Below are 72,089 nucleotides of genomic sequence, written 5' to 3' on the forward strand. Positions count from 1 at the left end.
ATAGAATGTCTGATTCCACCTGGGAGACATTCCTCAATGCTAGCTGTCATCAAATTCCTCAATCCTATTACAGGAGCAACTTGCTTGCAATGTTCATGAAAGGCAGGGGACTGGAGGGGGCATATCAGAAAAACTTTAATTTGTTACAGGCATCAATGGAACATGTGGCAACTTCAATGGAATCTGCAAATACTCCCCACCTCAGGAGTAGCCCAGGGCCAGTTGTTGACACCACCTTCACGGAAGAACAGACTGCTGCGCTGGTTGTAGTGGGGACAGATTTGGAAGCACACTGCGTACTGACTTTCAAATATTGGAGGCCAGGGTGCAGAACACTGTCTCTCAGGGCTTTCAGGATCGGATAGCTGCCATTAGACCAGCCTGGCCACCTATTAGTTGACAAACAGAGCCAGAGCCCAGTGGAATGGCGACAGCTGCAGGCTACCTGCATGATACTTGGTCTGGAGCATATTTCAAAGCCCCGCCTGATCTATCAAGGCAGCAAAGCACCCCTTTAAAACCTCTAAGGCTCTCTTAATGATCATTCTAGTAGAGGCATGCACCTTGCATTACTTCTCAGCTGCTGTTCTTACAACTCTTAGAGTGGCCATTATCCATGGGAGCAACCCTTGTCATCCACAAGCCACTCGCTCACTTGACTATCTTCCTTGAAGAGCTCAGGAAAGGCAGTATTCCTGAGGATGAGTGCATCATGGCAATTTCCAGCAAACCTGGCATTTACATGAAGGATTCTTTGCATTGTGGCAACACACAATCTGGACAATCAGCGAGTGGTACTCCTTTTTGTTAACAAAGTTGAGGGGATTGATGGCTAGAGCTCGCAATGGTATGGGAGTTCCATCTATTGCAGCCTGTACTTTGGGGAACCCAGTGATGTGATAAAACTGGATGGCCTTATCATGCTGCTGCCTTGCTGTTATGCCAAACTGGGTGACTTCCCTAGGACTCATATAAAGTGTGCCAGTTACTTGATGATTACATGCCTGGATGATACCATGGGTGATATTGCGCACATCCCCCATGGCTGCTTGAAATAAGCCTGTGGCATAAAAGTTGGGTCATCACTTTCACAGGCAGAGCTGTTCGGGCAGATAGTCTTGGCCACAGGTCTTCATGTAGATCCTAGCACAGATCCTCTGCTACTGCTTTGGTGAATCAACCTCCTCTAATACAAAGCTCCGCACTAACGTCTTCTTACGATCTGGGTGACTTGCAAATTTTTTTGGGAGGGGTAACATCTTGTAGGGTATAGCTGATTCTGGCAACAGGAAGCCTCTTTTATGGGTGCAATGGGAGCACAAACCTTGGGATTTGGAAACTCCAATACTGCTTATTCTAACACATGGTAATGAGTTCCCAGCAACACGGCAATTGCACAAATAGAAGGCCACAGGTCAGGTTGGGAATGACAGCGCAGCCATTACAGGGCAGAAACCTGGCCAAAATGGGTCCTGCCCAGAAGACAACCACATAATTGCTGGTGCATTTATTTGACAACAGAAATTCACCAAACACGGTGAGTAAATTCAGGGCCAGTGTGTCTTAACAATTGATATATAACACCAATTAATTTGAGCAAAAATGTTTGACAGTTAATTTGCAAGATCCTTTCTGGCAGAATCCCAAGTGTTAAAATGAATACATCTGGTTTCTGTCCACATATCTCAACAATATCAAGTGGACATTTATGTGCAACTTTTATCACTATTTTGCTATGTTGAGCTGTGCCCTGTTCCTAGTGTTTTAATAATGCTTTTAATAGTGCACACTGAATATGAAATCAATGTCATCTTGTGATGCTAAAAAGATCCAATATCCTGTTTGTGTGAAAGCCTTCTATAGCAGCTTATCTAATGATATCAAGACACCACGTGATCAAAAATTCACTAACACTGAATTGAAGCTGCCAAAATACTTAATAGTTGAGCTGCAGATTCAACTAGTATGTTATTCCATATTGTACTCGGAGAACATCAAACCTCTGTATTTTATTTATCAAGTTTATGCTTTGCTATTGCTGTACCGAATAGTAATTACTGTAACCAACGTTTAACCCTTTCTCCACAATAGCAATAGTCTGCAGCACAGTGTATTGGGGGGAACCAGCTCATCGTGCCACAAAGTAGTAGGATGCAGGCTCTCACTGGCCATTCTACTCACAATGAGTTTTCAATCCAGACGGGGCTCCTGGTAGAAGGTGGCAGGGGTAGCAGACACTGGCAGAAGGTGGCAGGGGGAGCAGACACTGGTAGAAGGTGGCAGGCAGGGCAGACACTGGCAGAAGGTGGCAGGGGGAGCAGACACTGGTAGAAGGTGGCAGGGGGAGCAGACACTGGCAGAAGGTGACAGGTGGAGTAGACACTGGTAGAAGGTGGCAGGTGGAATAGACACTGGTAGAAGGTGGCAGGGAGAGCAGACACTGGCAGAAGGTGACAGGTGGAGCAGACACTGGTGGAAGATCGCAGGCGGAGTAGACACTGGTAGAAGGTGACAGGTGGAGTAGACACTGGTAGAAGGTGACAGGTGGAGTAGACACTGGTAGAAGGTGACAGGTGGAACAGACACTGGTAGAAAGTGACAGGTGGAACAGACACTGGTAGAAGGTGGCAGGTGGAACATACACTGGTAGAAGGTGACAGGTGGAACAGACACTGGCAGAAGGTGGCAGGCAGAGCAGACACTGGTAGAAGGTGACAGGTGGAACAGACACTGGTAGAAGGTGACAGGTGGAACAGACACTGGTAGAAGGTGACAGGTGGAGCAGACACTGGTAGAAGGTGACAGGTGGAGCAGACACTGGTAGAAGGTGACAGGTGGAGCAGACACTGGTAGAAGGTGACAGGTGGAGCAGACACTGGTAGAAGGTGACAGGTGGAACAGACACTGGTAGAAGGTGACAGGTGGAGCAGACACTGGTAGAAGGTGGCAGATGGAGCAGACACTGGTAGAAGGTGGCAGGCAGAGCAGACACTGGTAGAAGGTGACAGGTGGAGCAGACACTGGTAGAAGGTGACAGGTGGAGCAGACACTGGTAGAAGGTGGCAGGCAGAGCAGACACTGGTAGAAGGTGACAGGTGGAGCAGACACTGGTAGAAGGTGACAGGTGGAGCAGACACTGGTAGAAGGTGGCAGATGGGGCAGACACTGGTAGAAGGTGGCAGGTGGAACACACACTGGTAGAAGGTGGCAGATGGGGCCGGCACAATGTGAGATAGCCACCTGCTTGCCTTCATGGTTGATGGGTGATATAGAAGAAAGAAAGACTTGCATTTATATAGCACCTTTCATGACCTCAGGCCATCCCAAAGTGCTTTACAGCCAATGAAGTACTTTTTGAAGTGTAGTCACTGTTGTAATTTAGGAAATGAGGCAGCCAAATTGTGTATTGCAAGGTCCCACAAAAAGCAAGGTGATAATGACCAGATCATCTGTTTTTTAGTGATGTTGGTTGAGGGATAAATATTGGCCAGGACACAGGGGATAACTCCCCTGCTCTTCTTTGAATAGTGCCATTGGATCTTTTACGTCCACCTGAGAGGGCAGACAGTGCCTCCATTTAACATCTCATCCATAAGGGAGCTTAAAAGGATTGAGAGGGGAAATAAGTTTTTTAAGAAAAGGGAGTAAATCTTTAGAATAAAGTAGCATGGCAGAGGCTTCAATTATGAAGATATCATGTTGATTGTCAAGGTTGATCTAGATCAGATCAGCCTGGGAACATGACAATTTAAGCCCTAATTATAATGCACTGATGATTGCACTAGTATGAGTTATGAAGTCCTTGAGTATTTAACTGGCTGACATGATATTCCTCAGATAGTATCACCAGTAATCCATGGCATAACCTTTCTTTTTGTTAATTAGAAATGTTCCGGGTTAGACAGCTGAAGAGGTTATGTATATGCAGTGCCCAAAGTGCACGGCAAGAATGACCATGTCCCAAGTGCCTTTTCACACCTGCACTTTCAGCCATGTCTGTGAGAACTGTGAAAAGGATATCAAGGGTCCGCCTGAAGCAGTAATGGAGATACAGTCAAACTACATCTCCCACTGGGTGATGGCAGCTGAAAGTACTTACAATGATTATGATTAATTTCATCAGCACTCAATTTGCTTTAATATTTTCTTCCTTTTCTGTGTGCATAGAGATAATTTTGTTCTCACAGTGAATTCAGCATGACAGCTTAATTGGCTCAGACAAGCTTAAGCCTGAAATGAATCTGTAATATTAATATGCTATTGACCGCAGCTATGGATTAAGCAAACTAAGGGCACAGTAAGTGAATGACTGAACAGGATCTTTGTGGTTAGTTTGAAGATTTAAAAAGTCATAGGTAGTAATCAAGAAGATTATTTTCTCACTGGTACACAGTATTTGCTTGGGGATTCTTAAAGGGCCGGTAGCCTTTTGTAGTGACTGCGCTTAAAGAGACAAGTATCACTTTGTGTTGACCTACTGCTCGGATGTTAGGTAAAGCTTTAGCTCAAATCTATCATTTGGCACAAAGTTCTTGGACAATATCTTTTGGTCTGAAAGCAAAGGCTACCAAATATATAATTGCCGACATGATAATTTCATTGCATTTTCAATCCTAATAGTTAAAATATTTAATAAACCCCTGCAAAAATCAGAGTTGCTTCTCACATTGTGAGAGAACAGTGCCTAACGCTGTGTGATTGCCCTCAGCAATGAATAGGGAAGATTTTCAGCAATATACCCCTTTAATATAGATTTGGTTGATTGGTCATTTGTGTTTATTTCAAAGCTGTTACCATGGTATGATACACGTGTTCTCGTGGCACTACTTAAATGCTTCTTTTGATTCTTACTTGACTGGTTAAACATATTCATTGATTTTTTAAAAATTGAACTGCATTTGGTTCCTACCTCTACTCACTTCATGCAGATGCAGCATTTCAGTGATTGAACAAAAGGAAGAGGCCAGTCATGCATACCAATATATGCTACACCCTCATTAGAACAGTCTCCTTAGGAGACATGTGCTCACTGTGCTGTAATGAGGTGCATACTGGAGTAAGGATCTTTTAACACTGCATACAACACAGCATGAACAAGTCAGTAGCCAAGGCCTGCTAGACTTATTATAACTGGGACATTGTTATAACTGAGAGCCTTATAATGAGGGTGGCATATAGGAGTTTATACCATCCAGGAGGTGCTTGTTATAAATTTTTACACAGTTTCATTCCATGGGTTTGTGTGGTCATTTCACTGCTTAGCAACTGCAGTGAAGTTAAAACTATAATACAACTTATGAATTATCACTTAATGTATTGATCCAGAATACACTTAGAAAAAGCACCAATGAATCCTTCTTTCCCAGGAAGAGATCATTGTACCAGTGACAGTAAATTACTGAGGTTCTTCCACTCATGCAAAACTCTGTCAGAATGGTGCTCCCAGGTTTGACCCTTCCCCCCGCCTTGATAATGAACCATCCCATATTCATAGAATGAGTCTTTTGATAAATGTTACTTTAATTGCGTATGCGCCCGTAGGGGCTTCGCAAGTGCCGGGTTTAGGCAGGCGAAGCGCATGCGCTGAAAACTGGCAATTGTGATCTGTCAAGAATTCTCTTGACAGATCATCCGCCTGCCCTGGAGAAGGGCCTCAGAGGGTGGAGAGTTGCGCTATCTGCACAACTTCCGCCCGCTGAATGACTCACATTCTTAGGCCTAATAAATTTGATAACTCATTTATAAATTAAAAATACTCTTCAAAAAGGTAAGTTTATTTTTAGACCCCTAAAAACATTTAACTTTTTCCCCCAAATATATAATAATTTTTTTAATTAAATGGAATTTTAATTAATTTTAATTATGTAATGTTTTTAAAAAATGTATTTAATGTTTTAGTGTGTTTTTAAATGTGATCCCCATTCATACTTTTGACAGTTCTGTCCCGATAGACCTGTCAAAAGTATGAAGAGGGATTCCCTTCTTCGAACCGCATGCGCCCCTGGGATACCTGGGCCTCTGCGCATTTCCAACAGGAGAGGCCCAGGATCGCAAGTGTTGGGATCCACGGAACCAGCAGGTAGATTCGTAGATTTTTTTCTGATCGGAGGCATCCACATGCAGGAAGCCTCCAATCGGAAATTCAGGGCCATTGTTTTTTTTCATTCGTTCATGGGATGTGGGCGTCGCTGGCAAGACCAGCATTTATTGCCCAACCCTAATTGCCCTTGAGAAGGTGGTGGTGAGCCGCCTTCTTGAACCACTGCAGTCCGTGTGGTGAAGGTACTCCCACAGTGTTGTTACGGAGGGAGTTCCAGGATTTTGACCCAGCAACGATGAAGGAATGGCGATATACTTCCAAGTCAGGATGGTGTGAAACTTGATGGGGAACTTGGAGGTGATGGTGTTCCCATGCGACTGCTGCCCTTGTCCTTGTAGGTGGTGGAGGTCGCGGGTTTGGGAGGTGCTGCCGAAGAAGCCTTGGCGAGTTGCTGCAGTGCATCTTGTAGATTGTACACACTGTAGCCATGGTACGCCGGTGATGGAAGGAGTGAATGTTTAAGATGGTCGATAGGGTGCCAATCAAGCAGGCTGCTTTGTCCTGGATGACGTCGAGCTTCTTGATTGTTGTTGGAGCTCCACTCATCCAGGCAAGTGGAGAGTATTCCATCACACTCCTGACTTGTGCCTTGTAGATGGTGGAAAGGATTTGGGGAGTCAGGAGGTGAGACACTCACCACAGAATACCCAGCCTCTGACCTGCTCTTGTTGCCACAGTATTTATTGGTTGATCCAGTTAACTTTATTGTCTATGGTGGCCTCCAGGATGTTGATGGTGGGGGATTTGGCGAAGGTAATGCTATTAAGTGTCAAGGGTCGGTAGTTAGACTCTCACTTGTTGGAGATAGTCATTGCCTGGCACTTGTGTGGTGCGAATGTTACTTGCCACTTATCAGACCAAGCCTGAAAGTCGTCCAGATCATGTTGCATGCGGGCATGGACTGCTTCATTATCTGAGGAGTTGTGAATAGTGCTGAACACTGCAGTCATCAGCGAACATCCCCACTTCTGACCTTATGATGAAGGGAAGGTCATTGATGCAGCAACTGAAGATGGTTGGGCCTAAGACACTGCCCTGAGGAAATCCTGCAGTGATGTCCTGGGGCTGTGATGATTGACCTTCAACCACCACAACCATCTTCCTTTGTGCTAGGCATGACTCCAGTCAGTGGAGAGTTTTCCCCCTGATTCCCATTGACTTCAATTTTACTAGGGCTCCTTGATGCCACACTCGGTCAAATGCTGCCTTGATGTCAAGGGCAGTCACTCGCACCTCACCTCTGGAATTCAGCTCTTTTGTCCATGATTGGACCAAGGCTGTAATGAGGTCTGGAGCTGAGTGGTCCTGCTGGAACCCAATCTGGGCATCAGTGAGCAGGTTATTGGTGAGTAAGTGTTGCTTGATAGCACTGTCGACAACACCTTCCATCACTTTGCTGATGATTGAGAGTAGACTGATGGGGCGTTAATTGGATGGATTGGATTTGTCCTGCTTTTTGTGGACAGGACATACCTGGGCAGTTTTTCACATTGTCGGATAGGTGCCAGTGTTGTAGCTGTACTGGAACAGCTTGGCTAGAGGCGTGGCTAGTTCTGGAACAGAAGTCTTCAGCACTATAGCCGGGATGTTGTCAGGGCCCATAGCCTTTGCTGTATCCAGTGCGCTCAGCCATTTCTTGATATCACGTGGAGTGAATCGAATTGGCTGAAGACTGGCTTCTGTGATGGTGGGGAACTTAGGAGGAGGCTGATATGGATCATCCACTCAGCACTTCAGCCTTGTCTTTTGCACTCACATGCTGGGCTCTGCCATCATTGAGGATGGGGATAGTCATAGAGTCTCCTCCTCCAGTTAGTTGCTTAATGGTCCACCACCATTCACGACTGGATGTGGCAGGACTGTAGAGCTTTGATCTGATCTGTTGATTGTGGGATCGTTTAGCTCTGTCTATAGCATGCTGCTTCCACTATTTAGCATGCATGTAGTCCTGTGTTGCAGCTCACCCAGGTTGGCACCTCATTTTTAGGTTCGCCTGGTGCTGCTCTTCTACACTCCTTCTTGAACCAGGGTTGGTCCCCTGGCTTGATGGTAATGGTGAAGTGAGGGATATGCCGGGCCATGAGGTTACAGATTGTGCTGGAATACAATTCTGCTGCTGCTGATGGCCCACAGTGCCTCATGGATGCCAGTTTTGAGCTGCTAGATCTGTTCTGAATCTATTCCATTTAGCACAGTGGTAGTGCCACACAATACGATGGAGGGTGTCCTCAGTGTGAAGACGGGACTTCGTATCCACAATGACTGTGCGGTGGTTACTGCTACCAATGCTGTCATGGACAGATGCATCTATGACAGGTAGATTGGTGAGGACGAGGTCAAATAGGTTTCTCCCTTGTGTTGGTTCTCTCACCACCTGTTGCAGGCCCAGACTGGCAGCTATGCCCTTCAGGACTCAGCCAGTTCGGTCAGTAATGGAGCTACCGAACCACTCTTGGTGATGGATATTGAAGTCCCCCACCCAGAGTACATTCTGTGGCCTTGCTACTCTCAGTGCTTCTTCCAAGTGGTGTTCAACATGGAGGAGTACTGATTCATCAGCTGAGGGAGGGCAGTAGGTGGTAATCAGCAGGAGGTTTCCTTGCCCATGCTTTACCTGAAGCCATGAGACTGTATACCACTGTGCTGCCACCTCTGAATGTTGATGGAGGAGTCTGGGACATTGGCTGAAAGGTATGATTCTGTGAGTATGACTATGTCAGGCTGTTGCTTGACTAGTCTGTGGGACAGCTTTTCCAAATTTGGCACATGTCCCCAGATGTTTGTGAGGAGGACTTTGCAGGGTTGGCTGGGCTGGGTGTGCTGTTGTCATGTCCATAACCAGTTCCGCGGTCAATGCCGGGTGGTCTGTCCAGTTTTATTCTTATTATTATTGTTTTTCGTAGCAGTTTTTTTACAACTGAGTAGCTTGCTAGGCTATTTCAGCGGGCAGTTACGAGTCAACCACATTGCTCTGTGTCTGGAGTCACCTGTAGGCCAGACCAGGTAAGGAAGGCAGATTTCCTTCTGTTATGTATTGTGTGTTCTCCTCCCAACTGTGGTGGCGCTGTCACAGGAGATAAATGGTTGGGTGTTCTCGGTTAAGTTTAGCTCTCTTTGTTCAGAACTTTCCAGAACTTCCTTTCCTTCCAATAAAGCACTTCATGTTTGAATCTCTGAGTTCTGAGTCCTAAATTGTGTCCAGGTAGAAAGGTACCGACACAACAAGTGGCAACGAGGAGCGGATGAATCTGTGTACGTTACGGGTGCAGTGAGTAAACAGAAATTTTAATTTGAAACGTGAGATGGCTACTATATTAGGAAACATCGGTGATTTTGATGAAAATATGGAGCAATGGAGCGCTTATACGGAACGTTTTGACTATTTTGTATTGGCGAATGCGGTGGCAAATGAAAAGGTCGTGCCTACCTTTTTGAGTGTAATCGGGCTGAAGACATTCAATTTACTTCACAGCCTTGTGCAGCCAGATAAGCCAGGAACTAAAACATTTAAGCAACTAGTGGAAATTCTTGGAGCACATTTTTCACCAAAACCTCTGGTTATTGCTGAGAGATTTCGATTTCACAAACGGAATCAAGAGGAGGAGGAATCAGTGACGATATTTATTGCTGCTTTAAAAAGGTTATCAGAACACTGCGAGTTCAAGGAGGCGCTGAAGGACACCATTAGAGACAGACTTATGTGTGGTCTGCAAAATCCAGCCACACAGAAGCGCCTTCTTACTGAGGACAACCTTACTCTTGAAAAGGCCATTGAAGTTAGTGTCTCCATGGAGATGGCGGAAAAGGAGGCTCACCAGTTGAGTTCAACAGGGAGAGTTCACAAGGTGTCATCTGAGCCTAAAGGTGCGCGGAACGGCACACGTTTCCGTTGTGGGAAAACGGGCCATCACGCTAATGACTGCTGGTGTACGGAGCTGGAATGCCGAAATTGTGGCAAAAAGGGTCACATTGAACGCGCCTGTAGAGGTAAAAGAAAGAACAGACAGAGCTGGGAAGCATGGAAGCAAAATGTCTGTATTTGGACAAGAGAGGAAAAAGCATGTTCATTCAGTGCAGTATGATGGAACAAGCAAAATAGAGGGGAGCGACACCTCTGAGGAGGAAGAGGTGCACATACTGACGGCTGCAGGTAATTCAAATGGCTACTGGGTGTCACCACTGGTGGAGGGGCAATCAGTGCGGATGGAGGTGGACACAGGCGCGGCTGTGTCCCTTGTTTCAGACACTGTCTACAACAAAATGCTAAAGCATCTTACCCTTCAGCCAACAAACATTGTGCTAAAGACGTATACCGGTGAACCTGTGGCCATGAGAGGCGTCATTGAGGTGACAGTTAAATTGAACGGACAGACTGCAAAACTGCCACTATATGTGGTAAAGGGAAATTACCCATCGCTACTGGGACGTGCGTGGCTAGAGAAAATCACGCTGGACTGGCCTGCAGTCCGCATGATGTCAAAAGGGGAGTCAGGTCTGACTGCAGTGTTAAACAAACATGCAGAACTCTTCAATGGGGAACTTGGGAGCATGAAAAAGATCAGCGTGAGACTGGACATTAAACCTGACAGCAAGCCGAAGTTTCACAAAGCCCGACCTGTACCCTATGCAATTAGGCCAAAAGTTGAGGCTAACTTGGAGGCCTTAGTCGAGAATGGAGTCCTGGAGCCTGTGAGTGTGAGCAAATGGGCCACACCCATTGTTCCTGTCCTGAAAAAGGATGGATCTGTTCGAATCTGCGGGGATTTTAAAGTGACTATTAACCCGGTGCTGTCTGCGGAACAGTTCCCTCTTCCCCTCATTGAGGATCTTTTTACGGGCCTGGCCGGAGGGCAAAAGTTCAGCAAAATAGACTTATGCCAGGCTTATCTACAAATGCATGTCGATGACAAATCACAGAATCACAGAATCACAGAAACCCCACAGTGCAGATAGAGGCCATTTCGGCCCATCGAGCCTGCACTGACACATATCCCACCCGATCCCTGTAACCCCTACACCAATCAAAGGAGTTGCTGACAATTGTGACACACAAGGGGCTATACAGGTACTGCCACCTTCCGTTTGGAATTACGTCGGCCCCTGCTCTATTCCAAAGGGCAATGGATCAGATTTTGAGTGGACTGCCAGGAGTCCAGTGCTACCTGGACGACATCCTTGTCACTGGGACAAATGAGGATCATCTTCTGAACTTGGATGCGACACTACAACGACTGAAAGAGTATGGACTCAGAGTTCGTAAAGACAAATGTGAATTCTTTCAGTCTTCAGTTGAGTACCTGGGGCATGTGATTGACGCTACTGGCCTGCATAAGGCGCCGTCAAAGGTCAAGGTGATCGTGGAGGCCCCAGCACCCCAGAATGTGAGCCAGTTACGTTCATTTCTGGGGCTACTTAAGTATGGGAAGTTTATTCCAGACTTAGCAACATTGCTGAAGCCGTTACATCAGTTGCTATGTCAAGGCAAAACATGGAAATGGACTGAACTGTGCAACGAAGCTTTCGCCCAAGCAAAGAAAGCATTGCTGAAATCGGAGGTCCTGACACACTTCGACCCAAAGCTACCCGTGCAGCTAGCATGTGATGCATCACCATATGGTGTGGGAGCAGTCATATCCCACATCATGCCTTCGGGTGAAGAGAAACCTATCGCCTTCGCATCACGCACCTTGAACAAGGCCAAGAGTAACTATGCGCAGATCGAGCGCGAGGCCTTGGGAATCGTTTTTGGAATTCGAAAATTTCATCAGTACCTGTTTGGGAGAAGGTTCACACTCCTGACGGACCACCGTCCATTGACTTCAATCTTCGGGCCCCACACCGGAATTCCGTCTCTCGCTGCAAGCAGGATGCAAAGGTGGGCTTTACTGTTGTCAGGACACACATACGACATCAAATATTGCAAATCAGACTTGCACGGCAACGCAGACGGTCTCTCGAGGCTACCCTTGCCTGTTACTCCCCCAGAGCCTCGTCAGATAGACATCTTCTACTTTAGACAAGTGGAGGGAGCGCGTGTCACTGCAGTTCAGGTGCGAAGGTACACCCGCAACGATCCAGTCCTGTCTGAGGTAATGGACGATGTCATTCGAGGGAGAGCTATAGGAGATTCTCCTAGTTTGAAACCTTACGTTTCAAAAAGAAATGAGCTCTCCGTCCAGGCAGGTTGTCTTCTTTGGGGACCTTCCTGCATGTGAATGGTGTCCAACACATCAGGTCTGCGCCCTATCATCCCTCTACTAACGGCCAGGCAGAAAGGTTCGTGCAAACTTTGAAGCACACCTTGAAGGCATCGCAAGGTCAGGGCTCAATCCACCAACGTCTGAGCAGCTTCCTGCTGTCCTACTGGAACGAGCCGCATGCCACAACCAAAACTTCCCCTGCTTCGCTCATGATGAAGAGGCAGTTGCGGACAAGTTTTAACTTACTCAAACTTCCAAGGGCAGAGCAGGTTGTCCATCGTCAACAACAAGCTCAAGTTGAAAAGAGAGAGAAAAGAGCCAAGGAGAGACGGTTTCATCCGGGAGAGCACGTCCTAGCTCGAAACTACAACACTGGACCGAAATGGGTTCCTGCTACGGTGATCGCGCAGACGGGCCCTGTGTCTTACACGGTTGAGACTGCTGAGGACGTCGTCTGGAGAAGACGCACAGATCAACTGTTGCTAGGAGCAGAGACAGCCACAGAGGCTCCAACGGCTGTTTCCGGATGATACCGCAAACCAGCATCCCTTGCCACAGTGCTCTTCTCCAACACAGGAAGTCAAAGAGACTGTTCCACCTGTGCAAAGTCCTGACTTTCAACTGACACAGGCACCTTCTCCATCCAGGCCTGTGTCAATGCCTACTGCTGTGGAAGCCAGCGATGGCCGCCGGTATCCTGTCAGGGAGCGGCGGCCTCCAAGACGCTTGGATCTGTAGGCTTAGTGACTTACCCACAAGACTGGGGCAGAATAAACCCCAGGGTAAAGTCAGGGTTTGAGGCAGTCTACCTCTACCCTAGGTTCGTTGAGTGCATTGAAAGTAACTTACCTGTTGAGGAATAATGTGGACCTTCCATTTAAGAGGGGAGGAAATGTTATGTATTGTGTGTTCTCCTCCCACCTGTGGTGGCGCTGTCACAGGAGATAAATGGTTGGGTGTTCTCGGTTAAGTTTAGCTCTCTTTGTTCAGAACTTTCCAGAACTTCCTTTCCTTCCATTAAAGCACTTCATGTTTGAATCTCTGAGTTCTGAGTCCTAAATTGTGTCTAGGTAGAAAGGTACCGACACAACACCTTCCCTATAGGACATTAGTCATAGTCATCGAATCATAGAGGCACAGAAGGAGGCCATTCAGCGCATCGAGTCTGTGCCGGCTCCCTGTAGAGCAATCCAGTCAGTCCCATTCCTCCACTCTATCCCCATTGCCCTGCAAGTTTATTTCCCTCAAGTGCCTATCCAGTCTCCCCTTGAAAACATTGAGGGGGAGAAATTCGGTATCGCCCCGTTTGGGGCGCAATTATCGGCTGGGTGCAAAGTTTAGCGCCTGGCGCTAATTATCGCCTCCGACTGAAAACTTGGCTTCTATCACCCCTGGAGGTGATTGGAGCGCTAAATCAGGTGCTACACACCTGTCTTAAGGCGCTAACGCCGAGGAGCGAGGCGCTACCTCAGAGCGCTGGCGAAGCTCATGTGATGTCAGTCAGCAATGAAACACAGACACACTGGCGCCGGCCAGTTCTTAAAAGTGAGGGTCGACCTTGCTCTCCATTCACACCTTGCTCATTGCAGCCTTGAATCTCGGCCTGGAGAGACCTGTACATCAAATCTGCTGGAAAGAACAATGGAGAGGCCCAGGGAGACAGCTCAGAGTGCAGCTCCCATAGTCTCTTCTAAATCGATGCATGGATGGTCAAATCAAAATGATTCTGCAAAGTGCTGCTCTTTACCCAAAATTCCTTCACACAGCATTGAATATCTTCTATGTTTCTATGGGATATGGGGAGAAAGCAGGGACCGGGTACTGAATTTGGATGATCAGCCATGATCGCATTGAATGGCGGAGCAGGTTCGAGGGACTGAATGGCCTACTCCTGCTCCTATCTTCTATATCTCCAGAAGACTCTCTCTCTCAGAATGCATGGTGCATAAATTTCACCGTCAAAAACGGCAGGAAGCGGTCACCTTTAAATAGCGCGCCCCCAGTCCCTTCCCGACTGCAAAACGTTCCCCTCAACCTGTCATTGCTAACAGCAGGCGGAAAGGCAGGGGGCGCCACTCAATATCCGATCCAGGGCGCTACCGTGGCATTGCACGCTTGACTGACGTCACGATCTGCCGGCGCAGGAGATTGTGGCGGTAGTCTTTCGCAAGTGGCGCAAACATCGCCGCGCCCAGGCACTAGTTGCTTTGCACCCCATTAGCGTCCTGTTAGGGCGCTAACGGGAGGTGCAAAGCAACCGAATTTTTCCCCGAGTGTGTCCGCTTCCACCACTTCCGTCGGCAGCGAAATCCAGGTCATCATCTCTCGCTGCGTAAAAAAGCTTTTCCTCACATCCCCCCTGTATCTCTTGCCCAAAACCTTAAATCTGTGTCCCCCAGTCCTTGTTCCATCAACTAATGGGAACAGCCTTTCCCCGTCTAGCCTATCAAAACCCGCCATAATCTTATACACCTCTATCAAATCACCCCTCAACTTTCTTTGCTCTAATGAGAACAAATCTAACTTCTCCAACCTGTCCTTGTAGCTAAGATCCCCATCCCCAGAACCATTCTGGTAAATCTCTGCACCCTCTCAAGGGCCTTCACATCCTTCTTAAAGTGTGGTGACCAGAACTGGATGCAATACTCCAGTTGTGGCCTACCCAGTGCTTTATAAAGGTTCAGCATAACTTCTCTACTTTTGTACTCAATACCTCTATTTATGAAGCTCAAGATCCCATATGCTTTGTTAACCACTCTTTCAATATGTCCTGCCACCTTCAGGGACCTATGCACATTAACTCCCAGGTCCCTCAGTCCCTGCACACTCTTTAAAGCTGTACCATTAAGTGTATATTGCCTCTCCCTGTTCCTTCTGCCAAAATGCATCACCTCACACTTCTCTGTATTAAATTCCATCTGCCACTTGTCTGCCCATTCTGCTAGCCTTTCTATGTCCTGTTGCAGTCGATTGGTATCATCCTCACTGTTTGCCACACCTCCAAGTTTGGTGTCATTGGCAAATTTAGAAATTCTACTCTGTATTCCTATATCCAGATCATTTATATATATCAAAAAACCTAGTAGCACCCATGTCGCCAAACTGTTCCAGTGCAGCCAAGACACTGGTATCTACCTGACAATGTGGAAAATTTCCACTTATGTCCTATGTCAAAATGATGGATTGAAGGAGGGCTTTAACAAATGCGAGGGTGGTGGAGAGGTGGACTGGTTTAGTTAGCAACTTCCAGAGATTGGGGTCCAAGCGGCTAAAGGCACAATCGCCAATGGTGGGGCAAAGAAAGACGGAGATGCAAAAGAGGTTGGAGTCGGAGGTACGGAGAGTTTGGTTGGGGAGCTGTGGTGCTGGAGGAGGATACAGAGAAATTTAAAATCGTGGCTTTGGGGGACCGGAGGTTAATGTAGGTCAGCACGAGCAGCAGTGATGGGTCTTGGCGTGGGATCGGATACAGGCAGCAGAGTTTTGAATGTGCTGAAATTTATGGAGGGCAGAGGATGGGAGGTTGGTCAAGAGAGCATTAGAATCTTTGAGTCTGATGGTGACATAGAGATGGATTGGATAAAGGATTCAGTGGCAGATGGGCTCAGGTGAGGGGAGGTGATATTACAGGGGTGGAAGTAGGCAGTCTTTGTCATGGTGAAGATATTGGGTTGGAAATTCAGTTCTGGTTGAAAAGGTTGCTGTAAAGGAAAGGGGTTAAGATGTAAGGATGCACTTCCCTGATAACACTATATGGTTATTGCAATGGTCTCTGTTATTTTCACAGCACCCAGGTGATAATTCATTGCATTGAAATTTAAAATGTAATTTAGAGACCAAACTATCACTTAATGGTTTGCAGCAGATCAGTTTGTAAACTGTCTTTCTACTTCATCCAAAACAGTGACCTTTAGAATAAAATTTAAAGGAAGGGTACTGCTAAAGTGAGACCTAGTGAGCATCGCCAAAAGTGCCTTGTTCCTCTCATTGTCCTCTCACAATACTTCACATGCAGGTTTATAGTCCGGGTCTCATACTTGTCATATAAGTGTGACACAAACATGCCCAGTGTGGCCCTCCCTTGTTGGAAAAAAACTGCTAATGCTGTTACTAAGTGAAACCCAGGCCAATGAAGCTGTGTTACCATTATTTTTTAATTCATGGGGAAGACCTTCATCCATCACATTTTGATAGAAAAAGCTGCTGCCTCACTAATACCTATAAGTGTGCAAAACTGCAAAGCAGGTGACACTTGACTGCTGCAATTAAACTGTCATCTTATTTGACCAAATGATTTTTTTAAAAATTGACAATATGACAAGGCTGAGATACCAAAGAAAGAGTCATATTAAGGTTTGGCTTTAGTTTTGTAAGTAAGTAAAAGCAAAACTGCATGGTCTCTATGCTGAAACAAAACCTCTAACAAAAATAGCTTAACAAAAGAATTTGCCAAAGAAAATGCAGACCTAAAAGTAACAGCAGCTGAGGAAATCGCTGAAAATGTTGGTCTCTTTTAAATAATTGTAATATTGGCTGTGGAAGGGGAAACAGAGAAACATTATTGTATTTCCAGTGGCAGCTTTTCTGAAGGCATTGTGCCTAATCCTATAAACTGACCTTCACACAGAGGAAACGCCCGGTAAGAAGATTCTATTAATAGTTCTGTTTTCTTGACTTCTAAGCAATAAATAGTGGGAATTTTGATTATCGGGAACAGCCATCTTGTCTGCGTAAAAGTAATGCATTCTAATAATATGGTGTATTGTTTAAAATTGGTGGAGGGGAGAAAGGTGTTGGGATTCACCAAGTGATTAAAATATGCCCATAAGCAATGCTATAAAAGGATAATAAAATCTAAATCTCATTTGTTCCACTTCAGTTTCTTCATATGCATAAAACTCCATAAAAACAGCATCTGTGTTCAAATAATGAGCTGAAAAGACACTGCACAGTTGCTAATTCGATTTACATTCTTATACTCATTGTACCATATACTTCCATTCACTAGATATCTGGGCCAATATAATGCTTCAGAAGTAAAAGGGAATTAAAAAAGGAGCTATTTAGTTACTATAATGAGATTGGTAAGCAGATTGACAGTATAGTGAGCTGTCAAGTGTACTCTGATATTGTCCAGCCACCTGGATTGTTGCTGTCTTTCCAATTTATTACAATTCTGTGGAACAAAATCTTATTTTGCTGTGTTGCTGATATGGGTCTTATCAGTTTGCCTGAGAGGACTTCTATCTCATATACAATTTCTGACAAGCCAGATATAAAACACAGAGATAACTCCTACTGAATGAATGACTGCAAAAGGTACTTATAGTAAGAAGAAAGGAAAGCTACAGCAATATGTTAGGGGTCATTAATTTTGGCATCATTTTTGCAGGAGAGCAAAGAGTATATACTGGGGTGGAATGGTTAGTGTTCCACCTGCACCTTTTTTTTTACAAAGGGGATGCATATCAGAAGGCAGCTACTGTAAAACAATCATGTGCATATGCTTTAAACTCACCAATTGTGAAGGCATGAGTAAATTATAGGTTATTTTCTGCCATTCCATAACTGCCCCACTGTCGATATCAGACATTGTGATTTTTTAGTGTTTTAAAACATTTTTAAAAATGAAAGAGTTTTATGTGAGAAAGAGAGGTGTTGCTATATGATCCATTGGATATCAGTATGGGCAATTGGATATCAGAGCAGTTCAATGGCTATCAGTATGGGCAATTGGATATCAGAGCAGTTCAATGGATATCAGTATGGGCAATTGGATATCAGAGCAGTTCAATGGCTATCAGTATGGGCAATTGGATATCAGAGCAGTTCAATGGATATCAGTATGGGCAATTGGATATCAGAGCAGTTCAATGGATATCAGTATGGGCAATTGGATATCAGAGCAGTTCAATAGATATCAGTATGGGCAATTGGATATCAGAGCAGTTCAATGGATATCAGTATGGGCAATTGGATATCAGAGCAGTTCAATGGATATCAGTATGGGCAATTGGCTATCAGACCAGTTCAATGGATATCAGTATGGGCAATTGGATATCAGAGCAGTTCAATGGCTATCAGTATGGGCAATTGGATATCAGAGCAGTTCAATGGATATCAGTATGGGCAATTGGATATCAGACCAGTTCAATGGATATCAGTATGGGCAATTGGATATCAGACCAGTTCAAAGGATATCTGAAATAAAATCAGAAAATACTGCAAACACTCATCAGGTCAGGTCAGGCAGCATCTGTGGAGAGAGAGGAACAGAGTTATCATTTCAGGTCGATGACCTTTCATCAGTGCTGCCAGAAGAATGGATATCAGTATGGGCAATTGAATATCCGAATGGTCCATTTGATATCAGTATGGTTAGGAGTTCAATGTGTATTTACATGCCCCAGTGCTCCCATCTGGGAACTCCAAAAAAAGCAGCCAGCAGCAGGGAGAAGAGAACAGGACAGTGACAGTAGTAAGGCAGGAACAGCAGAGCAGAAGAAAGACAGGGCCACACACAACAGGGAACAAGTAAGGAAAGAGATAGAACACAGTGGGGAAGGGGATGATAAATCAAGACGTACTGATTAGATGATACCAAAATTGGGCTTTAAGCCTGTAGATTGTAGAAGGAAAGAAACGCTGAGCGAGATAAGAGTAACTGTTAGCTTTTACTGTTAGATAAAAATCACTATCATCAGTTAAAACAATGTTCCCACAGTGCTAAAGCTGGTGGTCATTACTTGCTGTTGAATGGGTGATATAGGATTACTGTGGGAAAGTTGGTGGAGTTACCAATCCACCTTGGGGTTTTCCATTTTTCAAATATCAGTAAAGGCTAACTAGAAGTAAAACTTTATTTTAAAAAGACCCTTCCTTTGGGACATTGTTTCAGTGGGACAGGAATGAGCTCAAATGGTGTTGGGGTAGAAAAGGGTGTAGAACAAAGATATGTTGCCTATTGCAATCTAGGTCAACTTCTGCCAACAACAGTCATGCAAACTGTCTGAACACCTGCGACAATATATGAATATAGTGATTACTGATAGAAGTGGAAAGTGACTTGAGCATTAAGAGCGCAATCTAGGCTGGCACTTTTTCTTTACTCTGATGTGAAGTGCACAGTATGATGCCCTATTCTGTGTATTGTAGTGGGAATAGCTTTATATAGGAAACTGTGATCAAGTAAAAATAACCACTTTTATTTAGTTATCATTTACTGTCACAGACCTAAACACTGACATTTAGAGATGCATAGTACTTACAGAAAATAATGATTTGCTAATGTTTTCCCAATACACATAGGGGTGAAATTCATCTTGGACGATAGTGTAAAGCGGGCAATAGCGAATCTGCAGCCCGCTTTACACTCCACCCGATTTTATTTTCCATTGAAGATAATCAGATGTGATGTAAAACAGGCTGTCCATTCACTATCGTCCATTTTGCCCCACTGCCCAAGATGAAGTTCACCTCATGGTTTGGATGGTGGGAAGATCTGTAATAAACAGAATTTCCAGAAGCAATGGGTGTACAGTACGAGAAACATGCCTATTTCATATTGAAATGAGACAATCTTTAAAATGGTAAAATATTGTTAATGAACAAAAAGAGATACAAAGGATGGACCACAGATATGCACCAGTGCGGATTACTCTGGAGGTGAAATTCGTCTTAGGAGGTCGCGCAAACTGAGCAATAGCGAAGTGGCAGCCCGTTTCAAAATCCGCCTGATGTTCTTTTCTATTGAATTCAATGGAATTTCATCCCCTCAGTCTTTTAAAAGTGAAAAACTTTGTATTTGCGAATAATTCAATATTAGTTTCCTTGCATTCAATTGTTTGGAGTTTTGGGATAAGACTGAGCTCAAAAAAGCTGCTGATTATGAACGTATTCAGTGTTGTGTAAAAATTTGTCTCAGTCATACCCAAGGGATGAATTGCATTTACAAATGCTCATAGTGTATTATGCCAAATAGAAACTAAAAATGAGATACCATCTTTGAGATTTGTACATTTAGAGATGGTTTTTGTTATTAAAAAAGTCCTATTTATACATGCAAATTAAGCCTAATCATGCACTTTCAGTATTGTTTAAGAAAACTCACTGAATGATATTTTTAATTTGAGCAAAATAATTGATTTGCATATGGTAATAAGTAAAAGCTGAAATTAGAAAGCCACAATTGTATTATGACAAATCCCATGACAATTATGCTTTCTGCAGATTGCAGAGCGTGTAAAGGAACTTGAATAAAGCCTAAAAGAGAATTAAAAATGAAAAGGGACTGAAAGTCCAAGCGTTATCTAAATGCAAAACCTTGTCAATAAACATTTGTGTTTGTTACAATTTACTGAGAAATGACCGGCACCGGCTGATTAACACCTCACTGTTTAGCCATTTTATTAAAGTCAAGCTAGAAACCACAGGCAATCCAACTATGAACAAAAAGCAAAATCCCGTAGATGTTGGAAATCTGAAACAAAAACAGAAAATACTGGAAGCATCCATCGAGAAAACACGAGACAGTTGATGTTTCTGGTATAAAACCTGTCCTTAGAACTGAAAGATATTACAGATAAACAGCATTTAAAAAGGGACAGAACAAGGGAAAGAGGAAGAAGAAGAAACACACACGTGCACACACACGCAAAAATATTACACACAAGAAAAGACATGGTGTGTGAAGCAGTGTCCTTAAGTGTTATAGTAATGGAATCGATGCTTTGGACCAGAAGGCAGAGGTGTGATGGGAAAACTGATAACTTCTGGAAGTGAATTTTGGGGAAAAGTAAAGGGATGTGTTTTACTCAAACAATGGATAAATGGGGGAATGAGAAAAGGGGGCGGCCATGGATAGAGCTCATGAGGAGAGCAGCTGTAACATGGTGCTGCCATCATTATGCCACTAGTTTCTAAATAAATGGGAAATTGTACAGGGAGTGGCCCTTTAACACAACGTTAAGTTTAAACAACATTGTTCTGTAACCTTTTGAACTTGTTTATGATTTGGAAGAGTACATAATTCCAGAAAAAAGCGTATTAAACTTTACTTTGAAGGTCTATCTGAAAAAATTTAATTATTTGATAAACTGAGAGAAGTAATTGCATTTTAATGAGCAAAATGGCTTATTTAGTGGCTATTTTTCATTAATACTTCAAACATCCACAGTGAACCTACTATCTTTATAAGAAAATATTTTCCTTTACTCAATGATATTTATATAACTGGAGTCCACTGCAGTGTTAAGACACATATTAAGCTTCATGTTGTCATGCATTAAAGGAGAATGAATTAGCAGACTATTTGAACAACAAAGATATGCAACAATAAAATGAAGACCTTCCACAATGATCGAAAGGATACAATTGTCATGGCAACATTATACTATGAAGGACAATGTTATTATTACTCAACTGTTGCTATGAGAACTCATAAGTAATTACCAGAACATGAAGACAAACCATACTACTGTATAACAAAATGTAAAGGTAAAACATACTAAAGCAAAGATTTATAGCTCTACATCAGCTTCTTTTCTCACAATGCCACAAAAAGAAAAGGTAAGTGGTGGAAATGTGGGGTGTGGTAATTAACTGTGTAATTTCAAGGACTGGGAAGAGTGTCTCTGTTCATTATATGTATGTTGGGTCAGGGGAGGGGGAAGGAAGACTTCTTCCCTTGGGAGGGCCTAGATGTTCTCGCAAAGGTTATAAAAAATGAAAAAAACAAAACTGAGCATGGATTTGAGGAATTTCTCAGAAGGATTTGGAAATGTGACTACTTTAGTAGAGACCTTTAACTGCATAGTTAGGAGAGAGTTAGTTTTACATTTAGAATCTCCCATTATTTTTTAAGAGACCGTGTAACATGCACATGATGAAACCCAGTACGTGTTAATAATCTTATTATATTATGTGAATCGCTACAGCACAATCGTCATGACTGCAGAACGGAAATATTTCATGCAGCGTCGTTTTCTGATGTATAAATTGTGCATCTTGCAAAGCCAATTTTGTCTTGTCACTTCTCCTTAATCTAGTGCACCACATACTTTGTAAACTGAATCTAAACAATTCTTTCATTATGAAGTAAGAACCCTGCTGGAAATCTCAAATATAAAAGCTCAGCTGATTTTTTTTTTCCTGGAGGCTAGCAAAACAGAGGATTTAGAGGGAGGTACGCTGCCTTAGGCAACTCATGTTTTAAAGGCTGGTCTATGCCTTATTTTCAGTAGGGAAACGCAAATTAGTAGTATTATGAATAAATTTACCACCGTGTAGCTTCGAACAATGAAATGATATTGAAAAAAATCAGGATGTTATTAGTCTTTGGCCTGGCAGGTATCAATTAATCAATTATCATCCCATTATACTGGCTGTATCCCGCTGAATGAAATCCTTATGTAGTCATTATACCAAGAATCAATCTTTTGTTATTTCTTTGAAGCCAAGTACAGTACTGTAGATCTTATACTGAACAAAGTGTAGCACCAGTCGGCCCATTCAGCGCATTGATTGTCTGCCATTTCTTGCTGGATGAACACTTTCTGCCGTCAGAAATGGCCCCTCTGTAAGAAGCTGCTCTCCATCTGTCAGGAGCAATTTGTCTCATTTATCTCTCGTATTATATTAGGGTGTAGTAAATGTGCCAATTAATGCTGTAAACATTGATTTAGTTGGAAATTGATAAAAATGAAGCAGCTATATTCATATGTCACAAAAAATTTAAGTGTGTGGATACTGACTGATTTGCCTCATTGACTTCAATTACTAACACCCCTAGGTTGGTTAAAAAGGGAAGCAAAGTGCTCTATAGGAACCATGTGGCATTTTTAATGGCTATATGTTGACATACAGGTCATTTTTATCTCTATAAATTCAGAACAGGATTTTCGTAAGGTAACCTATAAATCTCAGAATGTCAGGTTATTTGTAATTTGAAAAAAAAAACGCATTTTCTCTCGCTTACCTTGTTCCTCAGCCTCTCCAATTGATCTGAGCTCAGGCTGAGAGGATAGACAAATGACCATCAGCATCTCCCCAGCGTCTGTTTATGCTCCTTGGGAGTCTCCAAGTAAAGAGTGAAACATCTGTTAACTTAATTCCCCTCCAGTCAGATGGGCAGGTTGCCTTTGGTTGGTGTTACAGTTAATGGCTCAGCTGGAGCCAGTGCACTATCTGGGGGAGTCCAAGTAATAGCAGGCATTTGACTATTATGATTATTACAGACTATATGATGCCTAACAATGGGGTAAGCAGTTAATTAACATGCACAAACTTATCAAAACCACTTTAAAGAGTATATGATGCCATTTGCCACCCAAGGGAGAACAAATGGGGCTATAGACAGGCACTCATATGTCACAGCAAGGTTTCAATAATGTAAATGTCTATTACCAGACAGTTTTGATCTCCTATTGCTCAACCTATTTCTGACTGTTAGGGATGAAATTTTGCTGGTGCTCAGAGGGCGGGTTTGGAGGCAGATTGACAGCGGGGCGGTATCCCGCTCTGAACCCGCCTCCTTGTCAGTTTCCCTAGTGCCCACTCCACCTGCGCTTTGCAGACCCGGCATTAAGTGCCGGGTCAGGCAATTCAGGTAGTTAAGAGGGTGTTTAGAGCAATTTAATCAGCATTTTACCAGGTACAAACCATCTTCCCAAGTTTTCCATGAGGTTCATGTCACTCAGGGATCACGCCAGGTAAGTGTGTCGGGTTTTAAACAACTCTCCATTTCTGTGAATAGGTGACAGCTGCAAAAGTGGTATAAAAGCTACCATTTCACAGCTGGTCACTTTCCAATCTTAGAGGCTGGAGCCTTCAGGATTTGGAATACACCTTTCAGCTTTCTGGAGGTTTGAATTCTTTGGAGCCAACTCTCTGGGGGTAATTTTACCAGCCCTGGGGAGGCGGGTATGGAGGCGGTACCGACCCCGCTCCCAACCCGCCTCCGTGCCATCTTCCCGGGAGGTGGGTCCCTGACTCGCGCAGGGACCCGTCTCCTCGAGGTGGGAAGGGAATTAGTGCCAATTAACTGCCTGTTAACAGGTAGTTAACAGGCAGGTTTGAGGCTTATCCCCATTTTGCCCCTGCAAGTGTGGGCTTCCCGATGGCTGTGAACCTCGCTAGGGTCAGCGAGGGAAGCAATGGGTCTGCGGGGGTGAGAGGGGTCAAAAAGTCCGCTGTGGAGGTGAGTGATGGGTGCAAGTTTGACAGGTAAGTATGAAAGGTGAGTGTAAAGTGTTAGAAAAAGTTTTCTTACCTTTGCTACTTCCTGCAGGCTTCAACCCTTGGGGATCCGGAGGTGCCTCATCTCAGCGGCAGAGATGACAGAATGGCTGCTGCATTCTCAGATGTAGCAGCCATCTGATTCCTGCTGAGAAAAGAGGTTTTGGTGAGTTTTTGTGCAAGGGTTCACCATAGAACAGAGATTGTCAGTGTTTGACAGCTTCTCAAAGCTGTCAAATGCTGACAATACATCTGTCAAAAATTTTCGACAGATGAAACGTCATACGCTGATGTCCTCTGTCACCGGCTTTCCCTTAATTGGCCAGCTAAACCCGCAGAGCGGGCTTAAAAGGTCAATCATGGAAAAATAGCAGTGTGGCTTTGCAGTAACATTTTGTGATCTACTGATATCATTGAAAGGTTTGCCCCACTGCAGCCTGGTCCTCCTGATGACATCCCTACTTGTATCCTCCTGTGCAATGTGCAACCAGGCTGCGTTGGTCTCCCGGGGAGGACTCTTCCACCCATTGGAAGGGAAGAGAACCTCCCTGCATGCTGTGACTCCATCCATATGGCGGGATTAATGGGAGAGCCTGGTTGCAGCCGTGCACCTTTATACAGTGCTGGTCAGTGTTTGCAGCACCTCAGTGCTGCAGAACACTGACAGCACAACTGTCAAAATGATTGTGGGCATAGCCCCTTTAAGGAAACCGGCTGATGATGAGTCATCAAATGACGTCATCAGACCCGCTTCCTATTGATTGTCCAGGAACCTCGCAGGATGGGCTTAACAAGCCCCATCAACGGAATATCTTGTTGGAGGCCGGGATCGACACAGATGTGAGGACCCCACACACCACGGATGTCGCCCGCCCCGGACCTGCCGAGGTTGGAAAAATGCAGCCCTTAGTGTGACAAAAATGCAGACATATGAGAATATATTTTCTTGGTACTGTGTCTGGGGCTATTGCATCGCCTGGGCATAGCGAATATAGGAAAACCAGGCGCACGCCTGTAAGGGAGATGGCCAGATTTTCTGTTAATTCGTTTAGCGGGAGGGATAAACGGAGAGAAAATTGGTGGGCTCCCATATGGGCATGCGCTCCTCCCCACCCAATTTTCCTGTATTTGCTACACCCAAGCAAGCCAATGGCCACAGGTGTAGGTCCAGGAATGTCTACCCGATTATGTTCTTTGGTGTATGTTCACCATTGTCTTTCTTCTATCACTATTACAAACATGCGAGAATGATAGACAGGAAAAGACCAGCTGGTCCATTGAGCTTGTCATAGTGCAACTTATGCATATCTTGTCCCCCATTCTGCCCCACCCCCCATCGATCAGTGATGCAATCCCCTGGAAGATACAAAATAACGGACAAAAATATTAGAAAAAAAACTCTGAAATTCCTCGCCATATTATTTTCTAAAGCTTCATAAATAGAAAGAAAAAAGAAGGTGCATTTATATAGCATCTTTCACACTCAGGACATCCCAAAGCATTTTACAGCCAATGAAGTACTTTTGTAGTCACTGTTGTAATGTAGGAAAATGCGGCAGCCACTTTGCGCACAGCAAGGTCCTACAAACAGCAATGAGATAATGACCGGATCATCCGTTTTTGGTGTTGGTCGAGAGAAAAATACTCACCAGGACTCCGATGAGAACTCCCCTGCTCTTCGAATAATGCCATGGGATCTTTTAAGGCCACATGAGAGGGCAGATGTCTCGGTTTAATGCCTCATCCGAAAGACGGCACCCTCTGACTGTGCAGCACTGCCTCAGTACTGCACTGAAGTGTCAACCTGGATTATGTGCTCAGGTCCCTGGAATGCGGCTTGAATCCACAAACATTTAATTTAGAGGCGAGAGTGCTACCACTGAGCCAAAGCTGACCCTTAGGGCACGATCTTACCTTTCGGTGCGAGTTGGGAGCGGGTCAACTGACTTGCGGGTTCTGATCCCGCCCCCAACGATGCCCAACGCACAGTCGTAATTTTATGCCAATTATTAGTCTTGTTAAGCCCGCCCTGCGGGCTTGCCAGCCAATTAAGAGAAAGCCGGTGTCAGATGACGTCAGTTGATGACGCGTCATCTGCTGGTTTTCTTAAAGGGGACACGCTCATTTTCTTTTGACAAATGAATTTTCAGTGTTTGATAGCATTGAGGTGCTGCAAACACTGCCAATCACTGTACAAAGGTGAGCCCTTGCACCCAGGCTCTCTAGAGACTCTCTCCTTAGGATAAAACAGATGGCAGCTGCAGGTGAGGTTGCAGAAGCGATCTGTCACTGGTGAGAGAGGTTCTCCCAATGACGTGGGACTACACAAATACTTCAAACCTTATTACCTACAGAAAAGCCCAAATACATTAAAAATGATTTTCCCAACATTTTCTTACCTCTGTAAGTCACCAGTGTACCAATGGATCCTTCACACCACTTCTGCAGCTGTCATCAATGAAGAAACCTTACAGTAGACCCACAGCACGACACACTTATCCTGGCGTGTTGTCTGGACGTCAGGAAGCCCACAGTCAACTTGTCAAAATTGAAAAAGAGCCTGTTAACTACCTGTTAACTATCTGTTAACAGGCAGTTAAGTGGCTATAATCCTCTTCCCGCCGCTAGGTGTCGGGTCCCTGCGCAAATCGGGGACCTGACACTTGGGAAGATTATATGGAGGCCCGTTGACAGCGGGTTCGGGACCTGCTGTCAATCTTTGCAATTTTGCCAGCAGTCCCGCCTCCAAACCCGCCCCCTGAGCACCGGCAAAATTCCCCCCTTAGCCTGAGAAGCAATGGCTTATGTGTCATTGCTTTTCCTGTACTTTGGAGAAATGCTGATGATGTGTTATGCAAATAGCAAAACTGACATGCAAGTGTTTTACCAATCTGACTTGGATTATTTTGCAACATTACACAACTATTACACTAGTATCATTCTAGTTTTAATACTGTGTTATTCAAAGTACAGGAAAATACAGGAATATTGTTGCATATCATTAATGTTTGGGTAAATTCCATTATTGGTACATTTAGCAAGATGAAAAAGAGCAAGGAGCACACTGTTTATTATTTTGATTTCAAATCTCACAAGACACAGATATTGAAGCTTACTACGAAGCTCTTTATGTTCTAAGAATTCAACTATATAATAGTTAAAACAATACTACTGATCTCACATTACTTCACTCTTGTTTCACTGAGGATCCAACCATTTTTTAGCTGTTTGTTCAAGACTTCATTTACAGAAAAGAGAAATACAACATGGGGTCAAATTTCAGTTTTAAAATATGAGTAAGATGTGCGTATTTTTATTGAAAAAAACAAATGATTAATAAAAATTAGTGCACATTTTAAAAATGTGTAATTCTGGAGAATGGGATTTCATTAGTCCTAATGAAAGTAATGACACACCTACAACACTTCTCAAATAGTGACTTAACTGGTATAAATGGCGAAAGATTCATTAATCTAGCTGTTAAGTGCACAAATGCTTTAGAAAATGGCTGAATGCCAGCAGAGAAATCTTGACGTAGCCACGAGCCAGGCTTGTAGTGGCTTCCCTGACTTTCTTGCAGAAGATTGGTTTGGAGTGCAGCACAGATGTTCATTTTTGATACTTTCTACAGAGCAGCCTTATCAATTGATTTTGAAACAATGCATAAATTATTTTGCATTTTCATTTTTTTAAGTTACATAACTCATTTTCAAGCAAAATAAACATGCAACATAAATCCTCCATGTGTATTTCATAAAATCACCGATGGCAACGTTAGGACACTGTAGCACAGCTGCAGATCGAAAGAAAAAATATTTTTGCATTTCTTAAAACTTAACAAATTTCCCATAGAAAAATTCTCATTTTCTGATATCCTACTTGTTAAGTAGGTCTTCTCTGATGCTGACTTTACCTTATCTTTAGTAACCTCCCACCACTTGTGCATATGGTGTTATAACGCAGGCAGCAGATTTTGAAGCACTGACCATTTCAAATTGTCAAGAATTTTCTGACAAGGAGAGTTTATGTGAAAAGGAACATTTGGTGGATTGAGTGTATGAAGTTTTCACCTGTGTGTGTGTGTGTGTGTGTGTGTGTGTGTGTGTATATAGTTTCATATTCATGTAACCAGTGGTAGATTTAGGAGGGAAACCGGAATGCAGCCTGACTCTTTCATTAATTTTCTTCTTGTTTGACCAACATCCAGTATATATGTCATCCACATATTTTGTCGCCGAACAGGCAAACTGTATTAACTTTGAAATGAAATGAAGCTCAGGTTTCTGCCTCGACCCATCAACTATGATCTGCAAAATATGATGTGGAAGGAAGCCTCCAGCTTCAGTACTTGGATCAAATGGCACTATTGACTTTAGCAATTTACTCTCCAGATGCAAGAAGATTTATATTGGGCTGCGATCAGTACATTCATCTGTCTTTCCATGAACACATATGTATCAGCTCCTAAAAATACATCCGATCAGATTTTACAGGAGTTCATTTCAAAACTTCCTCTCATTGCAGGCTGGAGTCTATTCCTTTTATAACAAATCATTTGAATTCACTTTGAAGTGTGAAAGCCTGAAATGGCATGAATGAAATTTCTGCCAGAATCGGCACTGATTACATTCGATATGAAAATGCTCAACTAGTTTTAAAATAATATTTTTTATAATATGGAAGCTAATATTCATAATAGAACGAGTTCCGTGATCAGTTATAAAAATGCATAATATTTGAGCCTGGATCAGACTTTCAAAAATCAACAATTTCTAAGGAAGGGTGCATGCTAAACCCCTCTGAAAATAAATCTTGTGCCTTCAGTGCTCACAACCTCATTCAGAGCTGTTAGCTGGTTACCTTACTGTAGAACCGAACAGCCATTCATTTTCTAACTAGCTTAATCAACATAATCAACTATTCTGAGGAGGGTACACAAGCAAAATGCCATAACTAGCATTTTTCAGTTTTTATTTCACGATTCCAGCATTTGTAGTTTCTCCCTTTTATTTTAATCAACATATTTTAATTTTAATTTTGTTTTTTTTGCTCATCTCCAGAGTATGTTCTGTGCCCACATTTCAAGCCAACTGTGTGGATCTATGACCTCTTTTTAGGCTTCTACCTATAAGATCTGCCCAGGGTCCCCTCCATCAGAAATCAAAAAGCCAGGGCAAATGGGCAGAATCACAGCATAACTGGGTTCCACACTAAATTTCTGGCCCATGGATGGAATTCAAGCTTTCTGCCCTCTCTGACCACAGGAATGTTTGAGGCCATTAACATGTTCAAAGTACATTTAGTTTGACAGTCTTCTTGATTGATTCATTTGTCCCCAGGGGCTGTGGACCTGGGAGTCTCCATTCACCCTCTCGGACAAATCCATCCAAACAGCTTGCACCTCCGGCTTGACCAGGTGGTTGCTGTTCCCCTCCAAACAAGGCCACCCTCCTTTACAGCACCTCCTGCAGCAGGATCTCCACATGTGTCGTGAGGGAGTTTCCCCAATATTTTTCCTTGTTTTCATTGTACTCATAGCAAAGTGATTTCTCAGCCCAACAAAATAGCACTCCTCTTTAATGGTGAGCAGCAGCCCTTTAAAGGTTGCTAACTTGCCAAATTTCCTGCTCCCCAGCCAGTTTGCCCATCTCCCTGTGTTCATTTTCCATATACAGGGAGCCTATTAAAATGAGGTGGAGGGACTAAGTTTGGAGAGGACAGCCCTCTCTGCTGCTGACATAGGTGCACCCATGCTGTGGGTGGACACAGACCCAACATGGCTGCCTTCGCAAAATCAGGGCTATGATCTCCAACTGTCATTATAGATTGGTTAAATGTAAGAAGTCACACAACACCAGGTTATAGTCCAACAGCTTTATTTGAAATCACAAGCTTTCGGAGTGCTGCTCCTTCGTCAGGTGAAGTGGAGAAATGCATAAAGACACAGCTTATATAAGCTGTGTCTTTATGCATTTCTCCACTTCACCTGACGAAGGAGCAGCGCTCCGAAAGCTTGTGATTTCAAATAAAGCTGTTAGACTATAACCTGGTGTTGTGTGACTTCTTACATTTGTCCACCCCAGTCCAACTCCGGCATCTCCACACCATAGATTGGTTAAGTTATGTGCTTTGAATCTGTGCTGCACCCACATTTGGATGCATGTCAGTACAAACTGGTCGGGGACTAAAGACCCAATCTTCCAGTCCTCTCCATACCACCCGCACCGTCCAGAGTACCCACTGCTTGTTCTCAGCGACCTTTTGTTAAAAGGTTCAACTAACTTGCAGATGGGCACGCATACACAGTAAAAATGAACACGGCTTCTGATATTTGTATACGTATGTGTGTCTACCCATAAACTGAATGGATCTTCCCACAGTGTAAATGGAGCAGATGAATTCAATCTGTCAGTGTGGATTTAAATGCAGATTACGATACAGGGTCTGAGCATAAAGGAAATAAATGAGTCTGCACTGATTGCAGCTCTGTTAAAGTGAATAAATTTCCAGGAGGAATTATGGTCTAGGTGCCAAATGAAGGAGTTCTGATATTCTCCAATCTTTTTTCAACCTAGATGATTTATGAATTTGCAATACTTTCAATTTAAATTCACAGTCAGGTTTCGTCAGTTTGGAGGAAATTTTCCCGTGTGCTATTTATAGTAATCTTGTGAAAGGGTTTGTTATACAGAGGAAATACTTCCTCTTTGTGTGCAAAAGGCTTGAATGAATCCTATCCAAGATGCAAATAAGAGCAATCCAATGAATTTACCTATGTGTGGATTCCAACACCACCCTCCCAGTCCATTGGTAGATGTAAGAAATGCTAAATTGGTTCACTGCGCACTGTGATATTTTTAATTACAGCTAACGCTGATCCCCAGTAGGAAGAGAGTTTAGTTCATGTCCAAAACAAGTTCAGAATTTTTTTTTTTCTCCATAGCATCCTATGCAGCACTGTGGGGATTCTAAGCGGAAGGGGTCAATTTGTTTTAAAATAACAGGACTGAGGAAGGAGTTACTCTATTTTTCTGCTGTCTGTTGCAGATTGATGATACGTGGAACACCTCCAGGATTGCCTCCCCACTGTTCATCTGTCATGGTGAAATCAAAATCTCCATCCCCTATGGCTTTCAGAATTGGGCTGTGTTTTACTATACACGCTATGAAAAACCTTTAAAAAGCCTGACTGTAGACTGACCATCTGCAGTACACATGTCAAATGATGTGGAAGAGTACAAGCAGCTTTTTTTTGTTTCACTACACCAGGAGAGGTCTAATGGGTGGGCCACACTCCTGGGTGTCTGAGATGCTCAAATAGCTTCAATATTCCATCTGTGAACAGAACCCATTTTTAATCCCTAACTCATATAAAGTAGGAATTATAGAACCTTGGTTATGCCACACTTAAGAATACTGTGCACAGTTCTGGTCTCCAAGATATAGAGGCACTGGAGAAGGTGCAAAAAAGATTGACAAGGATGATAGCAGAATTGAGAGATTATGGGGTAAAAATTGGGTAGGGTTTGGGGCGCTACCTTCGCCAAGGCGCTAAAAGTTAGCACCCCGAAAAAGTTAGCACCCCCGCGGCCGATTTTCCCAGGTAGCGCCCCGAGAGGGAGGAGGGGCGCTACTGGAAGCGCCCCATGTCCCTCTTGGGGTGCTGTGAGTCAATATCACAGCGCTATGTGCCACAGCGCCATGCGCTGCGGCACGTCGCGGTACTGCAGGCCTTCCTCCCCTTATTAAAGGTGAGGGGCCTGGCACAGCGCATCCCGGTGCCCAGCTGGGCAGCAGGGATCAGGAGTGCTGGCAAACGAGCCCGGCACTCATGAGAAGTGCCGGGCTCACGGAGAGCAGCTGGCACCCCGCGGGGTGGGGCTTCATGGGGGCTGGGGACAACAACGGGGGCAGGTGCTGGCAGGCAGCCAGCAAGAAAAATGGCCGTCCGCCACCTCCCTTTTAACTAGCGCCGCCCCGGCTGCAGGTAGGCCCCCCTGACCCCGGTGGACATAGCGTCCGGCGGTAAGTCAGGGGGCGCCACCCAATATTACAGCCAGGGCACGAGCAGGATGCTGTGCACAGCGATGACGTCATCTCTGGCGGCGCAAATGGTTAGCACCACCGCTAACCTCCCGTGAATTTCGCGGGAGGCATTAGTGGCGCCACGCCTAGGCGCTAGTTGATTTGCGCCTCGTTAGCACCCGCTATTGGGCAAATCAACCGAATTTAGCCCCCTATAACTATCAGAAAAGGCTGAATAGGCTAAGGCTGTTTTCTCTGGGAAACAGAAGGCTGAGGGGTGACAAATAGAGGTCTTTAAAGAATCCACGCACATCATGGTTGTCGGCCAGCTGCTGGATCTCCTGTGCTTTCTCCGCCCACCACCTGTTCTTTAGGTCCTGAGTTTTTTGTTGGACCTTGGCCTTCAGGCGTCTGTAGAGCTGCTTTCTTGCTCTCGAGTTGTGTTGCTGTTTCCAGATCAGGAATGCCTTGCGTTTGTGGCTTATTAGCTCCTGGATCTCCTGGTCATTCTCATCAAACCAGTCTTGGTGTTTCCTGGTCGAGTGACCGAGCGTCTCTTCACAGGTGCTGATTATGGAGGCCTTGAGTGCAGACCAGGCGCTGTTGGCATTCTGTGTCTCTGCATCACTGGGAGTCATCAGGTTGTTTGTGAGGCGCAAGCTGAATAGGGCTTTCTTAGCGGGGTCTTTGAGTGCTCCAGCGTTGATTTTCCTGCGGCATTGTTTCTGTTGCCGCCGCTGTTTTGGGGCTACATTGATTGAGATGACAGAGCGGATTAGGCGATGGTCTGTCCAGCAGTCGTCAGCTCCTGTCATGGCGCGGGTGATGCGGATGTCCTTGCGGTCCCTCGCTCGGACGATGACGTAGTCCAGCAGATGTTAGTGCTTGGAACGAGGGTGCTGCCATGAAGCCTTGTACTTGTCTCTCTGCCGGAACAAGGTGTTGGTTATGACAAGGCCATGTTCTAAGCATTTCATCAGGAGGAGGGTACCATTGGAGTTGGCATTCCCTACCCGCTCTCTGCCGATCACACCTTCCCAGAGGTCTGTGTCCTTACCAACCCTGGCGTTAAAGTTGCCAATGAGGATCAGCTTGTCGCCCGTTGAGACTCGGGACAGGGATTGTTCGAGGCTGGAGTAGAATTCCTCTTTGGTCTCGTCTGTGGCTTCCAGTGTTGGGGCGTACGCACTGATGACCATAGCACACTGGTTCCGGGCTATGGTGAGCTGAAGAGTCATGAGGCGCTCGTTTATACCACTAGGGGAGTTACTGAGACGCCCAACTAATTCATTTTTTATGGTGAAGCCTACCCCATGGAGGCGGTGTTCTTCTTCAGGTTTGCCTTTCCAGAAGAAGGTGTAGCCACCGACGTGCGTGGATTCTTTAGCGCAGTCAAGACCGCCTACGGCCCAAGCACCCAAGGTCCTACCCCACTGTAGGCAAAGAATGGAGAGGTACTCATCAAGGACAGGGAGGCAGTCAGTGCCCGTTGGAAGGAGCACTTCGAAGATCTCCTTAACAAAGACTCTGTCTTCGACGCGAGTGTCCTCAACTCCATCCCGCAGCATGCTACCCGCCACCATCTCAGCACCACCCCAGCCCGGCATGAGGTTGAAAAGACCATCTGACAACTGAAGAACAACAAGGCCTCAGGAGCAGATGGAATCCCTGCCGAGGCGCTAAAGCATGGCGGAGAAGCACCACTGGTGCGAATTCATGAACTCATTCTCTTATCTGCAAGGAGGAGAGCATGCCAGGGGATCTCAGAGACGCCATAATTTCTATGTTTCTATGTGACCATCTTCAAGAAAGGTGACAAATCCGATTGCGGTAATTACAGAGGAGTTTCCCTGCTGTCTGCCACAGGGAAAGTCATCGCAAGAATCCTCCTCAATCGCCTTCTCCCAGTGGCTGAAGAGCTCCTCCCAGAGTTGCAATGTGGATTCCGCCCACTAAGGGACACAATGGACATAATCTTCACCGCGCGCCAATTACAAGAGAAATACAGGGAACAGCACCAACTGCTGCACATGGCCTTCTTTGACCTCACAAAGGCCTTTGACAATGTCAACCGTGAGGGATTATGGAGTGTCCTCCTCAAATTCGGCTGCCCTCAAAAGTTTGTCACCATCCTCCGCCTGCTTCACGACGACATGCCAGCCGTGATCCTGACCAACGGTTCCACCACAGACCCAATTCATGTACGGACCAGGGTCAAGCAAGGCTGTGTCATCGCACCAATGCTCTTCTCGATCTTCCTTGCTGCAATGCTCCATCTCACCCTCAGTAAGCTCCCAGCTGGAGTGGAGCTAATCTACAGAACAAACGGGAAACTGTTCAACCTCCGTCGGCTCCAGTCCAGATCCAAGGTCGTCCCTTCCACTGTCGTCAAATTACAGTATGCAGACGATGCTTGCGTCTGTGCACGCTCGGAGGTTGAACTCCAAACATCGTTAACACCTTCACTGAAGCGTACGAGAGCATGGGCCTTACACTAAACATCCGTAAGACAAAGGCCCTCTACCAACCTGCCCCCGCCACACAGTACTGCCCCCCGATTATCAAAATCAATGACAAGGCCTTGGATAATGTGGACCACTTTCCATACGTCGGGAGCCTACTGCCAACAAGGGCAGACGTCGATGACGAAGTCCAACACCGCCTTCAGTGTGCCAGTGCAGCCTTCGGTCGCCTGAGGAAGAGAGTGTTTCAAGACCAGGACCTCAAACCCGGCACCAAGCTCATTGTCTACAGAGCAGTAGTAATACCCGCCCTCCTGTATGCCTCAGAGACATGGACCATGTACAGCAGGCACCTCAACGCTCTGGAGAGGTACCACCAACGCTGCCTTCACAAGATCCTGCGAATCCATTGGCAGGATAGGTGTACCAACGTCAGTGTTCTCGCTCAGGCCAACATCCCCAGCATCGAAGCTTTGACCACGCTCGATCAGCTCCGATGGATGGATCAGATTGTCCGCATGCCCGATACGAGACTCCCAAAACAAGCGCTCTACTCGGAGCTCCGACATGGCAAGAGAGCCCCAGATGGGCAGAGGAAACGCTTCAAGGACACCCTCAAAGCCTCCTTGAAAAAGTGCAACATCCCCACCGACACCTGGGAATCCCTGGCCCAAGACCGTACAAAGTGGAGGAGAAGCATCCGGGAAGGCGCCGAACACCTCGAGTCTCTTCGCCGGGAGCAAGCGGAAGCCAAGCGCAAACAGTGGAAGGAGCGCACGTCAACTCAAGCACCCCACCCACCCGCCCTTTCAACCACCGTCTGCCCCACCTGTGACAGAGACTGTAGGTCCCGCATTGGACTCATCAGTCACCTGAGAACTCATTTTTAATGTGGAAGCAAGTCATCCTCGGTTCTGAGGGACTGCCTAAGAAGAAGAAGAGGTCTTTAAAATTATGAAGGAATTACATAGGCTAGATGTAGAGAAGATGTTTCCACTTGTGGGGGAGTCCAAAACTAGGGGTCTTAAATATAAGATAGTCACTAATAAATCCAATAAGGAATTCAGGTGAAACTTCTTTACCCAGAGGGTAGGTAGAATATAAAACTTGCTCCACATGGAGTAATTGAGGCAATTAGCATAGATGCATTTAAGGGGAAGCTAGATAAGTACATGAGGGAGAAAGGAATAGAAGGTTATGTTGATAGGGTTAGATGAAGCAAAGTGGGAGGAGGCTTGTGTGGAGCATAAGCACCAGCATAGACCTGTTGGGCCGAATGGCCAGTTGCTGTACTGTAAATTCTAAGTAATCCTATGTAAATTAAAGCTATAGGGGTAGAAATTCATTTTGGGCAGTAGTGCGAGATGGGTGTTATTACATCCACTGCTTGTTACACGACCCTCACGATAGTCTGTTGACTTCAATAGATCTGAATATCGTGTGGTGCGTATAACAGGCATTCCATGCGATACCGTCCATTTTGCACTAACACCCAAGGTGAATATCTACTCCACAATTCTCAGCAGAAAGAGTAGATATTGCACAGGAGAGTATTGGACACTGTAGCGCGATTTTTTTCAGTTTGATTGAATTTTGAGAATTTTTGCTGGTTAGGCGGGATAGAGGGCTGCTGTACGGTGAACATATTTGCCAACGTCTTGAAGTTTTGGTTAAGCAGGAAGATTACTCACTAATAGATGCAATGTGCAGACTCTTTACTTTCTTAATTTCCTGCCATCAAGTCCGTTGGGTGGAATCACAGTGGCAAAGGTAAGGTGCTGGCTTACTCCAGAACTCGCCCTGTGTGTGTGCTTGTTTCTGTGCAAAAAAAAAGCAATAATTTAAAAAGGCCATGGATTCTGGATGCTCTGCACAATGGGATACCAGTATCAGGAATCTTGGATTTGTTTGACTGACAGTACACATGCCTGAGTATCCACTAGTGTGGGTTCCATCATCAGATAACACCACATGCCAAGTTCTGCTTCATGAAAATGAAATATTTTTATTGCATTGAATAGCATTAAGTCAACGCAGCTAAAAATCAACTGATCGCTTCTGCTCTTCAGTAATTAAACTTCCATTCTACACTGGCAATGTAGTTACATTTCTGACTAAACATTGAACAAGCTTGTTATTAACCCATGTTATTACTTTTCTAAGAAATTGCTGAAAAATATGAAAAGATTGATTGCTGCAGCGGATGACTGAACTTTCTGAAATGGAAGCTCCCCGACTTGGCACTTCATCCCCAACAGAGATCAGAGAGGAAATCGAAAAGGTGTGACTTACACTCAGGTGTAATAAGAATTCTGGTCTGTCTCCAGCAGCACGGAGCACTTTGTGATAAAATCAAGATTGGCAGGTTGCGAGTGAAAACAGTGCAGTACTTTTCTTTACTTTCCATATTATTCATCCCGCTATTGGATGGATACAAATCAGAAGCTGGTTGTATTGGGATGTCCTTGGCTATAACGGTCAGGAGAGTGGGGACAACGGCTTTAAGTGATTACTGCGAAATATCAGTTCATCTATCTGCTCTTAACATTAGGGCTGCTTTACACAAATAACAAGTTTATTGTGTTTCTAAATTGTCATTTATGTTGTCGGAGAGCAGTTAATTAGGAAGCCTTGATCTCTGACATCTGCTACCATGTGAATATATGCATGAATCACAATTCAGTTGAATTTCTGGAGGCAGAGCTGAGATGTAAAAGAGGCGGGAGGGTGGCGGGGGTGGGGGCATCGTTCTTGTCCTCCGGCCTCATTTTCCTGCTCATTGGGCCTTTTGGTACATCAAATTGCAGGAGTGCCCAGAGACCAGGCATTGGGGCTCGCACTAGAACCCCTGCAGACCATAGTGTCTGTGGGGTCCCAGGAGCCCTCCAAAGATCACTGGTGGCTTAAGATAGGTCTACGATTTTCCCTCCCTGGCACAATCTTCAGGCCCCGGGGTCTTCTGGCAGCTGCTTTCCAGCACCAATGAAAAGGCCCCAAGACCAGCAGTCAGGCCCGAGAGGCGGTGAATGAATTACCCTCCCCAATTTTGACAGTATTATGCCAATGGCCGGCGACAGGAAATAGCTTTCCTCTTTGACTTGGACACTGTAGATTCGCTGCTCCTGTCCCAGCATTGGGATGGAGGGGAGCCAGGAAAATCAACTCCATAGTCTCTCAGAAATGTGTTGAAGCACTTCACTTACAATGAATTACTTTGAAATGTAGCTGCTGTTCTTAGATTAATTATAGAAGTTACAACAGGGAAACAGACCATTCAGCCCAACTAGTCCATGCCAGCATTTATCCTCCACACAAGCAAATAGTCCTAATCACACTTACCTGCCTTGTTCCCATAACCCTTTATTCCTTTTTCCTTCATCCACCTATCTAATCTGATCTTGAATCTTGACTCTTTCCGCCACCATAAGCAAGCAGTGGGAAGGGCTGAACAGGGAATAAATCTGACTCCCAAAGCTTGTAATTGTGTATTTTTCCCCCAGTGGACAGTGGGAAATCTGACACTGGGAAAGGTTAAGAGGGATTATAGAAACCCTGGTGATTTGTAATTATAATTAACTAACATTTGTTAAAAATAAATTAAATAAAAACAGAAAATGCTGGAAAGACATTGCAGGGCAATCAGCATCTGTAAAGTGTTAGGTGTTTCGAGTGTTGAAGAAATGCAAGAAAATGGGAGCAATGATAGAGATGGAATAGACGGTAATTTGGAGAGCCTGACCACTAAGTTTCCCATCTCTCCCATTTTCTTGCGTTTCCCCAGGCCTCCCAGTCCGAAGCTATTTACGTATATTTTGTCTCTTTAATGTCTTCATTTTTTTTTTACTCTTGACTGAAATGATTTGTTACATCATTACACTCACAATACTGCCTTGGTTTGTTTTTTATACAGTATTAAACGCCTGTTTTTATATCCTCAATTTTCTTTATTCCACCATGGGCAGCTGTACCTCCAGCTGCCAAGGCCCTAAGCTCTGGAATTCCCTCCCTAAACCTCTCCACCTCTCTCACCTCCTTTAAGACGCTCCTTTAAACCTACCTCTTTGACCAAGCTTTGGGAATCTGTCCTAATATGTCCTTATGTGGCTCGGTGTCAATTTTGTTTGATTACACTTCTGTGAAGCGCCTTGGGACTTTTTACTTTGTTAAAGGCACTGTATAAATGCAAGTTGTTGTTATTGTTTAACTTGTCTATTTCTCTCTCCACAGATGCTGCCTGACCTGAGTGTTTCCAACATTTTCTACTTTTGTTTCAGATTTCCAGCACCTGCAGTTTTTTTGCTTTTTACTCGATTGCCAAATTTAACTGAGGCTAACACCTCAGACTGTTGTCAAAATGCCCATAGTTAATGCGTATCCATATTCTTATCTCACCTCTGCTCTTTATGAAAATGGCTATCCAGACACAATCACTGAATGTAAATGGTATAATTTGCCAGCATACACCAGCAGACATTAACCCACGCTCTGTGTTTAAAAATAACTGTTGCTAAGTAATAACTGGAAAGATACAGGATTAAGCGGATAAAAAAATAACAACTCATAAGTAAATACTGACCTTTATTATATTGAAAAGCCCAGTTATTATGCGGGAACATGGCCTATTTGCTGAAATACTGTATTTACTAGTCTTCATAAAAAATAATCTGAAATGGAGTCCATCCATCACAAAATGAAATGACCTTTAGCAGAATGAGTAACTGGTGAGTGCCGCAATTCAAAATTAAATATATAACCTTGTTTGCAAGAATGACTGGGTGAGCCTGTTAGAATAGTTGAGTTGTAGATGTAGGAATATGTGTGAAAGAAGGAAAGAAATCGGCTGCTGTGAAGGATTACTTAATCGCCACTGTCACATCATTTCACAGTGTGGGTAATTAGCAGTTGTAGATTCTCCCTTCAGTTTTCCAGCTTTACCCCTACTCTCTCAAAGTCAGTGCTGGCTTACGGCTCTCTGTTAGCTAATGCAAGTCACCATTCTTTGAGAGTGAGTGTTAGCGGCGATTTAACTGTGAAAAATCATCCTACTGGGCCTCAGTGTCCATGATTCAGTCCTCACTTCCCAGTCACAAATGTTCTTCCAGCAAGACTCTTTTGTCCAGCTCAGGGTGTTGCATCCAACTGTAGCACTCCCACTGACACCCAACTGAAATCACCACAGATCACTAACTGGACATCCCAGGTCAACTAGAGCAACTATCGAGGTGATCTTTATTTGTAGATACCAGCCCCGATAATCTGCAATGGGCTATTGATGTGCCTCTTAGTCTAACCGTCAAGAGCCACCTGCTGGGAACCTCCGACACCGATCATGGGTGATCTTGCGGGATTAAGGGGAGGTGCCCTGATTTGCTTCCCAATGGCAGGCACCTCACTAGGGGGGCATCTGGGGCACCCAGTTGTTGGCGAGTATGCCTGGTCTGACTGGTGCTTAGACTGCTGGGTAGCAAAATTTCACTAAGTCGCTACTGTTCTGCTCGAGAGTTGTGATTTTGTTTAGCATTTATTTTTTTGTAGCGGTCCGAGGCTCTACCCGCCCCAAACATGGCAATTGTGGTAAGGGGGTGGAACAGGGACGGGGACTTCCTACATCGGGAGTTCCTGTGCCCTGGGCTTTTGGAGGGACTAGCTGTATAGTCAGCAGAGGTACACCTAATACCAACAAGCAGCAGTGTGGAGATCATGATCGTGCCCCTGGCCCCTGAGGGAAAAGGTCAATTTTAATCTTAATTTTAAAATCACAAAGGGTACCCGATACCTCCCACCCCAATCAGGCTATCTTCACACAGGGTGGGTGCCCCAGATGTTCTAGTGTCACAGATGTTTGTCATTGGGACACAAATCAGGGGACCTCCTGCTGACCTCAGAAAGTCCATCGGGGTCAGCGGCAGAAGTTCCCAATGGTGCATCTCGATAGTTATGTCCTATTGCAGACTCTGCCCTTTAAAAAAGATTCAGAATTATAAAATATGTGCATTGTTGTTAAAATCGGGCATTCTGGGAGATATTATTATCCAATTATCCAATTAGTAAGACGAGATATGGTTACGTTATTAGTTATGTGATTAGTACCTGGTGTTTTGTGATCATGAAACTGATAAAATCATCTACCAAGGACCATTTTTAGAAAAGACACAGACTGAATATTTGCGGGGAGAGTATGGGGGAGGATGAAAATGGCTGGAGAAGCCGACAAGGCGGGGGATGCGGAGGTCCAGCTGAAATTAACAGCAGGATCTCATTATCACTTTTCTTGTTCCGTTTCCCACTCGGCAACTGGCCAAATTGACAGCCTAGTCGGTGACTGGGAGGGAACACCAGCGGCAGGCGTCCGCAGCCTGGGACCCTTGGAGACGGTCCCCGGCAAGTGGGAGGGGAGAGGTTAGCGATCGGGGCTTGGAGGGGAGGTCGGCAATCGGCAGATAGGAGAGAGAGACCGCGAATGGGCAGGGGTCAGAGAGAGGCCACGAATGGACAGGAGGGAGAGAGAGGCCACGAATGGGCAGGAGGGAGAGAGAGGCCACGAATGGGCAGGAGGGAGAGCGAGGCCACGAATGGGCAGGAGGGAGAGAGAGGCCACGAATGGGCAGGAGGGAGAGAGAGGCCGCGAATGGGCAGGAGGGAGAGGGAGGCTGCAATCAGCAGGGGAGGCCGAAGGCTTCCTAGAGTGGTAGGACTTAGATGTGCAGCCAATACAAAACCACCAGGGAGTAGGGGGCATGCCTGTTACTGGACGATCAGTCATCCATGTGGCATCTCAGAGATACTGTCAATTTAGTGCCTATTGATACCAAATTATGGGCATTTTTGTGCTGTAGACAAATGCACACTAGGAAACATAGAAACATAGAAGATAGGAGCAGGAGTAGGCCATTCGGCCCCTCGAGCCTGCTCCACCATTCAATGTGATCATGGCTGATCATCCAAATTCAGTACCCTGTCCCTGCTTTCTCCCCATACCCCTTGATCCCTTTAGCCTTAAGAAATATATCCAACCCCTTCTTGAATATATTTAATGAATTGGCCTCTACTGCCTTCTGTGGTAGAGAATTCCACAGGTTCACCACTCTCTGGGTGAAGAAATTCCTCCTCATTTCTGTCCTAAATGGCTTACCCCTTATCCTTAGACTGTGACCCCTGGTTCTGGACTCCCCGACCATCGGGAACATCCTTCCTGCATCTAGTCTGTCCAGGCCTGACAGAATTTTATAAGTTTCAATGAGATCCCCTCTCATTCTTCTAAACTCCAGCGAGTACAAGCCCAATCGACCCAATCTCTCCTCATACGTCATTCCTGCCATCCCAGGTATCAGCCTGGTGAATCTTCGCTGAACTCCTTCCATGGCAAGATCATCCTTCCTCAGATAAGGCGACCAAAACTGCACACAATACTCAAGGTGTGGTCTCACCAAGGCCCTGTACAACTGCAGCAAGACATCCTTGTTCCTGTACTCAAACCCTCTCGCTATGAAGGCCAACATACCATTTGCCTTCTTAACCGCCTGCTGCACCTGCATGCTTACCTTCAGTGACTGGTGCACAAGGACACCCAGGCCTCGTTGCACTTCCCCTTCTCCCAATCTATTGCCATTCAGATAATAATCTGCCTTCCTGTTTTTGACACCAAAGTGGATAACCTCGCATTTATCCATGTTATATTGCACCTGCCATGCTTCTGCCCAATCACCCAACCTGTCCAAATCATCCTGGAGTTTCTTGGCATCCTCCTCACAGCACACACTCCCACCCAACTTTGTGTCATCTGCAAACTTGGAGATATTACATCTAGTTCCCTTGTCCAGATCATTAATATATATTGTGAATAGCTGGGGTCCAAGGAATCATTCAGACAACCAAAACACATTTCATTAAGGATCCTTTTAAAGATAAGAAAGAAAGACTTGCATTTATATAGCGCCTTTCATGACCACCGGATGTCTCAAAGCGCTTTACAGCCAATGAAATACTTTTGGAGTGTAGTCACTGTTGTAATGTGGGATACATGGCAGCCAATTTGCAGACAGCAAGCTCCCACAAACAGCAATGTGATAATGACCAGATAATCTGTTTTTGTTATGTTGATTGAGGGATAATTATTAGTCAGGACACTGGGGATAACTCCCCCTGCTCTTCTTCAAAATAGTGCCATGGGATCTTTTACATCCTACCTGAAAGGGCAGGTTTAATGTCTCATCCGAAAGACGGCACTTCCAACAGTGCAGCACTCCCTCAGCACTACACTGGAGTGTCAGCCTAGATTTTTGTGCAACCCGCAACCTTCATGACCCAGAGGTGAAGGTGCTACCCACTGAGCCACAGCTGACACTCCTTAATGTCTCTCCTTAAGATTAAGGAGAGACATTCATCTTAACACCACAAGGAGAAGGCCCATCACCACCTTCTCAGGGCAATGAGGGATGAACAATAAAATAGAATTCAAACCACTCTGTCCCCTGGCTATTATCTTTCCACCTATTTGCTAATTAAATAATCATTGTAGCCCAATATGCACCAAAATGTAGAACCTACGTTTCTGAGAACAGAATGATGTATCTTCTGGGAGATTGATGTGATTAGATAGAAACATGCACACAGTGGGATTCTGATATTCAAGAAAATAGAAGAGTTTGAAACTCCTGAAAAACCTTTCAGCGGTCCCATGAAAAATATTTAGGAATTAAATTAAATCTCAGAAGTCTGCACTGTTGACAGGCAGACTTTTCTGAAATGAACTTGTGTAGTTCTGCATCAAAGGACTCAATTGCTGAAGGATTTTTTCTTTTGGTGCTCCCTTCTTAGCTATCAAGAGTCTGAGCTATAGCAGCATGGGTTAGAATTTCCTATGTCCACTAACCTTAGCTAAAAATTAGATGAGTAAAAGTGGGGAAACATTGTTTATACTCATTCTATACTAGAATAACAAATGGAGGAAAACATGCCTCCAAAAGTTCAAGACAGTTCACTCAGCCCCAGGGACGAGACGCTCTATCCTTTGTCCACTTGAAGAACACCCATTGCTATGTACTACATATTAAATCTAAGTAGATTTTTGGCAGCATGCGCCGCACTCGGTTCTGTATATAGATAACAGATATGTGACAATTAGAAACAGTTCTGTCATCCAGCGATCTTTGCCTAGCACGCCCAAGATATTAACTAGATATGTGCAACAGAACTGTAATCACACCCTCCAGTGCAATCTACTTTATTATAAATCACTTGAAATTGAAGTTTAAAAAATTGATGTAAATGGACTTGCTGAATTATTCATTACAATGACCGAATCTGAACGTAGACTTTTCAATCTCGGTTTTGCCGCTTTTGGAATTTCCTTCCCTTTCTGCCTCTCACCTTTGCTTCCATTAATCTCCTGCTCATAGTGCAGATGAGCAGGCTTGCAGGCGCCCTCAATATACCGTGCTAGCTTTATCACTAACAGAATGGCTAAGTGAGTTCATCACCAGTACAACTGGCACCTTCCACTAAGCCATCCCGGGAGCATTCCAGTAAGAACCTCACACTGGCGTTTGAAGAAAGAAGAAAGAAAAGGTGGCTAATACATGAAGAAAGGTTGACCGTATAAATTTAAAGGTCTATTAAAATGATAAAGTAGGAAACAATAAATAGTGTGACATACTATAGGTACAGTAATAAAATTCGAATGCATTTTACAGTCCATAATTATCTAGTTGGGTGAAGTGCAAGCCAGTTCCACAGAGATATTGCTGAATAGCCATTACAGTAATTTGAAGAATAGAATTCAACCAGTAAAAAAGAATGGATTTCAGATCCTTACTTGTATACTTTTAATTCAAGTTTGGTAATTAATTCACATATTGCAGTGGAAGAGAGGTTTGCAATAGAAGGGCTTTCCTGTTCAAACAGTCTTTTATTCCATCATTTATATAGTCCAATGCAAGCTTCCTATGATGGACTGAATAGGTTTCTGTCCAAGGTGTCAAATTAATGCAAATCATTTTGAAAAGTTAATCTTCACGGGGGCAGAGTTCATAGGTTGCGAATGGGCTGTATTCCAGCACTTCTAAAAATAATTTTCTATATTATTTATCTGACGGTGCTCACCATTTCCCTTAACATTAGCCCTTTGAGTAAGCCTTTGCATAATCATTATTGCACTCCATCTTAGATCTATTTTATAATGATATTGGTTTTCTTCACCCAAACCATAAAAGGAAATCTCACATTTTAGACTTTCGTTATTACAAGTTCTCAATGGTGCAATAAATGTAATCAAAGTAAATATGCCTTCCGGCAGGGTTATCACTTGAGCAGCTTCCCATAATTCCTGGCAGGCTGCTTTCTATGGGAATTATCAAATTCCCCACCTTTCATTTTAATCATAGCGTCCTGAAAACCTGTCACCGATGTCATTCCTTGATACCTGAGGCTGCCGTGTGAACAGTAACTGCAGTGATTATTGCTGCCTGGGCACTGGTGCTTTGCTGCTGACAAGGTAAATGAAGTGTCGCTGCTTGCGAGCAGGGGCCACGCGCAGCACTAAAAGAAGGTAGTACTTGCGAGTACTCTGACTCCCCATCCCCAACAGCAACGTAAACAGAATTCTGCCCTGCTGCCAGAGGAAGAGATGGCCACGTGTTTGACCTCACGTACTGAGCCTCTCTGCCCATACAGGCCTTGCAAGCACTACGAATCCTTTCCCCAGCGATTGGTAAGATGCAGCAGTTGGTCACGTAGTTGTAAACTGCAACTTAAAAATCAACTGCACATCCACCAAGTTACACTTGTGTTGAGGTGATAATAGCTGGCGGCTCAGAAATATAAATGGGATGCTGCCTGACCAGCTGAGTGCTTCCAGCATTTTCTGTTTTTATTTCCGATTTCCAGCATCCGTAATATTTTGCTTTTGTATACATGGGATGCGTTCTCCAGCACCAGGAATTCAGAGCTGGTATTCAGAACTGCTTCTGGAATATAAATGTGCTTTGAAACTTGTTTTACGGCCACTTCACGGTCACAGTTAGCCACCTGATAGTGTGTTGCCAGCAGAGGATTCTTAGTTTGTGTTCTAAAGCCTGTTAACACTAGATTTCAGACATGGTCTCAGCTCTGATGCAAAACAGCCAGTGTGAATGAACTGCAGATTCTATGGACAAACTGCCATAAGTACTTATTTATCTGGCGTTGGATTTGATGTTAGTATTATTAAAGAGGCGTGAGGCCGGATTCTCTGAGGGCGATTTTCAAGTAGGCCCAAAACAGACATGAAGTCGGTTGAGCAGCAGTTCTGCCCGTCCATTCGCGAGGCCTGAGCCATTTTGAGGCCCAGGCATCGTTTGCATGCCATTGGTGAGCTGCGGGCAGCTTGCTGGTTCTGGGAGGGCGGTAAATCGCCAGCTTCCAAGCCGAGCCGGTCAGGGGTCAGGACTGTGATGGGAGGGGAGGGGAGGGGAACTCCTCTTTCGGACCACCAGAAAAACATTCAAAGTTCCCTAGGCCTTTCTGTGAGAGTTTAGGACTGCTGATTAGGCCGCACAACACCTGGTACAAATGGGTGGAGTGTGCAGGGTGTACTGCAAATTGCATCAGGCAAACCTTGGGCATTAATGGGGTGGCTAAGTTGGCTAAGGTTACAATGGCTGACTGCCTGTCTTTCAGGTGAGATTCTGTTGGCAGCTATTCTGTACATGGCCTTCTTTGACCTCACAAAGGCCTTCGACACTGTCACCTGTGAGGGATTATGGTGTGTCCTCCTCAAATTCGGCTGCCCTCAAAGGTTTGTCACCATCCTCCGCCTGCTTCACGACAACATGCAAGCTGTGATCCTGACCAACGGTTCCACCAAAGTCCCAATTCACGTATGGACCAGGGTCAAGCAAGGCTGTGTCATCGCACCAACGCTCTTCTCGATCTTCCTTGCTGCAATGCTCCATCTCACCCTCAGTAAGCTCCCCGCTGGAGTGGAGCTAATTTACAGAACAAACGGGAAACTGTTCAATCTCCGTCACCTCCAGTCCAGATCTAAGGTCGTCCCATCCTCTGTCGTCGAATTACAGTATGCAGACGACGCTTGCATCTGCACTCACTCGGAGGTCGAACTCCAAACCATCGTCAACACCTTCACCAATGTGTACGAGAGCATAGGCCTTACACTAAACATCTGTAAGACAAAGGTGATCTACCAACCTGCCCCCGCCACACAGTACTGCCCCCTGATTATCAAAATCCATGACGAGGCCTTGGACAATGTGGATCACTTTCCATACCTCGGGAGCCTATTGTCAACAAGGGCAGACGTCGATGATGAAGTCCAACACCGCCTTCAGTGTGCCAGTGCAGCCTTCGGTCGCCTGAGGAAGAGAGCGTTTGAAGACCAGGACCTCAAATCCGCCACTAAGCTCATAGTCTACAGAGCAACAGTGATACCCACCCTGCTGTATGCCTCAGAGACATGGACCATGTGCAGCAGGCATCTCAAAGCGCTGGGGAGGTATCACCAACGCTGTCTCCGCAAGATCCTGCAAATCCATTGGCAGGATAGATGCACCAACGTCAGTATTCTCACTCAGGCCAACATCCCCAGCATCGAAGCTTTGACCACGCTCGATCAGCTCCGATGGATGGGTCACATCGCCTGCATGCCCGATACGAGACTCCCAAAACAAGCGCTCTGCTCGGAGCTCCGACATGGCAAGAGAACCCTAGGTGGGCAGAGGAAATGCTTCAAGGACACCCTCAAAGCCTCCTTGAAAAAGTGCAACATCCCCACTGACACCTGGGAATCCCTGGCCCAAGACCGCACAAAGTGGAGGAGAAGCATCCGGGAAGGCGCCGAACACCTCGAGTCTCTTCGCCGGGAGCAAGCAGAAGCCAAGCGCAAGTATCGCACATCAACCCAAGCACCCCACCCACCCGCCCCTTCAACCACCATCTGCCCCACCTGTGACAGAGACTGTAGGTCCCGCATTGGACTCATCAGTCACCTGAGAACTCATTTTTAATGTGGAAGCAAGTCATCCTCGGTTCCGAGGGACTGCCTAAGAAGAAGAGGACTGGCATTTCTGGGCAACACAGCTATTATGTGTGTGAGGGCCCATTGCCGACTGATAAGATAGAGATGGCTGGATTTTCATTTAGGAGTCGGGTTTGAGGCGGGACTACAACTTTCAGGGTTGTAGTCCCGCCTCCATCGAGATGGGGCCAATCCATGCGATTTTAACTTGATTGACCTTGTTGAGCCCACCCAGCGGGCTCAGCAGGCCAATTAAGGGCCACCCGGCAACAGGTGATGTCACAGACTGAAATTTCATCTGTCAAGAGGTTTTGACAGATGAAATATTAGCGTTTCACAGCTGCTTGAAGCTGTCAAACACTGACAGTCTTACTTCTAACATGAGTCCTTCTTCAAAGACTCAGTTAGAAATCTCTCCTGCACAGAAAGCTGCAGGCTGTCACTTTTGACAGTTCGCAGCCATTCTGCTTTCTGTGCCGGTGAGATGAGGGACTCCCGAGACCTAAAGGAAGGAAGGCTGAAAAGGTAAGAAAAGATATGTAAAACTTATTTAATCACTTTAGACACACCAAACACACTTACCTTTGCACTCATGCACACATCACTCACCTGAACACCGACATCTCGACCCCTCCAAGTCCTTCAACCCTGCTCTAACTTGGCGTGGTTTGGAGCCGTCGGGAATCCCACACTTCAACCTTAAAAATAGGGATTAGGCTAACTATCTGTTAACAGGCAGTTAATTGGCACTAATCCCTTCCCGCCTCGGGTAGGCGGGTCCCAGTGCGGGGTGGGTACCCGCCTCCTTTGAAACTGACGTGGAGGCGGGTTTGGGTGCGGGATGGGGTCGGGACCCCTGATTTCGGGATTTTAACCCCCCGCACGCCTCTAATCCCGACTCCACAGCCCAGTGAAAATCCTGCCCATAGTTACATCACTAAAGAATGCTTTACTGTTATTTTCTAAACATTTAATATTTTAGATTTGTTGAAAATGAATGCTGTTTTAGAATATTTTCATCTTATATTGAATTTCTTGGGAACATGAATTCCCCACTATCCCTGTACTCGTGTTTCAGTTCTGATTCACGACACAGTACAAAAACATCAAAGATAATAAAAAACAATTTAAAATTGCATTTTACTTCCACATATTTCTGCACTTTTCAATCTGTCCATCAGTAGAGACTTTGCACAAACTTTTTAACAATAAGAAGGGCTTGTGTGTATGGGAAGCTTCAAATGAATCTTATCTCAACAACCGGAGTTGGTTTACAGCTTCACTGGGTAAAATGCACTAAGTGAAGAATGGGAGAACATTATAGGAATATAAAATATTTGGTATATTTTGGACATCGTAAATAGAATAATGTATAAACAGATGGACATATAAAACAACTGAAAGGTTCAGGCAAACCATGATAGAGAAGCTCAAATGGTTTATGCACATTACCGGAGTCCCCAAGTAATGGTGACTTTAATACACACTTATTGCTTAGCTTTCTTTTACTTGTGGAGGTTCTAACTTCATATCCTGCTGGTAGTCTGGGCTGTCTAATACTGAATTATGCCAACAATGATAAATTTTGAAACCTTTCTCAAATAAGCCATCATCTATCACTTGTGACTGGTGGAAGTACAATATATAACATATAGAACATTTGACTCTTGCAAGGGAGCTACAAGGCAATAATGTAATCAAAGGGTTTAGATGACATCTTAAATGACAACTGCAATGCTTGTAGCTTCTAAATTTATCTGAATTTGGAGTTTGTCATACTCTGAATTCCCTTTGAGATCAAAACATGTTTATTTGCGGCACGGTGGGAGGGCTTTTTATGTTATTTGAACTTGCGCAAAAGTGCTTTGCGCTTTTTTTTTCAGGGTAAATATCCTATTTCCACTTAGCATGATCCATCTGCCTCTTACCTCAAAGGGCTCTGTCTTCTTGCAAATGCACTTGGCAAATATTTAATTGCTTGGAAAAGAAGGAAAGCTAAGTGTTCCAAATGATGCGTAAATAATTTGAATTCCATAATTGCGACAATGGGGAAGATTTTGGGGGAGAAATTCATTTGAGCCCCGTTTGGGGTGCTAAATTTTAGATTAGCCAGGCGCTAATCTTTCCAAACTTTAAAAAAATTCAGTTTTGCGCTCCAAGAAGGAAGTGGAGCGTTATCAAGCGCTCCACTTTCTTCTTGGCGCGCAATTGGCAGCAAGCGGGGCGGAGACTAATGCAACGCTGCACACTGGGTCGTGCAGCGCTGCCGCATTCAAAGGCTCCTTCCCTCCCTTAAAGGGAAGGGCCATCGCTGCAGGCTCTGCAATAGAAAAAGTACCTACCTGGACCACCAAGGTAGCCACAGAGTGCCGGGCTGATCGATCGCGGGCAGAAATACGTAAAAAAAAGCAGAACAAAGTTTTTTTTTACTTACCTCGGCCATCATCGCCCTCGAAGCGTCCGGCCGACCAATGCATGCCTCCTGCGGCTGTCGGTGTTTTCGCCCAGCGCTGCTGCAGAGGGGAAAGTCAATTTCAGGTCCGGGGCGATGTGCATGGCGATGATGTCACAAACTCCGGGCGAAGAGGATCGGGGCGCAATGCCATAGCGCCGCCGGGAATGGTAGCACAGTGGTAATGTCACTGGGCTAGTCATCCAGAGGCCTGGACTAAGGATCCAGGGACATGAGTTCATAATCCCATCACAGCAGCTGGGGAACTTAAATTCAGTTAATTAAATAAATCTGGAATAAAAAGCTAGTATCAGTAATGGTGATCATGAAACTATCAAATTGTCGTAGAAACCCATCTGGTTCACTAATGTCCTTTAGGGAAGGAAATCTGCCGTCCTTACCTGATCTGGCCTTATACATGATTCCATGCCCACAGTAATGTTTTTTGGGGGAAAATTCAGTATCGCCCTGTTTGGGGCGTGATTATCGGCTATGCGCAAAGTTTAGCGCCTGGCGCTAATTATCGCCTCCGACAGCAAACTTGGCTTTTATCGCCCCTGGAGGTGATTGGAGCGCAAAATCAGGCGCTACATACCTCTCAAGGCACAAAGGCCGAGGAGCGAGGCGCTAACTCAGAGTGCGGGCGCAGCGCAGGTGATGTCGGTTAGCGATTGAACACAGACAATGGCGCTGGCCTGTTCTTAAAGGGGAGGGTCGATCTTGCTCTCCAGCCACACCCTGCTCATTGGAGCCTTGAACCTCGGCCTGGAGAGACCTGTGCCTAAATCTTGCAGCCAAGGACTATGGAGAGGGCCAGGGAGCGAGCACAGCGCTTCTGCGAACGGGTCTTGGAGGCTCTGGTTGGCGCAGTGGAGCGCAGAAGATCAATACTGTACCCAGAGAGTGGCAGGAGGCCATTGCCGTGCAATTACAGAAGAGTGTGGAGGGGGGTGGCACAGAGAGTCTCCTCCAGGAGCATGATGCCCAGGACCCATACTCAATGTAGAAAAAAGTTCAACGACTTCACTTGGGTCATCGGGGTGAGTGGCTTTTTTTCAATACCTCTCCATCCCTCCATCTCAAACTCACTTTATGGCTAGAGGGTCTTAAAACCCCAATGCCCAACACTCATCCAACACCTATGGCCCTCTCATGAAACACACACGCACATTCCACACTTTGCATACAGTAAGGGCTATGCACCGATGGGAGGCACATCAGGCAAGACCATGGCTGTATATTTACTCAGACGACGTCCTTTTTCTTGCAGGCCAAGCTATCTCATAATAGGAGACAGCAGCAACGGACGGGTGGAGGGCGGCCTCACCTGCAGCCCCTCAGCGATCTTGCGGAGTGCGTCCACAGGATTGTGGCAAGCCGGGTGATCGGTCCCGTCGCCACTGGAGACGCCGACCCCATTCTGGACAGCAATGGTAAGGTAATCACCTTTTTGTCCTCTCTCCTTCCACTTGTACCTCAGAACACCAGCCTTTGACACTTTCAATCAAACTTACTAAATCACTGCACTCATTCCTCCCTTACTGCCACCCTGTCCTCACGCTAAAGCCACTCTTGTACCTCCCTGCTTTCAGATGGTGATTCACCAGCTGAGGAGACGGGCCCTCAAGCTGCCAGTGGGAGTGAAGCTGCAGGTGAGGAGGAAGATGAAGCCGGAGCATCAGTGCCACCCTTTCCCGAGGAAGCCCATGCTCACACTGGGACCACGTCTTCCTTGGAGGGGAGCAGGGGGGAATGGTCTGATGAGGGTGAAGCTCCAGGACCCAGCGGGCTGCAGCGACGCAATGTGGCTAGGGAAGCTCGGGGGCCTTCTCCCCGGAGGGAGAGTATGCCAGCGAGTCCTACTGAACTGGACGCAGAGGAGGAGCGGCTCATTGCTGAAATGAACACCCAGGCGGTGGACATGCACACTGAGCTCATGGGTGCAGTGGGAAGGGTGCCCGAATGCATTGAATCACTGGCAAGGAGTGTGGAGCACTTCGCTGTAGCACAGGCAAATACCACGCAAATGTTTAGTGCTGCAATTCAGTCACTGGCTGCCATGACCCCATCTCTGACTGCTCTCATGCAGACTCAGATTGAGGCCACGCGAGCACTGACTGCTGCCATCCTCGCTGGTTCAGACACATTTCCCCGGGGCTCTCACCGCGCCGCTGCCTGCCAGCAATCTGTGCTCCAGCAGATTGCTCCGGATGCTGAAGTGCTGCCCCGTGGGAGTGTCAGTGTGTCAGTCGAGCAGGGAGTTGCTGTCCTCTCTCAAGATGACAGCATTCCTGCTGCCACCACTGTCACTTCTCCACTGCACTTGCCACCGCCTGTAGGACAGACTGCTGCCGCCCATGCAGAGTTGGTGCAGTCTGCAGCCGGGCCCTCCCGGCCCAGAGCTGGTTGAGGCCGTCCTTCAAGGGCATCTGCAGTCTCAGGTTCTGACAATCAGCAGCCTTCCACCAGCCTTGCTGCAGCCACTGGGGTCCCATTATGGAGGAGCAGTAGGGTGGGAAGGGGGGAAGTGCGCAAGAGAAGGAGATCACCCTCGAAGGGCAAAAAGTAGGTGGTTTGACAAAATGTTGGTCATTTTTTTATTAAAGGCCAAGGTTCGTGGTCAAACTTTTGTTTAGTGTTTTGGCCATTATCTCCAGGTTATGAGAACCAGTTATGTTAATGACTGTTTTTTTGTGTTTCTTTCTATTAGTTTGTCATGAGGAAATAACACACGCAGAGTTTGTAAAATAAATAAGTTTTTGTATTCAAAATGTACATATTTGGTCTTAGCAATCATTGCTGCCTTAGCCGGCTTAGGGTTTGTGGGTTGGTTTCATTCATGTTGCTCTCAATGGCAGAAGCCATTTCCTCAGCAGGGGCCTAGAAGCGGCTTGCTATCAGCCATTGACGGACGGCCCTTCCAGTTTCTACATTGTGGGCCTCCCTCCCGCCTTGGTGCTGCTGATGATCGTCCTCCTCCTCCTCCTCTTCTGGTGGTGCTCCAAGGCCTGGTGGCATTGGCTGGGTCCTGAGGATTGCCAAGTTATGCAGCATGCAGCACACAACAATGAAGTGGGAGACTCGCTCAGGCGAGTACTGCCAGACTCCTCCAGAATGGTCCAGACAGCGGAACCGTTGCTTGAGCACGCCGATTGTGTGCTCAATGATGATCCTGGTAGCTTGATGGCTCTCGTTGTACCGCAGCTCAGCAGGGGTGTTGGGCGTACGGAGTGGTGTCATCAGCCAGGTGCACAGTGGATATTCCTTGTCCCCGAGAAGCCAGCCACCTGGATGATGCGGTGCCTGGAAAAGTTCTGCCACAGTAGTCTGGTGCAGGATGTATGCATCATGACTGCTGCCAGGATAACAGGCATTGACAGCGAGTATTAGCTGTCTGTGGTCACAGACCAACTGCACGTTTAAGGAATGGAACCCCTTTCGGTTGCGGAAATCCTCTGCATTCTCATGCGGAGCTCGCAAAGCCACATGCATGCAGTCAATGGCGCCCTGCACCAAGGGGAAGCCTGCTATCCTCGCAAAGCCCATAGCGCGTTCATGCTGCTTGTCCGGGGTCATGGGGAAAGAGATGTACTCACGTCTCCTTTTATAGAGGGCATTTGTGACCTGGCGGATGCAGCAATGGACTGCGAATTGGGAGATATTGGTGATGTCCCCAGTAGCTGATTGAAATGAGCCGGTGGCATAAAAGTTGAGAGCCACTGTTATCTTCACTGCCACCGACAAAGACGCCCTGCTCCTCAGTTGAGGCTGCAGATCTGGCTGCAGCAGGTGGCAGAGCTCAGTGACCACCTCCTTGCTGAAGCGCAGCCTTCGCAAACACTGCTCCTCAGACATATTAATGTATGAGAATTGTTGGTGAAATACCCTGGGAGGGTAAGGTCTCCTGTACAGAGGCCTGTTGGCCCTCCTCCGTCTGGCCATGATTGCCACTCTCTCTCTGCGTCTCTGCGGCCTTTGAATCTGCTGGCGCAGGACGACGCCCCCAATTAGTGCAGCCCCCATAGTCTCTTGGCAATCAAAGTAATGAAGGTCAAAAACCAAAGTACCTGCAAAGTTATGGTCAGAAGCCAAAACTACTTCAAACAGCGTTGACTCAATGCAGAAGTCTCTTTCTCTCTCTCAAAATCTCTCTCTCTCTCTCATAACGAGTGGTGCAAAAATGTCTACTACACAAAAAGCCAGGAAGAGGCTCCCTTTAAATAGTGCCCCCCCAGCCCCACAGCGACTGGGAAGCGTTCCAGTCTACCTGTCACTGGTTGCACCAGGCGGAAAGAAGGGGGGCACCACTCAATCTCCGTTCTGGGGCGTCACAAGGGCGTTGCACGTTCGAATGACGTCAAGATCTGCGTGCGCAGGAGATTGGGCGGTTTTGTTTAGTGCCGCCGCAAAATGTCCGGTCAATTCCGCGAGAGGCGCAGATATCGCCGCGCCCGGGCGCTAGTTGCTTTGCACCCCATTAGCGCCCTCTTAAGACGCTAACAGGAGGTGCAAACCAACTGAATTTTTCCCCCTTTGACTCTTAACTGCCCTCTGAAATGGCCTAGCAAGTCACTCAGTTGTAACACAATAATAAGAATAAAAGCGGACAGATCACCCGGCATTGACTTCGGCACCGGTTACAGACAGGGCAACGGCACACCCAGCCCAGTCGGTCCTGCAAAGTCCTCCTCACCAACATCTGGGGACTTCTGCCAAAATTGCAAGAGCTGTCCCACAGACTAGTCAAGCAACAGCCTAACAAACTCATACTCACAGAATCATACTTGTCAGCCAATGTCCCAAACTCCTCTATCACCATCATGAGTATGTCCTGTCCCACCGGCAGGACAGACCCACCAGGGGTGGTGGCACAGTGGTATACAGTTGGGAGGGAGTGGCCCTGGGTGTCCTCAACATTAACTCCGGACCACATGAAGTCTCATGGCCTCAGGTCAAGCATGGGCAAGGAAACCTCCTGCTGATTACCACCTACCGCCTTCCCTCAGCTGATGAATCCATACTCCTCCATGTTGAACACCACTTGGAAGAAGCACTGAGAGTAGCAAGGGCACAGCATATACTCTGGGTAGGGGACTTCAATGTCCATCACCAAGAGTGGCTCGGTAGCACCACTACTGACAGAACTGGCTGAGTCCTGAAGGACATAAATGCCAGTCTGGGCCTCTCAGTATTGGTAGCAGTGACCACCGCACAGTCATTGTGGAGACAAAGTCCCGTCTTCACACTGAGGACACCCTCCATCATGTTGTGTGACACTACCACCGTGCTAAATGGGATAGATTCAGAACAGATCTAGCAGCTCAAAACTGGGCATCCATGAGGCGCTGCGGGCCATCAGTAGCAGCAGAATTGTATTCCACCACAATCTGTAACCTCATGGCGTGGCATATCCCTCACTCTACCATTACCATCAAGCCAGGGGACCAACCCTGGCTCAATAAGGAGTGTAGAAGAGCATGCCAGGAGCAGCACCAGGCAAACCTAATAATGAGATGCCAACCTGGGGAAGCTGCAACACAGGACTACATGCATGCTAAAAAGTGGAAGCAGCATGCTATAGACAGGGCGAAGCGATCCCACAATCAATGGATCAGATCAAAGCTCTGCAGTCCTGTCACATCCAGTCGTGAATGGTGGTGGACCATTAAACAACTAACGGGAGGAGGAGGCTCCATGAATATCCCCATCCTCAATGATGGTGGAGCCCAGCATGTGAGTGCAAAAGACAAGGCTGAAGCGTTTGCAACCATCTTCGGCCAGAAGTGCCAAGTGGATGATCCATACCTGCCTCTTCCTGAGGTCCCCACCATCACAGAAGCCAGTCTTCAGCCAATTCGATTCACTCCACGTGATATCAAGAAATGGCTGAGCGCACTGGATACAGCAAAGGCTATGGGCCCCGACAACATCCCAGCTGTCATGCTGAAGACTTGTGCTCCAGAACTAGCTGCGCCTCTAGCCAAGCTGTTCCAGTACAGCTACAACACTGGCAATCTAACCGACAATGTGGAAAACTGCATAGGTATGTCCTATCCACAAAAATAAGCAGGACAAATCCAAGCTGGCCAATTACTGCCCCATCAGTCTACTCTCAATCATCAGCAAAGTGATGGAAGGTGTCATCAACAGTGCTAACAAGCAGCACTAACTCACCAATAACCTGCTCACTGATGCCCAGTTTGACCACTCAGCTCCCTACCTCATTACAGCCTTGGTCCGAACCTGGACAAAGGAGCTGAATTCCAGAGGTGAGGTGAGAGTGACTGCCCTTGACATCAAGGCAGCATTTGACCGAGTGTGGCATCAAGGAGCCCTCATATAATTGAAATCAATGGGAATCGGGGGGAAAAGTCTCCACTGGCTGGAGTCATACCTAGCACAAAGGAAGATGGTTGTGGTGGTTGGAGGTCAATCATCACATCACCATGACATCGCTGCAGGAGTTCCTTAGAGCAGTGTCCTAGGCCCAACCATCTTCAGCTGCTTCATCAATGACCTTCCCTCCAACATAAGGTCAGAAATGGGGATGTTCGCTGATGACTACACAGTGTTCAGTGCCATTCACAACTCCTCAGATAATGAAGCAGTCCATGCCCACATGCAACAAGACCTGGACGATGTTCAGGCTTGGGCTGACAAGTGGCAGGTAACATTCGCGCCACAGAAGTGCCAGGCAATGACTATCTCCAACAAGCGAGAGTCTAACCACCTCCCCTTGAGATTCAACGGTATTACCATTGCCGAATCCCCCACCATCAACATCCTGGGGGTCACCATTGACCAGAAACTTAACTGGACCAGCCACATAAATATTGGGGAACAACAGCAGGTGAGAGGCTAGTTATTCTGCGGCGAGTGTCTCGCCTCCTTTTTTTAAAATTTGTTTATGGGATGTTTGCGTCGCTGGCAAGGCCAGCATTTATTGCCCATCCCTAATTGCCCAAGAATGGTGGTGGTGAGTCACCTTCTTGAAAACAAATCCAACTTCTCCAACCTGTCCTTGTAGTTAAGATTCCCCATCCCCGGAACCATTCTGGTAAATCTCCTCTGCACCCTCTCAAGGGCCTTCACATCCTTCCTAAATTGTGGTGACCAGAACTGGACACAAGACTCCAGTTGTGGCCTAACCAACGCTTTAGAAAGGTTCAGCATAACTTCTCTACTTTTGTACTCAATTTATGAAGTCTAAGATCCCATATGCTTTGTAACCACTCTCAATCTGTCCTGCCACCTTCAGGGACCTATGCACATTAACTCCCAGGTCCCTCTGTCCCTGCACACTCTTTAAAACTGTGCTATTAAGTGTATATTGCCTCTCCCTGTTCCTTCTGCCAAAATGCATCACCTCACACTTCTCTGTATTAAATTCCATCTGCCACTTGTCTGCCAATTCTGCTAGCCTTTCTACGTCTTGTTGCAGTCGATTGGTATCATCCTCACTGTTTGCCACACCCTCAAGTTTGGTGTCATCAGCAAATGTTGAAATTCTACTCTGTATTACTATATCCAGATCATTTATATATATCAAAAAAAGCATTGGCCCCAGCACTGATTCTTGGGGAACACCAGTGTCTACCATCGTCCAGTCTGAAAAACAACCATTTACCACAACTCGCTGTTTTCTGTCATTACGCCAATTCCTTATCCAAGCTGCCACTGACCCAACTATTCCATGAGCTTCAATTTTGTTAACCAGCCTTCTATGTGGTTCTTTGTCAAACGCCTTCCAAAAATCCATGTAGACAACATCCATTGCATTCCCTTCATCAATCCTCTCTGTTACTTCATCAAGAAATTCAATTAGATTAGTCAAACACGATCTGCCTTTTACAAATCTGTGTTGGCTCTTCTTAATTAGCTTAAACCACTCCAAGTGCCCGTTAGTTTTTTCCTTTAAGAATGTTTCTAAAACTTTACCCACCACTGATGTTAAACTGACCGGCCTGTAGTTACTAGGATTGTCCTTCCACCCTTTCTTGAACAATGGTGTCACATTTGCCACATTCCAATCTACAGGCACCTCCCCTGCATTTACGGAACATTGGAAAATTATGGCAAGCGCTCCCGCTATCTCCTCCCCCAATTCCCTTAGCAACCTGGGATGGAAGCCATCTGGACCAGGCGACTTGTCCACTCTAAGCATACCCAGCCTTTCTAGTATATCCTGTCTATCAATTTTCACCCCTTCCATTGCTTCTGCCTTTTCCACTTCTACCGATATTTTGTCAGCATCCACCTCGTTAGTAAACACCGATACAAAGTACTCATTGAGTATTCTAGCCTTGTCCTGCGCCTCTAAGCATATAACACCTTCTTTGTCCCTAATAGGCCCTACCCGCCTCTTACTACCCGCTTACTGTTTACATGCCGGTAGAAGATTTTTGGGTTCCCTTTTATGTTAACTGCCATTCTACTCTCATATTCTCTCTTTGCCAATCTTATTTTCATCTTCACTTCCCCTCTCAACTTAGTGTATTTGGTCTGGTTCTCCCTTGAAGAATTCAACTGACATGTATCATACACCCTCTTTTTTTGTTTCATCATCTTCTCTATCTCCCTCGTCATCCAAGGAACCTTTGCTTTGGTTCCCTTACCCTTCCCTCTTCTTGGAATGTACCTAGCCTGTACTTGGAACATCTCCTCCTTAAAGATCACCCATTGTTCCATTACAGTTTTTCCTGTCAGTCTTTGGTTCCATTTTACCCTGGCTAGATCCTTTCACATCCCATTGAAGTTAGCCCTATTCCAGTTTAGAAGTTCCACTCTAGATTGTTCCTTGCTCCTCTCCATTGCTAATCTAAATCTTATGATACAATGATCACTCGTACCCAAATGTTCTCCCACAGACACTTGGTCGACCTGGCCCACCTCATTCCCCAGCACCAGATCCAGCAATGCCTCCTTCCTAGCTGGGCCAAGAGCATACTGGTCAAGGAAATTCTCCTGAACACATTTCAGAAATTGTACACAGCAAGATCCCACTAACAGCAATGAGCTGAATTTGTTTGTAATGGTGTTGGTTGAGGGAAGAATGTTGGCCACGACACAGGGAGACATGGGGACAACTCTTCTGCGACCTTGAACCTCTCTACCTGAACCACTGGAACAGGCAGACGTGGCCTCGGTTTCACCTATCATCTGAAGGACATTCCAATCAAAGCAGCACTTCCGCTATGCTGCGCTGGAATGTCAGCCTAGATTATGTGCCGAAGACTATGTGATGTAGGGCTTGAATGCATAACCTTCAGACTCAGAAGTGAGAGTGTTACCAACTGAGGCAAGCCAAAACAAACTGAGCCAAGCTATCACTGGTGCTTGAAGCAAGCGACTGATGAAGATGGCACAGATAAAATTAGCTGACTTGTACATATTGCCAACTGACTCATACAATAGTAAGAGTATCAGAAAATATTGGCAGTATATCTTATACCAGCTATCTTTGTAATGAGATATTTGGGATATTCGCCACCTTATATACATCAAGTAATGCTAAGCTACAATGGTACAGTTAGGTAAATCTACTCAGCTGCCAGGATTTCTGTACAGGACACATACATTTAAATCCTTTTGCCCAGTGGTCTGACTGCATGCAGGTGAAAAAATAGTGTGTCATGAACACTCGCACCATCGTACTGTTTTCCTTGTCCTCCTGTAGGGATAACGAAGAGCTATGTTACTATTGAAGACTGCTTATTAATTAACCTAATTGGTACATAAGATAATACGTAACCGTTTAAATTCTGATCAGCCAATAGTTACTGGCGAAACAGTGAAGGTGCTTTGAAATAAGAAAAAGAATGAAATTGACTTACATTCTGCTTTTGCTGTATGTCAATTCTGGTTTCATGAATCTCACCGAGAACTTATTTTACACTACTTTAATAATTTATACTGCTAAGTCTTAGAACCACCCAAAAAGGAATAATAGAATTTTAATCCATCCTACATACTTTATATAATCATTATATTTTGACTTCACACATATCCTGATGCCCAGTAGGCATAAAATATACTCTTTAATTTTCAGCTACTAACATACAGGTAATTTCTTCTGATGCCATGACTATGTGATTCGCATATTCTTTTATCCTACCACTCCATTATGAATACAGATTATTTAATACATTTTTTGAAGGAACTCTAAACAGGAGGCACATTAGCAGCACAAGGGTCTCTCAAATATTCAAATGAGAATGATCTCCATGGTGATGATACTTGGTAACAATTATGGTCAGTCCATGCAGCTGGGACACATGGTGACCTTACACAGAGCAAATCCTAATGGGTTGTTGGTGAAAAGTATTGATTTCAGTTTTATTTTGCGATTGCTGGATTTAAAGCCTTGACATTTATGATGATAATATATGGAATTTTCTTTTATCTATTCTGTGTAGCTTATATTTTATTAACAAAAAGGGTCTTCCTTTGGAATATGCCAAAATTATTGTGAAAGCCGCAGCATTTACTGGTTATTAGTAACTAAGGGGATAATTTGAACTTTTGGAGGTGGTGTGAATAGGGTGGCATCAGATCGGCCGCCTGTTAAACACCCCGCCCAACTTACATTAAAATCAGCAGAAAGAAAAATCAGGCAGGGTGTGTAAGAGGAAGCTGATCTGATATCGGCTGTTTTAAGTCACCGTTTTAAGGAATTTAAAATGAACCCCCACCCCCCTGCAAGCTTTAAGGATGATATATCCTTTGAGGACAGCAACAAAATTAAGGTTCAAATATTATGTGCAGCCCATGAGCCAGGACTTTTATAAAAATGTTGTAGGTCAGTCCAACTTTTATACTATATAAAATTCATTGCTACATATTTCCAGAATATAAGCTTGGTGATGTTATCTAAAAGAATGCAATGCACATTGTGAAAACTGATGTGAATCTTTCAGCACTCAAAGAGTTAAGGTGTGCCTGACCTATAAAACCTTGTAATAATATGGTCTATTAATGCTGAGGATTTTAAATTTAGTTTTGATCTGAATTACAAATCAATTCTGATTATTGTTTACCCTGTACGAACACCATTCATTGGGATGACTGATAATTACAATAATAAAAAAATCACCTTGTGGCTTTCTGCAAATGCTCAGCGTTTTTAAATCCAGATAATATAGCAGATAACATTTTCAAGGTTGTTTTCTGAGCCGGTGCTGTTGGCGTGGTCTTGCCCACCTTCAGTTCTTATACGCGTTGCAAGTGGTCAAGGCTGGCAGCTTGGACTCATGAAATTGCCCCTTACATCTCATAGAATTGTCTATTGCCATTTTCATTGACAATGATCTTGTCTTACCAGAGTGCTGAACAATTCGGGTTATTAAATACTGGAAAAATGCACAGGGCCAGTTTGTATGCCATTGTTATGTTCTCTGGGTTACGCTATCGAGTCAGTAGATATTGGGCAGTGTGAGTCAACTCCAGAACGTAAGGGAATGGGAATCCCCCTATGAGAGCGCTGATGCCATTGAACCTGAGAAGGTATTCATTGCAGACCCCTAAACTTGTAACATCTGCTTCTTGGATTGATTCTAATTTGCAATTTGATTTGGTGCTTGTCTCTATTATCACTGGAATCAGGAGCTATTTTGATAAAGCATTACAATTGCACACTGGAACAGAAAGGGCTAACACACTGCTGGAGTTAGCACTCCAACTTATGCATGTGAATGATTTTGTTTTCCCAGTTCTTAGGCTCTAGGTTGGGCAGCCCACCAGGCGAGCAAGTTACACTTGACACTTCATTTGTCGCCTCTCATAAAGGTCCAGCTCCTGCTGTCTGATCCTTAAAGCACCATATGAATTAGACAGTGCGAAGCAATCTATAGCTGAGGCAAGGAATTACAAAGAGGGGGATGAGGGAAAATGTAAAATAGAAACCATAATTGTCCCTTGTTATTGATCACTGTTACCACGTGGTAATTTTGCCTAACAAGAAAGATAACTTTAATAAGTCTATTTATGTACAAAATAATGCCTGTTATAATCACAATGCTCGATATATAAAAAAAATACATATTTTACAATCATAATTATGGGATCAATATGCTGCAGGCGGCAAAGAGTCATTAGTAAATATTGTTGCACCTTCAACTGTCTAGTAATAGCTATCTGCAAAGTATTTACTTACTAGTATTACTTTGTGGGTGCATATTTACTTGGTCTACAAGATATTGATCCCAAAGTTCCTTGATGTTTATGCTATGAACGTGGCATAATCCAGGCAAGCTGGGGTGCCGAATGAGCCGGCGACAGGTTACTTCAGGTCCCCACCCCTTTCTGTGCCTGTCATCATTTTTTTCTGGGAGTGGGGCCAGCACTTGGGGAGATGCAAATGCAGGAATACATTTTATAACTTATTTCCTGTCATTTTTAGCCATAACAATACTGGGCACAAATGATGCCTCTGCGTCCCTGGCATCCAGTGTTGCTAAGGGCTGAGGCAGGTGGGGGACTTTTAAGTTTAGAAGACAAAGTAGCAAATTAAAAAAATGTAAACATTAAAATGTTTTTAAAATCTTCAGCTGGGACTGCGGCCCAAGTTAGATGAGTCCCAATTTAGTCTGCGGCAAGTCACTGCAAGGATTTCCTTCTCCTCCGCCTGAATCAAATCTCCTAGCTGTACTACAAATGGTGCCTGTGCCCACCCAAAATGCTTAAATGCTCCTGCTCCCAAGAAGAGGCCAAGGTCAGAGGTCGAGCCGGTCGCACTACTAGAGAGGGACCAGAGGAAATTGCAGCACCATCTTGTCCAAAAAAATAATTTAAAGGCTAAAATACTATTAAATCTATTCAGGTTGGATCTTCTCTAAACAGTAATGCAGTTTTCAGTGACCTTTAACCTGAGAGCTGTAAAACAAAGTCTGCTTTAAAATGTTTTTATCTAAAATGATTATAAGGAACTGATTAATGATAAGATTACAGAGATTAGATTTTTGACAGTTTTGAAATATAGCCTGTTTAGGTTAAGTGCCGAGCTGATACAGTGTCAGTTAATAACATGGTCTGTCTCTACCAGTTTAACTCTCACGAAAAACAAATTATTTTCAATGTAAAAAAAATTCTCTCCCCCCCGTGCTGTTGTGCTTCTTTATTTCTTGTCATCTTCCTTTATTTTACATTCTCACACTTCCTTTTCCATTTCTCTGTCTCTGATTTCTGTCTTTTCATTTCCCCCCACTTTACCTCTCTTGGTTTATTCTCTTTTTTTTGCTTATTTATCCACCTAAGGTTGTCATGATCTTAGATGTTGCAGTTCCTCTAATCTTTGGCTTTTGGTGTTCTCCATTTCCCAGCTGCACTCTCCATTTTATTTCATCCCCAGAATCTGCTGCTGCTGCTCTTCCCAGTTCTGACTTTTTGATTCTCTGGTGCTGTCTCGTAGCTCTGTTCTGCTCCTTGTGGCACTGATCCCTGTAATCTATTATCCCTGGCTAAATTGATGAACACACACAGAGCTATGTATTCGCTGCACTGTTGTGATGTGACAGCAGCTCTTGTTGATCCTAACACAAATGCAAAAATATTTTGCACGTATTTTAGACTTCACTGTTTTAATGACATTAGAAATGGCTGTGAACTACCAAAATCAATACCAGGCTGTTATTATGCATTACTTACTTCGAGGCAAATTTGAAACCAAATTATTTGACACACCTGTTATAATGAAATTGTTACAAATGTAATGGGGTCGATTTTGAGTGGCCTCGCCTGGCATTAATGGAGCGGTAAAGGCCTTAAAATGGAGTCAGTAGCCTTACCGCCCTGTTAACACCGGCGACGCAAAGGCACCATTTTAAAAGGGGCCTTACTGCTGAGCTGGGTGCCCAAAGCGTCCGCCTGATTCAGGTGATAGTCCTCTTTTAATATGGAAATCAGGGTCGTATGATGTCAATAGGACCCCGATGGCCATTTTGGGTAGGTACGGGTCAGAACCTGTGCAGTGCAGGCTTCGATAGGTTCCATGGGTGAAGGAAGGGAAAAGGCCCAGCAAAGGTAACTCCTGCTCTCCTGACACCCAAAAATAATCCAGGCTGCTGCCGCTCAAGACCCCCACCCTCTGTGATCGCGACTCCCGACTCCCCCCTCACCGCCCCCCCCCCCCCCCCCCCCGTGACTTAAAAAAAATTAGTTCATGGGATGTGGGCGTCGCTGGCAAGGCCAGCATTTATTGCCCATCCCTAATTGCCCTTGAGAAGGTGGTAGTGAGCCGCCTTCTTGAACCGCTGCAGTCCGTGTGGTGAAGGTACTCACACAGCGCTGTTAGGCAGGGAGTTCCAGGATTTTGACCCGGCGACGATGAAGGAATGGTGATATACTTCTAAGTCAGGATGGTGTGTGACTTGGAGGGGAACTTGGAGGTGGTGGTGTTCCCATGCGCCTGCTGCCCTTGTCCTTCTAGGTGGAAGAGGTCGCGGGTTTGGGAGGTGCTGCCAAAGAAGCCTTGGCGAGTTGCTGCAGTGCATCTTGTAGATGGTACACACTGCAGCCACTGTACGCCGGTGGTGGAGGGAGTGAATTTTTAAGGTGGTGGATTGAGAGCCAGTCAAGCAGGCTGCTTTGTCCTGGATGGTGTCGAGCTTCTTGAGTGTTGTTGGAGCTGCACTCATCCAGGCAAGTGGAGATTATTCCATCACACTCCTTGTGCCTTGTAGATGGTAGAAAGGGTTTGGGGAGTCAGGAGGTGAGACACTTGCCACAGAATACCCAGCCTCTGACCTGCTCTTGTTGCCACAGTATTTATGTGGCTGGTCCAGTTAAATTTCTGGTCAATGGTGATGCCCAGGATGTTGATGGTGGGGGATTCGGCGATGGTAAGGCCGTTGAATGTCATGGGGCAGTGATTAGACTCTCGCTTGTTGGAGATAGTCATTGCCTGGCACTTGTGTGGCGCGAATGTTACCTGCCACTTATCAGCCCAAGCCTAAACGTCATCCAGGTCTTGTTGCATGCAGGCACAGACTGCTTCATTATCTGAGGAGTTGTGAATGGCGCTGAACACTGTGCAGTCATCAGTGAACATCCTCATTTCTGAAGATGGTTGGGCCTTGGACACTGTCCTGAGGAACTCCTGCAGCGATGTCCTGGGGCTGTGATGATTGACCTCAAACTACTTATCGTCCTGGAGCCAGCTTCAGCCAGTTTTGCTTTGCCGAATCGGGCGAGCTGCGTCAGGGCACCTGTTTTGCGCCCTGCCGCTCGCCTGGCAAATGTAAATGAGGCTGGAGCATCAGAATCACAGAGGGTGGGGGCCTCTTTGCCACTGGAATGGGCGGCCAACCAGCGTGTTCAGAACAGACCCCAATGATACTGACAGGAAAAAAACTTTGTAGTAAATATATTGAGGTCTCATTGTAAAAGTCACTGCAGCATTGGGAGAAAGCAACCTTCTTGCCCACTTTGTTTCCTTCCAGGTTTGTTCACACCTTTACTGTGGGTACCTATACATTTATAGGTAGAGATGCTTTAGACCTGACAGAGTCCATTCAACGACTGACAGTGGCCCGAACAATACCTCCACTGAATTGCTACAAAAACATCCGGTATAAGGCAGGCCTGCCTTTCCTCCCCCTATTGTTTTACACCCTTAAAAATAGATTCATACATGGACAAATGCATTACGTATAAAAAGCTACAGTGGGGAGGTGGAGTGGTGGGGGGTGGGGTGTTGATTCATGCATGACCTATTCTAATGTATATAGCTAAAAATGAAGGAGATTCGCTGTCAATGTCTAAGTAGTCATCACTATATATTCTTTTATAAATGCAGAACATATCCCAGCAGTTTCAATCAGCTTGTTTTCTGCCTGCATGAAGAAAAACAAAAGAGTAAGTGCAGTGTGGAATACATGCTTTTCCCCAACAGTAGTTTCAGGATTATCCTAAAGAATCTGCTAGACAAAATAGTAATAAGACCCTGACAAATCGCACTGAGATGATGTGTATCTATCAGGTTGAAAGAAAGGTCAGTTATAAAATGAGATATACTTACTGGAAGAGAGAAAAAAAATCAGCTAATATGCGTTGGGTTTTTTCACACTTGGATAGAAAGCTCAAGTTACTTGATGGAGTCGGTGTTCATTTAATTGGTTGAGGATATCATACGTAAGCAGCCATTAGTGTGTTTCTGTTTGTAGAAAACTAGCTGTCAGGTAACATTTAATATGTTTACCTCAAAACCCTGTTCAGATTGATACAACAGTTGAAACAGATCTGTTCGTTATTGTTCTACATCTTGTTCACTTGACAGAATTGTGTATTTTTGACATATTATCTGCACCCTACCACTGGGCAAATTCCCAACAAAAGGTTTCTGAGGAGGTAGAATAATTTAATGTCTGGGAAGAGTGGGGAGGTCCCTTATCTGATCTGGCACGAATCCCAATGCATTAGTAGAACTGCTGTACTGCTGACATTAGTAGGTGGTCTTTCTCTCATCTAAAGAATGTTGTTATTCCTTCTGTCACGCAGCAGCAAGATGTATGCTATTTTCTTAGCTCACCCAGTGCAACTAGACATCACTGACTAGGTCAGCAGCAGGGCCCTGTGCACACAATTAATCAAAAGGGAAAACATCTTGGGGGGGTTAAATTGGTCTATGCCAGTAGCACGAAATGGACTCATAGCAAATCGGCTGTCCCTTTTACACTGAAATCAGTAGAAAACAAAATGGGGCACAGTGTAAAACAGGAAGCCGATTTGAGCCCATGTTGTACTGCTGGCGTAGACCAATTTCAGCCCCGCCCCCCTCCCCCCACCGGAACTCCTTGAGCAAAAACAAGGCTGGAGGTGCTAGTGAGAAATGTGCATTGGTTTACATTATAGGGTAGATTTTATCACACCCTGCACTGCTGACAGGACCTATCATACAGCCAGCGTGCAGCAGAACATTGTGGCCACACTGCTTTGGGCTTTTTGCCTCAACTGGCAGTTCGCCCATCATTTTCTGGCTGTACGCGAGGCCCAACTGGCGGCACATGGCCTGGTAAAATTTACTCCTGTATGTGAAATAAAAATCAATTGCCCAGGTTAAAACTCAGCTTTCCAAACTTTTAGCGGATCAGCATGTTATATTGAACTCTGAATCTTGTAAAGGCGTGTGTATGTGTTATACCAATACTGTACTACAAAGTAGATTTTACATCGTTTTAAAGGTGGCAGCTACTTGTTATGCTACAGTTCTTACTTCTACTTACTGCCTTTCTTCAAAACACTTTATTTTCATTAGCGTGCTTTGGAAAACAAATGGGATTACTATGCAGAACTAATAACTATTCTCATTTTCTCTCGGAGCTTTAATGACCCTTGGACTGTAGGGCAATGACTATCCACCTCGACCATGCCAGCTCGCACGCTGAAACAAAATACCAATATGACAGAATGAAGCCATTCAAATGTTAGCAGTAGTTTTATTACTGCACTATTAAATCAAAACTAGACAAATACCTAAACATACAGGCCTACAATTTCCTCTACGTGAGTTACGCTGTTGTTGGCTCTTTAAATAAATTTTTGTGCCCACCGGTGGCCTGCAGAGGGAGCTACACGCGGGTTTCCTGGGTCCGCTTCATTCCATTCCCATTGGTGCAGGCCTTGGTGTAAAGCCCATGTAAAATCAGTGTAAGCGACTGAACTATCTGGAAACCTTTTAAAAAGGCAGTTCAGCCTGCAGTCTTCAGCAGCAGGCTGGAGGATGGACAGGTAAGAGAGCAGCAGTGCCTGGCTCTTTCACTTTACTCTCTACCAACTTCACTGCATATCTTAGAAATAATTTTAATACAGAATAATGAGCACTCAAGTAACATCTGTGCCCAGAGGGCAGCAGGGTAGGGCCCCATCTAGAAGGATGCAAAACTCCAAGCACTCTTCGAGGAGATTGAAGGCAGTGGGTGCAGAATCCTGGGTGTGGGTGCCACCAAGCCTGCCAGGTATATAACTTATGCCACCCGGAGGGAGCTGGCACTAGCACTGAGTGCCAACTCCCTCACAACCAGGGACTGCAGACCAGTGTCACAAAAAGTGCAACAACCTCACCAGAGCAGGCAAAAGTAACACACAGGGCATTGTCTCCTTTTGTTCCATGCCCACCCTGGGCACCAGCACAATCTTAAACCAACATTTGCACAACAAACGCTTCACAGTACATCTGGCTAAGGATGGCTCTTACTCGGTATCCTGCACTATGACTATACAGCTCCCCTATCACCAATTATTTGCATGCACAACTTGAAAACCCTTTCTTCCATTTTAACAGGCTGATAGCTCGACATCTCTTACTTCAGCTCTCTCATTCCACTTGGCACACACTTCTCAACTACCAGCCTTCCCCTCATGTAATCTACCTTCTTGCAGGGCAGATTGGTGCACAATGCCCACCACAGGCAAGACACCTGAGGGGATATCTGTACCTTTAAACCCCTCACTCCCTTCGAAGAGAAGGCCATGGACCTAGTAGGCACTCACTCAGTTCTTGACATCGGAGCTGGTAAAGTTGGCCGAAACTTGCCAGTGCAAAAACTAGTGACTGAGCACCTAGACTATCAGCCTCAAGTCTCTGTGAAGCACCACACAGACGGGACCTTCCATCCTCTTTCTCGGTCTCCTCAATCCCGAGGAGGTAATGCACACCCATTTCTATCTTCCTTTCCTGAAGATACACCACAGCAATGGGGGGCACAGGAGAAGGAAAATGATGATGATGAGGTGGCGATATGGAACTAGAGCTATTCCTCCCTTATCACTTATGAGGAAGAGGAGTATGAGAACAGGGACACCTTCCCCACGCAGTTGCTTCATCCTGCCCCAACCCCCGTCAAATAACCACCTTCGTTACACCCTTCTTCACTCCCAGGCACCAACTCAGATTCTTTCACCCTGGGAGAATTAGTGTTAGTGAGGATGGGCAGCCAGGTGATGCACAGAGCACGAGGGAACCGGAGTAGTGGAGAGTGGGTGAGGATATGCAACTTTCCCAGAGGGGTTTGGGGGTAAAGTTTGCCTATCGCGTTGGAATTGTGGGACCAAGAACTCATGGGTACTGACCTGAAAAGAGGAATGTTTGAGAAACATCACACCTACGTGCAAGCTCTGAGCTCAAGCTCTGAGGATGAGAGGCAACGGCCGTTGTCACCCTAAAGTCAACAACTCTCCTTTGTGGCAACATCACAGACTTACTCTTCCTTGCAGGCACCAATGGAGTTGTTGCAATCTGCAGCAGATCCCCAGCTAAGTAATGACCAGGGGCCAGTCGGGGCCTCGACCTCCATGGAAGCACAGACTGCTGTTCCAGAGGCAATAGGGGACAGAATGGAGCACAACATAAATTGCGGCTTCTTGACTGTGTCTCAGGGTTTTCTGGATCTGATAGTTGCCATTAGGCCAGCCATTGCGCTGATCACGGGGGCCACAGATCCAGAGACCATTGGAAAAGGAACGGCCGGAGTCCACTTGCCTGCTACTGCTGTCTCTCAGGAGAGTCGCACTCCAACCCTCCACCTCAGAACACGACACAAATAGACCATGGGAGGCAAGCTCAGGCTGTGCAGGAGCACCCTCCAGCAGTGGCTCCATGTGAGGAGTCAGCTGTCATGAGATGAGAGCCACTTCAGACCAAAGACCATTCTGTACAAGATGAGGAGCCAGCTACCTCCTGTAATGAGGCTCTCAGGTGGCACTTAGATGGAGCACTAGTGTAGGTGATAGAAAGGCATGTATAGGCACTCAGGGTAAGCACGGTGTTGAGAAAGAGTAAGCTGATTGCTTGCACTTTGTAATTATTGTATTAACGTAGGCTGTGCTCTGATATTGGGTTTGTTGTGGAGGTTACAGTCACACAGGAAAGGATGCACTCATTCGGTGCTGACTTATTCACTCAGGTGACGATTAGTGGCACAAAGAGGGCTCATGTGTGGTGATTTGGTACAATGAGTAGTGGATTGAGGGAATGTCTCTTTATTTCCTCTTGGGGGAAATGTAGGTCAGTCTGTGGTGGCAAGGGTAGACTAAGTTATACAAAGGAGAAGACTTCCGAGATGATCTGTTCTCTGATGCCCCTTGTAGCAGTCAGCAAGAACTCTTCCTCATGGTCTGTTCCATGTAGTTCTGGGTCCACTGGAGTCAGGGCCTGCTCTTCGGCCATGTCATAGCATAGCTCTTCCTGAATGGCAAAGTTGTGAAGGGTACAACAGGCAATCACTATTCTGGACTCCCGATGTGGAGCATACTGCAGATCCCCTCCCCTCCAGACCCGTCCAGGTATTGAAAGAGCGCTGTGATAGTCCTTTGATCACCAACATGGTAGCTGCATATCTCTCATTGTAGTACTCCTCTGCCATTGTTCCAGGCACTCTCATTGGGGTCATTAGTCATGGGTGCAGGCAGTAAGCTTTGTCGGCCGGAAGACCATCAGTAGATTTGATTCTCTTCCCTGAAGAGGTCATGGAGAGCCGAATGACAAAGGATGTCAGAAAGCAACGGGCTGCCAACAAATGATTAAACTTGTTGGTGTCTGAAGGAGCAATAGCACTCTGGGATGAGTAAATTCTTCTGTAGAACTTTAAGGATTAAAATGTACCCAAGAGCCCAAATTTTCCAAGTCCATGCTGGCAGTGAAGAATCTGGCCAATCATGTGGAAAATGATCTGCAACTCACCTTTTGCCAATAATGTATGAAAAATGATTTTCTGTTCATTATAAATGTTCAATGCTATCAAGTAGAGTTAGAGAAAACTGCTATTACTTGATTCAGAATATTGTCTGAATAAGGTTCAAATATAGAATCTTACTACATTTTAAAGTTTTACTGCAGATATCTTAGTCAGTTCACAAAAGAATAAAATCAATGCAACGTAGAGCAGGAAAAAAGCTAATGACTACCAAGAATCATTAAGACAATCTCTTCAGGTAGATTTGATCAGAATATCAATACGTCCATTAATTTATTCATTGTTTGTGACACATATTTTTTGCTCTGAACATTCTTTATAGATTTTGCCCAACATTATAGAAAGCTTCATTCACAGAAACAGTTGAAAACTCAGATGCCAGTCAGGTGTCACATTCAAATCAACTCCAAACTGACCTACAGCATGTACAGCATGAGAGAGGATGGGATAATATAAGCATGAATACAGAATGAACGAGCAAATCGCAGGTCAATCTCAGTGCGTTTCCTATCATTGTGCTTTAGACTGAAATGCTGGCCAGTTCAAATCTGTTAATCATACCTACAGCCGTTAGATAATTCATTATTGTTCTCCAAAAGAAATTTACCGTAACAGGGCAGCCTTATGGATTTGTCAAGAAATAGGTTAATATTAAATTAGTCTTTTGGCCGCATACATACAGTACATGACATAGCTCTGAAAAGATTGTTCAGCCGCAGGCTGTAATGGATGTCCTGTGAATTTCCTGCATACCGTACAAATTCTCAAGTCAAAATAATTTCAAAGTATTAACCTCAATCTTCCTACAGCACACATTCTGAGTCTATCATCACTTGCACTAACAGCACTCCAGAAGAGTGCAGTATAAGGAAGTGATTGTCTGGTAAGTACTGTAATTAGAAATGACTCCAACATAAGAGTAC

Source organism: Somniosus microcephalus, chromosome 12, assembly GCF_052327205.1.
Source record: "Somniosus microcephalus isolate GS21.2 chromosome 12, FLI_Smic_1.0, whole genome shotgun sequence".
NCBI classification, from domain to species: domain Eukaryota; kingdom Metazoa; phylum Chordata; class Chondrichthyes; order Squaliformes; family Somniosidae; genus Somniosus; species Somniosus microcephalus.